Source organism: Medicago sativa, chromosome 8 (genome assembly GCF_051527215.1).
Source record: "Medicago sativa cultivar Bolivia chromosome 8, Bolivia_mono, whole genome shotgun sequence".
NCBI lineage: Eukaryota > Viridiplantae > Streptophyta > Magnoliopsida > Fabales > Fabaceae > Medicago > Medicago sativa.
This window is the reverse complement of record NC_140756.1, coordinates 41919991-41992079: the sequence shown is the minus strand read 5'-3', so window position 1 is coordinate 41992079 and position 72089 is coordinate 41919991. Positions and strand designations below refer to the sequence as shown.

The following is a 72089-nucleotide window of genomic DNA, read 5'->3' as shown; positions in this document are numbered from 1 at the left end:
TAGGGTTAAGCATTAATGAACAAGAATTCTCTTAATGATCCCAAGGGTTTGTATCTATTCCTAGATTACAAAGGCAAGGATCTCTTATTTCAAAGCATTTATCAATTCCACTTCCGTATCACAAAATAAACCGTAAATCAATTTAAAGGCGGCCGACACAATAAAAAGCATTAAGAACGGAAATAAGAGAAACAATCATGTGAATTTCAATCAATAAAATAAACTAGGTCATAACAAACATGTTCATCTAGGTAGGTCTATTCATCCCCAACAATGGAGGGTTTAGTTACACATAATTGAGCAATACACAATAAAAGAAGAATTACAAGATGAATTCATGAATAAACCTTGTTAAAACTCCTTCAATGATGTTCCAAGTTGCTCCAAATCGCTCTCCTATGTGTTTCTAGGCCTTTTGATCTCCAAAAATCGTGATCCCTTCTTCAGAAACACCTCTTTTCTATTTATAAGAAGCTAAAAATCGGCCACCGTGCTCCAAAAATCGGTGGCCGATTTTCCAAAACGCGTGCCAGAAGTGCCAAAATCGGTGGCCGATTTTCTCTTATCGGTGGCCGATTTTTTTCGAAGCTGATGGCCTAAAACTGCAGCAAAAATCGGTGGCCGATTTTACAAATCGGTGGCCGATTTTCAGTTTTCAAAATCTTCATTTTCTTTCCTTTTGTAGCTTGTAACTCCATACATTGCAATGAATATGACCCAAAATGACATAAAAATGCCTAAGAAAAACTAGGATGACAGAGTGTCATCATGACACATCTGAGGTAAACCCCCCACAATGGTCGAGCAACCAAGACTCAATAAATCTCATAGATTTAAGGTGGGTTCCTTCACGGCAGTCCACACCCCGCGCGTCTCCACTAACTAACGCGTACTATAAGATCCGTGTGTCTCAACTGACTAACACGTACCATGAAATGCATGAGCATATATTGTCCACTCAATATGTGCAAATGCAACTCTTACACATCATTCAACATATGTAGTATACAAACATGCCTCAACTGGCAGTCCACATATTTTTAACATGCATCAACCGGCAGTTCACATATTATCTTTCAATTCATATCAAACAACAGTTCATAAATCAACATGCATTTCATATATTTATTCACAAATCATATGAAAGCAACGCACATCAACATATCATAATCACGTTGATTGCAAACAAATCCCACACTGGGCAAACACATTCACTTAACATATCATATTCACAATACACACAATAGCACATAAACCATCCAGGCATTTAAGTAACTATGATGTTTAAGAAAGTGCCCTTACCTGAGCAAAGCATTCCTTACAACGTATTGCTCTACACTCGTAAGCATCTACAACAGGAACGTCTCTAAACCCTCCAGCTAAGTATCCTAACAGATACAATAACTTAGGTAAATATCAGCTCTAAAGCTTTCTACCCATTCTAGGTGAAATTTCAACACGCACCGAAATACGATTAATTTAATATTTCCAAAAAGTTCAATAAATTTTCCAAAATAACTTTTGTCTTGAAATCCTTAAACACTCAATGACCATAAACTTGCCAAAAGTGAGTCTAGGAAACTCTTTTCCATAAGAAACTTTTATTTCAAATACTCAATTTATACAAATCATTTTGTTCTCAAGACAAATATCACAGTAGAGACACTTTTTAAATATCTCCAAAATACTTATCCGTTTTGAAACATCTTTTCAAAACCACTCAAAAATAAGATAAAATGAATCTGACGAATTTTCGACAGAGTCTCCTTTGTGTTTACATCGCATACCAGAGCCTCTGGCTCAGTAACCTAACACAAATTCACAGACAAAATATTTTTACCACTCAACAGTTCAAACATAAAAAATTCGAACTTTGATAGTGTCAGCAGTCACTTCCAGCATCAGCTCAGACACATTATTTTCAGAAAATCATAATAAATTCATTCGTCGTCGAAACATCGCGAACCATAGGTCCATTTCGACCATCACGACGACGCAAATCCATTGGTCAACTCATTTTCACATTTCAACAGTTTAAAAATGACGAAAATGCCCCTACACGGTTTAGCACTTTCGTCCGGACAACATTTTCCAAAAACCAATCGGTTCAATTAACTCATTTCTTCGTCTAAAGCATTTATATAAAATAAAATTTACATTTCAACACTTTTTCAAGAACACTAAAATTTTAAAATGAACGGATCGTAAATTTTCTTTCAGATCTATACTCATACAGACTAACCCAACAACATTAATACATAACATCACTCAAGAAAATCGAAACTCGACGCCCAACACCCACAAACACTCAAAACCAAGATTTAAAAGAGGAAAAAGGGGATGAATGCCTCCTCTATTGACCGTGAATCACACGGGGGAAGATAGGAATCTTCAAGGGCTTCGTTTTGATATCTTGTTTGCACGATTCGGACAAGGAACGAAGAAGTTACGGCCCCGAAACGGTGGAGGAGAGCAAAGTTGCGGAAATGAGAGAGAGAAGAGAGAGAAAGTCTTGATTTTGTGACAAAAAGGTGGTATGACCATCTATTTATAGAGTTTTGGTTTTGGAAATAAACCAGACCCGGTTTTTCGCAGTTCAAGGCACACGTAACTGATAAAGATCTATCCTAACTCTGATGAACCTCTAACAAGTCTCAAACTTCTTAGAATTTCTTCCTTACTCCAAAATCACTATTCATTTTCTAATATTTTCTTATCGGAACTTTTTTTCAACTTTCAGGTATAATATTCCTAAATTCCCAAAACGCCATCTCAATGACAAGTAAATTTCCTAAATGAATATTAATGACTCCGAAGATCCAATAATATTTCATTTGCAGGCGAAAACATATTTGATTCTACTCGAATCTCAAACTCACAAAAATGCTCAAGATTAAGAAAAAAACAAAATCTTGACATTTCACATAACACAAGTCACAAAATCATATTCATGCTTAACAAACATTATGAACATCATACTCTATCACACAGAGTAGAAAATAACATATGTGAATCAATTCCAAATCTCACATAGTAACATTGCTCAACCAGTATAAAGCCCTAGATTTAGTCATAGTTAAATTACGGGTTTTACATTACTACCCTCCAAAAAGAAGTTTCGTCCTCGAAACTACGATAAGAGTAACGACTTAACTAGTCATTACTGCTACAAATACGGAACTAACAAGACACCTACTGTGACCCTTTACAAAGTCGTATAGACTTTAAACTCTAGACATCAAAACTTATTCTTCCACTCGAGATTACCTCAAACAACACGCAAACAAGACACTAGGTCCCTCAAGAGCCTAGGTCCACAATAAAAATTCTCGATGTCTCCACGTCTACCCTCCAAAAGTTCACACTACAACCCTTGGTAAGATTGACTTGTTCCATTCAACATGATGTTCACTTTCTATCAACAACACATTAAGGACGATCAGTTCCCCAATTTGCCAATAGATAGCTAGCAGTCATGATGATGACGTAGACCATCTTAACCAAACTGTAATAGTGTTTCTTGCAACCTGCACTCAGGTCTATCCTGAGGCACAAGGAATATAACAATTCCCACATATACATCAATTTCCATCAGTTTCTATAGTCATCTTACTTCTTGCCAGTGAATAACAACCTCTAACACTCAACTTAGAACCTCCTAACTTTCACAAAATTGGTTTATCAGCCCTCTTACTGGGTTAAGATCGTCATTTCAAGCGTTCTACTCCCTTAGCCTTCCATATCTGTCATTTTAATCACATCTCTTAACGAAAATTCTCTATTGATTTTTCTTCAGGCGTCATCATCCAATAGTTTTCCTCTCGGTTGAGGCCTCAAAACTACACAAACCTCTCAAATAGTTGTCTATTGTAAAACATTCACCCCTACAAAACAAAACACACAAACGTTCACTTATACTCCGAGCAGGAAGTTGATACAAGAACCACAAAGTTGCCGCCTCTATAGAGAGTTTTTATCCCTTATTAATACTCATACCTCTTTGACTTACTCCAGTCACACTACTTTACTGATCTGAAACTCTTCACATAGGAATCCTATTGAAATTCACTACTTGTTGACCACCGTCTTCAATGGATCAAAATGTTACAATCAACGTCCTACTCAATGCTTAACAATATTTACATGGAATTTCCGTCCAAGATTTTCAATACTCACATCATGCCTTAGCATCTCAAATCTCCAGATCAATACCTAACTTGTAGCAACACACCTTAACGAAAAATGTTTCCTTCATCAGATCAACATTTATCCTCACATTAACTCTTTATACTTTCCTTCAATAACAATATAATGTCCCCAAACAAGTCTTTCCTCCCGTAAACTTCTAGTCTCTTTTCAATAATCCATATGAATCTTAATCCATTTCAACTTTCGGCCTTCTCATGAAATTCCATATCCAAAATATATCTTGAAACACTTTCGTTCTCATCATTGTTCCACTATCAATGTTGCCAACATCTCAAATTATTGATTTCTTAACGTGTTGATATCACGCCTTGATAAACTTCACTAACTATTTCATCCTAGACGAAATCCTCATAACTCAACTTAGAACTCCTTTGTCCTACCTTTCTGAAACTCATAAGTGCAACTTCAACATCCTCATGGATTTCCTGCAATCATTCCTTACCAGACTTAAATTCTTCCCAATCAAATCCAAAACCTTAACTGATTAACAATTATCTTAGGTTATTTTCATAAGTGTACATGATCCAAACTTCTCTTTTCTTTAACAATTATTGTCGTATCGGAATAGTATTATAATTTTCTGATTTCACTTGAGTCGTCAAGACTTATCCAAAGATCATGGAATCTTTTTTTTATCCAAAATAATTCATCTCCCATGCACAACTTCTGGTTACCACCGTAGATACACTTCTTCACTCATCGACAAGCTCCCATCTAACTCTCACGGTCTCCATCCAAAATTAGTTTCATTAGATTTCCAAATGTATGGTACCCACTTTCTCCCATTACATCTCAAAATATCATCTGGTCCAATCTTGAATTTTGTCACGTTTTAGTGAACTATTAGGTTGCTCTCAAGCCTACTTAATTCCAAAACTTGACTTCACAGCTTCAAACTAAAGTACTACTGAAACCACGTACGTCACTTATCTCATAAACAATTAAAATTCCTAACCATAACTCATCCAACCACGAAACAATCTGATAAGTGAAACACATTGTTCACGCTCAGTCTTGGAATAAATCCTATTCAAGTTCCCTTACCATTCAATTCACTTCCACATAATCCAAGATGAATCATTACATCTTAAGTCCAAGGTATCTATTGGTTCAACACCCCAAATCTAGCCGATAATATTTCTAACTTAAGATCCAACCACCTTAGGGTTATCAATCAAACCATCACTCTAACTTCACCCAAGGGTTCCGAGTATTCAAACTCTCCTGGTACTCAATAATCTTAACAGTCTACAAACTCGACACTACAACAAATTTCCACTGTTTTCTTAATTAATACTTCCAACTATTACCCAACAACTGAAGATAGCTCATAGATCCAAGATCGACTTCTAAAGTTTATATAGCAATAATCAACAAGTTACACTCGCGCAACTACACAACGCCTCAAAGCTTATTTTCAATAAACATCCATACTTCATATTCTCTTAGATCATACAGAGGTCAACACCCATCTGTAAAACACTTGGTTTCAAACCTTTCTCCTCAAGATACCCATCATTAAAACACCTAAGTCCCGAATCTAATCTAGCTCAGGCACCTAGTCTCACATTCCAAGGCAACTACTATCTTTCAATCCTTTTACTTTGTATTACAAAGTCTAATCACTTCAACATGCGGTAACCCTTTAGCTCCAAAACAAGCACCTTCGCTCGTATCCAAGACTTCACATTTGTCACAAATGACAATTTTGTCTAATGCATCAACCTGTGATGGTCGCATCACTTCAACATTATCAAGTCTATTTGGTTTCATCCTTGCTCTTTACTTGAGACTTTCCATCAATTAGATGTTCCTCCATCTAAAATCAACAATTCTGACTGACTCCCAGTCGATATAGCCTCCAAACCTTGGTACTAATCTGAACTCTTCTCAGTTAAAATTCACTGCAAACTTCTCCTCTCTAGACTATTACATCTAAAGGGGATCAAAAACATTCGTCGACCATAATCGACTAATGCTCAAAGTTCTAGATATTTATTCTACTAAGGTGCTAAAACACATTTCTCCGCATCAAGGAATAAACAACTAAATAAGCATATCATACTTGATCTAAAACAAAACACACAACGCATAAGGAAGACACTCACTTATGCCCACTAAACCCGACTCTTGATCAGCTTAGGACACCCGACTCACAGCCCCTGAAGTAAATCTACTACCATGCTCTGATACCACAACGTAACACCCCGATTTTCAAAAAGGGAGTTCATTTTTTTTTCTTTTTAAAACAACTCAAAACCTTGACCTAAATGATTTCACGATCGTCTTTAATTTAAAATCAGAGAAAATATTTATTTGAAACATTCATCACAATAACGATCTGAATCAAATGCTACATTTTACAAAACAATTCTAGGAAATGAGTTTTCAACTTCAAATCATACACCTCAAAAACATAAAATAATGTATGAGTATTCATTTCTCACGGTAGTATCATTTACAGCGGTGCCTAAACAAAAGAAGTAAAAATACATAAACATAAGACACCACGAGTAAAACATCTAAGCTGATCCATAACTCTGAACTAGGATGACATGGTACAAGATCCCACCAATGACATCAAGCCTGACTGCCAAACTGTACACCTCCAAAGCCTTTGCTATTCGCGCAAAGCACACTCCTTATTTGGATATGGGGCAAAGCCCGATCCACGAATTAATGTAAATGGTCACGATCTAAAACCAACATAATTACAAAAATACTACAGGCATAACATACTAGCATGGTAAATGGCATCAGCATAAACATTCCTCACACAAGATATAATGATGCACAATTAGCCTAGCAAATGCAGACTCTACATGTGTGATACAACCTCCACTGGCCTATCACATGCAAATGATTTCGGAATAATCCACTCTGCAGAGGGTAAGAAATTCATAATTCTCATACTGACACATCTGAGGTAAACCCCCCACAATGGTCGAGAAATCACGTGGTCCTCATTCTGACACATCTGAGGTAAACCCCCCACAATGGTCGAGCAACCAAGACTCAATAAATCTCATAGATTTAAGGTGGGTTCCTTCACGGCAGTCCACCCCGCGCTTCTCCAATAACTAACGCGTACTATAAGATCCGTGCGTCTCAACTGACTAACACGTACCATGAAATGCATGAGCATATATTGTCCACTCAATATGTGAAAATGCAACTCTTACACATCATTCAACATATGTAGTATACAAACATGCCTCAACTGGCAGTCCACATATATTTAACATGCCTCAACCGACAGTTCACATATTATCTTTCAATTCATATCAAACAACATTTCATAAATCAACATGCATTTCATATATTTATTCACAAATCATATGAAAGCAACGCACATCAACATATCATAATCACGTTGATTGCAAACAAATCCCACACCGGGCAAACACATTCACTTAACATATCATATTCACAATACACACAATAACACATAAACCATCCAGGCATTTAAGTAACTATGATGTTTAAGAAAGTGCCCTTACCTGAGCAAAGCATTCCTTACAACGTATTGCTCTACACTCGTAAGCATCTACAACAGGAACGTCTCTAAACCCTCCAGCTAAGTATCCTAACAGATACAATAACTTAGGTAAATATCGGCTCTAAAGCTTTCTACCCATTCTAGGTGAAATTTCAACACGCTCCGAAATACGATTAATTTAATATTTCCAAAAAGTTCAATAAATTTTCCAAAATAACTTTTGTCTCGAAATCCTTCAAAACACTCAATGACCATAAACTTGCCAAAAGTGAGTCTAGGAAACTCTTTTCCATAAGAAACTTTTATTTCAAATACTCAATTTATACAAATCATTTTATTCTCAAGACAAATATCACAGTAGAGACACTTTTTAAATATCTCCAAAATACTTATCTGTTTTGAAACATCTTTTCAAAATCACTCAAAAATAAGATAAAATGAATCTGACGAATTTTCGACAGAGTCTCCTTTGTGTTTACATCGCATACCAGAGCCTCTGGCTCAGTCAACCTAACACAAATTCACAGACAAAATATTTTCACCACTCAACAGTTCAAACATAAAAAATTCGAACTCTGATAGTGTCAGCAGTCACTTCCAGCATCAGCTCAGACACATTATTTTCAGAAAATCATAATAAATTCATTCGTCGTCGAAACATCGCAAACCATAGGTCCATTTCGACCATCACGACGACGCAAATCCATTGGTCAACTCATTTTCACATTTCAACAGTTTAAAAATGACGAAAATGCCCCTACACGGTTTAGCACTTTCGTCCGGACAACATTTCCAAAAACCAATCGGTTCAATTAACTCATTTCTTCGTTTAAAGCATTTATATAATATAAAATTTACATTTCAACACTTTTTCAAGAACACTAAAATTTTAAAATGAACGGATCGTAAATTTTCTTTCAGATCTATACTCATACAGACTTACCCAACAACATTAATACATAATATCACTCAAGAAAATCGAAACTCGACGCCCAACACCCACAAACACTCAAAACCAAGATTTAATAGAGGAAAAAGGGGATGAATGCCTCCTCTATTGACCGTGAATCACGCGTGGGAAGATAGGAATCTTCAAGGGCTTCGTTTTGATATCTCGTTTGCACGATTCGGACAAGGAACGAAGAAGTTACGGCCCCGAAACGGTGGAGGAGAGCAAAGTTGCGGAAATGAGAGAGAGAAGAGAGAGAAAGTCTTGATTTTGTGACAAAAAGGTGGTATGACCATCTATTTATAGAGTTTTGGTTTTGGAAATAAATCGGACCCGATTTTTCGCAGTTCAAGGCACACGTAACTGATAAAGTTCTATCCTAACTCTGATGAACCTCTAACAAGTCTCAAACATCTTAGAATTTCTTCCTTACTCCAAAATAACTATTCATTCTCTAATATTTTCTTATCGGAACTTTTTTTCAACTTTCAGGTATAATATTCCTAAATTCCCAAAACGTCATCTCAATGACAAGTAAATTTCCTAAATGAATATTAATGACTCCGAAGATCCAATAATATTTCATTTGCAGGCGAAAACATTTTTGATTCTACTCGAATCTCAAACTCACAAAAATGCTCAAGATTAAGAAAAAAACAAAATCTTGACATTTCACATAACGCAAGTCACAAAATCATATTCATGCTTAACAAACATTATGAACATCATACTCTATCACACAGAGTAGAAAATAACATATGTGAATCAATTCCAAATCTCACATAGTAAAATTGCTCAACCAGTATAAAACCCTAGATTTAGTCATAGTTAAATTACGGGTTTTACATTACTACCCTCCAAAAAGAAGTTTCGTCCTCGAAACTACGATAAGAGTAACGACTTAACTAGTAATTACTGCTACAAATACTGAACTAACAAGACACCTACTGTGACCCTTTACAAAGTCGTATAGACTTTAAACTCTAGACATCAAAACTTAGTCTTCCACTCGAGATTACCTCAAACAACACGCAAACAAGACACTAGGTCCCTCAAGAGTCTAGGTCCACAATAAATATTCTCGATGTCTCCACGTCTACCCTCCAAAAGTTCACACTACAACCCTTGGTAAGATTGACTTGTTCCATTCAACATGATGTTCACTTTCTATCAACAACACATTAAGGACGATCAGTTCCCCAATTTTCCAATAGATAGCTAGCAGTCATGATGATGACGTAGACCATCTTAACCAAACTGTAATAGTGTTTCTTACAACCTGCACTCAGGTCTATCTTGAGGCACAAGGAATATAACAATTCCCACATATACATCAATTTCCATCAGTTTCTATAGTCATCTTACTTCTTGCCAGTGAATAACAACCTCTAACACTCAACTTAGAACCTCCTAACTTTCACAAAATTGGTTTATCAACCCTCTTACTGGGTTAAGATCGTCATTTTAAGCGTTATACTCCCTTAGCCTTCGATATCTGTCATTTTAATCACATCTCTTAACGAAAATTCTCTATTGAATTTTCTTCAGGCCTCATCATCCATTAGTTTTCCTCTCGGTTGAGGCCTCAAAACTACACAAACCTCTCAAATAGTTGTCTATTGTAACACATTCACCCCTACAAAACAAAACACACAAACATTCACTTATACTCCGAGCAGGAAGTTGATACAAGAACCACAAAGTTGCCGCCTCTATAGAGAGTTTTTATCCCTTATTAATACTCATACCTCTTTGACTTACTCCAGTCACACTACTTTACTGATCTGAAACTCTTCACATAGGAATCCTATTGAAATTCACTACTTGTTGACAAGCTTAAACGAACACCGTCTTCAATGGATCAAAATGTTACAATCAACGTCCTACTCAATGCTTAACAATATTTACATAGAATTTCCGTCCAAGATTTTCAATACTCACATCATGCCCTAGCATCTTAAATCTCCAGATCAACACCTAACTTGTAGCAACACACCTTAACGAAAAATGTTTCCTTCCACAGATCAACATTTATCCTCACATTAACTCTTTATACTTTCCTTCAATAACCATATAATGTCCCCAAACAAGTCTTTCCTCCCGTAAACTTCTAGTCTCTTTTCAATAATCCATATGAATCTTAATCCATTTCAACTTTCGGCCTTCTCATGAAATTCCATATCCAAAATATATCTTGAAACACTTTCGTTTTCATCATTGTTCCACTATCAATGTTGCCAACATCTCAAATTATTGATTTCTTAACGTGTTGATATCACGCCTTGGTAAACTTCACTAACTGTTTCATCCTAGACGAAACCCTCATAACTCTACTTAGAACTTGATACGTGACCGATAGGACCGTATTGAAAAAGGTAAGGAACTTGACCCTATTCGCGACCTGCCGGTAGAACCACAGTTATCATATAAGGAACTTGACCCTAACCGCGACCTGCCGGTAGAACCAACTCTATAAAAGTTCTTATCCCAAGAACAAAGGAAAAGTTCTCACAATAGAGAAAACTCAAATATATTAATCTTCAAATTGTGATTTGAGAATTACATTAGCTTCTTATTTATAGCCTAGGCTTGGAATACTAAAGATAAATTTCCACTACCATGCATTTACCAAATACATTGATAAGTGCATGTTTGTTACCTAGAAAATGGGCACTAACATGATTAAAATTCCCACTAGCCACTGTAATAACTTAGAGCACTACTTTGAAGCATTTGGAGAGGCAAGGAGAATACAAAAAACCATCTAAAAATTCACCCAAAAATAAAAACGAAAATTGCTTATTAAAATGGAGAAAATTGGACTTTTAATGCTTCTTGTCATGTGAATTTTTTATAGGTTTCCTTCCACATGCTTAGTGAACTCTTGATCTCATCATTATCAAGAGTTCACTAAGCATGTGGAAGGAAACCTATAAAAAATTCACATGACAAGAAGCATTAAAAGTCCAATTTTCTCCATTTTAATAAGCAATTTTCGTTTTTATTTTTGGGTGAATTTTTAGATGGTTTTTTGTATTCTCCTAGTCTCTCCAAATGCTTCAAAGTAGTGCTCTAAGTTATTACAGTGGCTAGTGGGAATTTTAATCATGTTAGTGCCCATTTTCTAGGTAACAAACATGCACTTATCAATGTATTTGGTAAATGCATGGTAGTGGGAATTTATCTTTAGTATTCCAAGCCTAGGCTATAAATAAGAAGCTCATGTAATTCTCAAATCACAATTTGAAGATTAATATATTTGAGTTTTCTCTATTGTGAGAACTTTTCCTTTGTTCATGGGATAAGAACTTTTATAGAGTTGGTTCTACCGGCAGGTCGCGGTTAGGGTCACACTTTGTTTGATAACTTTGGTTCTACCGGCAGGTCGCGGTTAGGGTCAAGTTCCTTATATGATAACTGTGGTTCTACCAGCAGGTCGCGGTTAGGGTCAAGTTCCTTACCTTTTTCAAGACGGTCCTATCGGTCACGTATCAGTTGGTATGAGAGCTTCGGCTCTTGAAATCAGGTGTTATCTATCTTAGATTATTTTTTCTTAAAAAAATAAAAGGTACAAAAAAAAAAGAGTTTCCATAGTTGTTATCTGTTCCATTTTTGTGTCATCTTTCTTGTTTTATTCCTTTGAGTCAATTATACTTTGAATTGTGCAGTATCAATATCCCCTGATCTTTCTATTCCCAAAAAAAACAAAAGTTGTAACAGAAAAAAAAAAAAAAAAAAAAAAGAAGGAAAGAATATATATAAAAAAAAAAGAAGAGAAAAGAAGTAGCATTACGAAAAAAAATGTGCTAATAAAAAAATAGAAAGAAGAAAGCATTCCGGTTTTCTTAAATAAATAAATAAATAGGAGAGAAAGAAGCTTTACGGAAAAAAAAAAAAAAAGTAGTTTTCAAAAGAAACGGAAAAAAAAAGAAGGAATTTTATTTTGCTAAGTTTGTATTTTTAAGGGTTCTTCATGGAAGACAAACAAAGGAATAATTGTTTCTTTACTAGATGTCTTGTGAATGATAAGATGTGTAGTTTGATTATTGATAGAAAATATTGGATCAATATGGCCAGTACTACCATGGTTGAGAAGTTTCAACTTTTGATTCTTAAGCATCCAAAGCCATATATTCTTTGTAGTCTCGAGGATCCGGAGTTCAAAGATATGGCTAATATTTTGGTGACCCATCAAGTGAGAGTGCCATTCACAATTGGAGAATATGAAGATGAGGTGCTATGTGATGTTGTGCCTTCCAAAACGAGGGATTTGTTACTTGGGCTTCCGTGGAAGCATCAACGTCGAGCAAAGTATGATCGACACACCAAAGCATACACATTTTCATTTAAAACTCGTCAGATCACTCTTGCACATGATCAATTGGATCAAGATCAAATCATGAAAAGAGAGACCGAGAAAGAAATGGTTGAAAGTTTGGTCAATGAGGAAAATCAAGAGAGAGTGATCGAGAATAAGGTGAATGAAAAGAGAGAAAAAAATGTTGGAAATTTTTGGCCTACTATTACACTAGTACCTTCATCTAAATTGTTTTATGTGGTTAAGTGTTGGAATTCTTCTGATATTTTTCAATATACTAACATTTCTTCTATAAGTCATGAAGGCAATCAAGTAAATGAAGAAGAACTTCCTCAAAGTGTAGGAAACAAATATGGGATTTGGAAATATGCTTATGTCCAAGAATCAAAAGGAGAACAAATTTCACATAACTCACTTCCATTTACGGCTGGTTTGGATTTGAGGACAAATCCTCTTGAAGAGGGGGAGAATGATGAGATCAAGAGTTCACTAAGCATGTGGAAGGAAACCTATAAAAAATTCACATGACAAGAAGCATTAAAAGTCCAATTTTCTCCATTTTAATAAGCAATTTTCGTTTTTATTTTTGGGTGAATTTTTAGATGGTTTTTTGTATTCTCCTAGCCTCTCCAAATGCTTCAAAGTAGTGCTCTAAGTTATTACAGTGGCTAGTGGGAATTTTAATCATGTTAGTGCCCATTTTCTAGGTAACAAACATGCACTTATCAATGTATTTGGTAAATGCATGGTAGTGGGAATTTATCTTTAGTATTCCAAGCCTAGGCTATAAATAAGAAGCTCATGTAATTCTCAAATCACAATTTGAAGATTAATATATTTGAGTTTTCTCTATTGTGAGAACTTTTCCTTTGTTCTTGGGATAAGAACTTTTATAGAGTTGGTTCTACCGGCAGGTCGCGGTTAGGGTCACACTTTGTTTGATAATTTTGGTTCTACCGGCAGGTCGCGGTTAGGGTCAAGTTCCTTATATGATAATTGTGGTTCTACCGGCAGGTCGCGGTTAGGGTCAAGTTCCTTACCTTTTTCAAGACGGTCCTATCGGTCACGTATCAGAACTCCTTTGTCCTACCTTTCTGAAACTCATAAGTGCAACTTCAACATCCTCATGGATTTCCTGCAATCATTCCTTACCAGACTTAAATTCTTCCTGATCAAATCCAAAACTGATTAACAATTATCTTAGGTTATTTTCATGAATGTACATGATCCAAACTTCTCTTTTCTTTAACAATTATTGTCGTATCGGAATAGTATTATAATTTTCTGATTTCACTTGAGTCGTCAAGACTTATCCAAAGATCATGGAATCTTTTTTTTATCCAAAATAATTCATCTCCCATGCACAACTTCTGGTTACCACCGTAGATACACTTCTTCACTCATTGACAAGCTCCCATCTAACTCTCACGGTCTCCATCCAAAATTAGTTTCATTAGATTTCCAAATGTATGGTACCCACTTTCTCCCATTACATCTCAAAATATCATCCGGTCCAATCTTGAATTTTGTCACCTTTTAGTGAACTATTAGGTTGCTCTCAAGCCTACTTAATTCCAAAACTTGACTTCACAGCTTCAAACTAAAGTACTACTGAAACCACGTACGTCACTTATCTCATAAACAATTAAAATTCCTAACCATAACTCATCCAACCACGAAACAATCTGATAAGTGAAACACATTGTTCACGCTCAGTCTTGGAATAAATCCTATTCAAGTTCCCTTACCATTCAATTCACTTCCACATAATCCAAGATGAATCATTACATCTTAAGTCCAAGGTATCTTTTGGTTCAACACCCCAAATCTAGCCGATAATATTTCTAACTTAAGATCCAACCACCTTAGGGTTATCAATCAAACCATCACTCTAACTTCACTCAAGGGTTCCGAATATTCAAACTCTCCTGGTACTCAATAATCTTAACAGTCTACAAACTCGACACTACAACAAATTTCCACTGTTTTCTTAATTAATACTTCCAACTATTACCCAACAACTGAAGATAGCTCATAGATCCAAGATCGACTCCTAAAGTTTATATAGCAATACTCAACAAGTTACACTCGCGCAACTACACAACGCCTCAAAGCTTATTTTCAATAAACATCCATACTTCATATTCTCTTAGATCATACAGAGGTCAACACCCATATGTAAAACACTTGGTTTCAAACCTTTCTCCTCAAGATATCCATCATTAAAACACCTAAGTCCCGAATCTAATCTAGCTCAGGCACCTAGTCTCACATTGATGAGTCCAATATTCCAAAAATGATCATTTTTCCTCCAAACTCACGAAATTGATTTGATAATTTGAACTTTAAAATTTTTGTGACTCAAAATGCAATAAAACAGAATGAAAAATGGATATTTGGGCTAAAATGGATAACTGGCAGAATTTTGACCCAAACAGATTTTGTAGATAAAATGGAGAAATGGAATGGAAAGAAAGGGACGCCACACTCTCTAATCCAAGAAAGTGATAAGTCTATGGGATTGAGGATCACCACAAGAAAGGATTCTTGATATGATCAAAATTGGTCCAATCCAGAACCAAAGAGCAATTGCTCAAAAACACACATAGTGTAGTTTTTCACTCAAAATAGTCTTATCTTTATTGATGATTTTCGCCCCTTATATATAAGAAAGAGGTCATATGCTGTAATACAAGGAACATCAAAGAAAATAACTCTTGAAAACTCTTAGAATTCAGCCATTAATCTAACATCAATTCCTAGTGCTGAATAATTACAAAAATGGTTACAAATTGATTTAGAATGAAATTGTGCAGACAATTGATGGTGGGGCGTCTCCCATGATGCTAAAAACGTCTCCAATTGATTTCTTCAATGAATGGGCTGAAAGAAAACAATTCATTGTGCTTTAATGTGTGGCAGCACCACTTCCTTCTTTCCTTTCATGTCATGTGCTATTTTTCTCCCTCCCATTAATGTTCTTGATTTCTTTTCACTATACTTGATTCAACATATTATTTTCTTTTTAAAATAAGGCAAGCACGCCATTTAAAGCTTTATCAAGCTTTAAAATGGATAAAACACACTAGAAATTCAAACTTAGTGTTTTTGACCAGAATTGGTCCCTTACACTTTTATTACAACATAAAAATAAAAAACATCAAAATGGGCAGCAAGCAAGCCCTCCCTCCATTCCATTGTGGCCCTCATCAACATGTCTCAAAAGTTTGATGCTCAAGACTTACAGTTCAAAGAAATCAACAAAAGGTTTGATGCTCAGAACTTGAAATTTAAGGAAATCAATACAAGACTAGATTCTCAAAATACTTCCATTCAAGAAATGCAGGAGTCAATTCAAAAGTGGAATGATCTTGGTGTGTCGTCTGATGTTTTCTTTGCCTCTCCTTGCCCTGACCAAGATGAGATTGATGGAACAACCAACCCAACACCAGAGGCTTAGTAATCTTTTTTCTCATGCTAGTACTTTAGTTCTTATGATTAGTGCTTGTGTTTATGTTTATGCCTATATGTTTATGCCTATGCTAGTAGCTTATGTTTATGTTTATGCCTATATGTTTATGCCTATGCTAGTAGCTTTATGCTCACTCATGTTGGTTGTTTGCATTTAAGTTCTATGTTTACATTTAAGTTCAACTAGTTTCTATGATCTCTTGTGAGTAACGTGTCAAAAGGAAATACACATATATATTGCATGTATGTCTTGTATGCTAAGTTTCAGGGGGAGAAACTAATCATCAACATGGTGTTTTGACATCATCAAAAAGGGGGAGATTGAAGCCTCTAGTTATAGTTTTAATGATGTTTGGTTTTGTATCTTTAATTGTTTTAGTTTAAATCTTGTTTGTCTAGCTTTTTATTTTGATTAGACTATGTTAAAGCACCCTAGTGAAGCAACTTGTAACTATTCATGTTGGTACCCTTTCATTTGTGTCTTGTGTCTGCATGAATCGACTCATTCTTGTTTGAATCGTCTCAAAAATGTTTCTGACTTGGCATGAATTGTTTCGCACTGTGTTTGAATCAATTCAAGTTTGAATCGTATCATTTCTTCTTGAGTTGTATCATCAAACTCTCTGACTCTCTCTGAATCGATTCATTGTTATCTTGAATCGATTCAAACATCCATCTAGGCAGTTTAAATCATTTCATTCATATCTTCATATAATTTCCTTCATCTGGATTTAATCTTCCTAATGTCTGAATCGATTCAATAGGTAAATAAATCGATTCAATTTGTTATTTTGATACGAAAATTGTGTCTTTTCACCCTTTACTATATAAACACTATTCCCTCTCAACTTCAAAGGATTGAATCATTTGCAACTATTCTCTCTAGGTCTCAAAAACTCATTGTTCATACATTCTTCAAGATTAAACACTTTTTCTTAGAATCACTTTGTTCTTTGAGTGTGTGGATTCTCTAGGGTGCTAGTAGGGATTATAAGTTGATTCTCTCAAGAAGATTGATTGGGCTTAATCAAGGCTTCAAAGGAAGTGAATAATCTCATTCCACCTCCAAAGGACTTGGGGGTCTTTCTAACCGTTCTTGAAGTCGAAGGGGGTTCGTTTGCCAAACGTAGCATTGAAGAGTGAAGAGTTCGAAGGAGTGCACGGGTAATTCAAGGATCCAAAGATTCAAGGAGCACCAAATTCAAGGGGTACTTGAAGTTTGGGGGAGTAGTTTGCATAGGAGTTGATGAATTAGGGCTTTAATTTGAAGGAACTCTTGTAAACATTGTAATCAACATTTGTTACATAGTGGATGACCTTGGTGAAGGTGTACTTCATCAAGTAGAGTAGACATAGCCCTAAGCGAGGACGAAATAGGGTGAACTACTATAAACACCGGAGTTCTCTCTCTTTCCTTATCCTTTTTACTTTTCAATATTGCTTGTGATTAATCGAATAATTGATAGGTTAATTGCTAGTATTGATCTAAGCAGCTTTATTATTGAAAATTGACCTAATTCATTAAGTTAGGTTTCATACAATTTGCTTAGATCAATTGATTGCAAAGTCTATTCAATTCTTCAATTACACTTGCATTGTATTTTTGATTTGATAGCATATTATTCTTGTTCATAGGTTTGGTTTGAAATTGTGTATTATTTTGTACCTTGTTCAAGGATTGTTAATAATTGATTGTGTAAAAAGATTTGTATCGTGAATCTCTCAATTCTAAGATAAAATCTTATTCCACATATATTTGCTATTTGTTGATTCATTGATTGTGATTGTTGAAGCAAATTTCAAATAGTCAATTTGTTAAAATCATTCCTCACTAAATCTCCGAAAAGTTTTTCAAACGCGCTATTCACCCCCTCTAGCTTGGTAACCATCTAGCCATATAGCCCAACAAGTATCACTGCATGGCTTGTTATCGAGACTAATAGACATGCCCTCGCTACTTATATATGGTTTTGTAATTTCAAGCTTTGTTCTCTTTCTTAAAGAGTTATCCACATCCATATCCTCGTCTTTCTTGACAGAACCACAGTGTGTAATTGTACAGCCGTTGTTCTCTTTCTAAGCTGCAATAGTATCACTGCATGGCTTGTTATCAAGACCAACAGACATGCCCTCACTACTTACATGTGATTCTGTAACTTCAAGATTTGTTTTCTTTATTGAAGAGTTATCAATTCTTGGCTTCGTCTTGTTGAACTCCGGGACGTTTAGACCCTTTCATGTGCTAAGTTCAAATCTCGTCAAAACCCTCAAGTTAAAAGAGAAAGATTTCGATTCCTGCAAAGATAATAGTCAATCAATGCTGATCATATTAAATGAGCCTGTTGGAATTACAGGCTACCAAATATATGTCATATCGAAAGAACTATTATTAACGCAATAATGATGAATTAATTTTCTCAAACAAAAAAAGACAACCTTTGGTAAACAAAAACGGGAGCTTCTATGGTGTAGTCAAGAAAATGACTTTTTTGAAAAAGTCATTTTATTTAGCCAATAGCATAGTTTTTGGAATTCTGCTCTTTTCCCAAATTGTTTTGCTCGTTCCCAAAGTAAATGACCAAAATACCCCTATGCATGTTAACTCACGTTGGTGCAAATGTCAACGTATGTTAACACACGCTACGTGAGTTAACATGCGCTAGTGTTAATTTCAACGTGAGTTAACTCACGTTGCCATTTGCACTGGCGTGAGTTAACTCACACTCATTTTCCATATTTTCTTCTTTCTTTACGCAGCGTGCCTGGTTCTACTTTTTCTCTTGTGGATAAGCTTCACAAGATGTGACACACACCAATAAGAAGATGATGATGCACAATATTCCATGCAGTACCTATCAAAATCTTAGTTGCTTTTCACTCTCTTTCTCAATTAAGACAATGCATATATTACAAATTGTAATTTTTATTTGTATCTTACTTATAATTATTAATAATCTATTTCTCAACCGACTCGAAGTTAACAAATACAATTTACACAAAAATTTTGTTAGCTATTATTCCTCGAAAAGAATTTTTTTTGTTAGTTATAAAAAGCAGTAATTTTGTGAAGATGGTATAACGTCGAAGCATCAGAGGTTGTCGAACAATTGAATTGAGAAGGAAAATTGTGTGGAGGAGTGATTTCATATGATTTAATTGAATTGAATGCAAGGTTTTTGGTTGTTCTTAACTGTGAAAATGACAGTGGAGGAGTGATTTCACGCAGAGGAGAAGAAGAGAAGAAAATGACAGTGAAAAACGTGAGTTAACTCAAGTAGCGCAAGTTAACTCACGCAGGGGCAATATGGACATTTACTTTGGGAACGAGCAAAACAGTTTGGGTAAAGAGCAGAATTCTAGTTTTTGATGCCATGTCAGCTGATGTTTTTGTGATGGACCACTATAAGACTAAATTTTACTTTATTACACATAAGTCCTTGAACATAAATATTAATTATGGGCCCGTTTGTTACGGATTAAAATAAAAGTGATTTTGATATAAAATAATTTAGAGATTATATTTTTGAGATTATATGAAAAATCAGAATCTATTTTGCGTTTGTTTACTGTAATAAAAATCACTTTTTTTAAACAAATAATCTAGTTTGTTTGGATACAACTATATAAAAGGGATTTTTTGTTACAAAATTAGTTCAATCTTTTAAATTATATTTTCTCTCTCCTCTAAAAAAAATCTATTTTATTTTAAGCTGCTCCTAACAGCTTCTCATTTGAAGCTGTTTTTAGATTATTTTTAGATTCTGATTTTTTTAAAAATCTGTAACAAACGGATGCAAAACTCTTAAAAGTGATTATTTGTTTAAAAAAAGTGATTTTTTTCTTAAAAAAGCTATAACAAACGGGCTCTATTTTTGATTTATCAACTTATTTTATTTAAAATCCCTTAAAAAAATTATTTTATTTAAAATAAAATCATTTTTTGTTCTTCATCTTTTCATTTTGTTGACCTTTCTTCAGGTTCTGCATATTATTCATTTTTCTTCATCTTCATCCCAAAATCGAAAACATGATCATCACTGACAAAAATCGTTCCAAACCCAATTCAAAATCAAATCCATTCAAAATCTTGAGTTCCTCATCTCAAAATCGAAATCCATTCAAAATTCAATTCTTCCATTCAAAATCGAAAACATGTTCTTCCATGCGGTTTGAAATCGAAATCCAATTCCGCTTTGAACCAGTTCATATCATTCACTCCTCCCTTGTTCCCAAATAGTTCTCAAATCAAAAAGATTGAGATGTTTTGTGTATATTTTTTGGGGTTTTTCTGTTTTTGTTTGGAGTTTTTGAGGTTTCGTTGTGCAATTCAGATTCCATATCTTTTTATTGAGCTCTATGTCAAAATTTACTCTTACAATTAGGTTTTTATGATAATCTATTTCGCTTTAAATCCTAATTTCAAAACTACTAGTTAGATTGCTTTTATTTGGTAAATTTAATTTCAAGAATTGCATGTCTTGATTTCGATTTCATTTTTTATTTTTATTTTGAAAGTGTTGTGGTGTTTTAATTAGTTTCTTTTTATGATAATTAAGTGTTTTAATTCGGTGTGTTTCTATCAAAGTATTTCTATAAAAAAAAGTGGAAAAATTAATCTATTTTGCTTTGCTTGATACATTGGGGAATGGTAGGTTTGATTATCTGAAATTTGAACACACTAGAGACTGTTTAGCAACAAAAGAAACTTCTTTGATAAAAAAAAAATGGTTAAGTTTCAGTCCCATAAAAACTTAATTATTGATCCACAATCTTTGTTTTGTATACAAGAATAAAATAGCGTGTTTGATCTTTGATACAGTGTTGTAGGCAATTATGATCTATTGATCAATATATTTATTGTGATGAACCAATCATTTATCAAGTGCTTAATAGTTTATATGGTGTTACTTTATTTTTTCAATTAACTCCACAGTTGTAAAGTGGCTATGAATTTTCTTAATGGTTTCATTTTCTGGTTGTGGTATCTCTCGACAGTGTTGTAAATCATCCCTATGTTATTGATGAATCCCTGTCCGTGTCTTAGTTTTTTGTTGTTCCAATTTTAGAACTGGGTCCTTGATCGGCGATGGTACCGTTTTTGGTTTTAATTGTTAAGAGTCTTGAGAACTTGATTGTCAAAAGGCAACTAAAAGGTTTTACATCTTTATTTTGCTGCTAAGGAATTTTGGAGAGAAAGGGAAGAAGAAATCTGGAATTTTGATGAAGCGGAATTTGTGCAATGAGGAAGATGGCATGAATTGGTGGTATCCAATTTAAATGCATAAGTTTTAAGAATAAAAAATAAAAAATAATAACAAAAATGTTTAATTTTAATTTAATCAAGGACACAATTGCAATAAGTAAAAATATAGTGGTACACCATATGAGCAAATGTACAATACACGGTATAATTTGATGTGGCATTCATTAAATACACTAATGTATTATGATTGGTCATTCTAACGACTTTACCAAAAAAGTCATTCTCACAACTTCACCATAGAATTTTTTTTTCTAACAAAAATATGATGATAATTCATGTATTAAAAACAATAAATTATATAAACAAGGGTTAATAGTGTTTTACCTTGTAATATATGTCATTTCCGGTTTTACCCCCTGTAATTTTTTTTTTTTTGGATTTTGTCCTTGCAATTTGAAATTTTTTGGTTTTGGACCTTCATGAACTCTGACAGTACAAAATCGAAGATATGGCAGGGGGTAAACCAAAATTTGCTCAAATTAACAGGGGGGTAAACCGAAATTTTCTCAAATTACAAGGGGGTAAACCTAAATTTGCTCGAATTACAGGGGGTAAAATTTTTCATGAAGGTTCAAAACCAAAAAATCTTCGAATTTCAAGGATGAAATTCAAAAAAAAAAATTTACAAGGAAAATCGGAAATAACCTATATTACAGGGGATAAAACACTATTAACCCTACAAACAATTATGATTTCTAATAAGAAACGTAGCTCAAGACATACCAAAACATATTTAATTGGCTAAAGTGCAACGTTGGCCCTTATCTTTCAAAAAGTTGCGATTTTGGCCCCCTAACTTTGAAAACTACAATTTTGGCCCTCTAACTTTGAAAACTGCTGAGAAGGCTACACGTGTCCAAAAAAAGGTGCCATTTTGAAAAGATAAGGGGTCATAATCGCAACATTTTGAAAAGATAAGGGGTCAAAAGACATATTTCCCTTATGTTAGGGGGTTAAAAGAGCATATTTCCCTAAACATGGGGGCCAAAATTGTAGTTTTCAAAGTTAGGGGACCAAAATCGCAACTTTTTGAAAGATAGGGGGTCAAAGTTGCACTTTAGCCTAATTTTGATTTTTTGGTAAGCTGAGCTAACTTTCAAAAGGAGAACCTAAGAAAAGTTGGTTGAATAATTTATACTAGAAAAAAGATAAGACCAAAACAAATAAATTACTCAGAATAACAAAGCAAGAGAAAACAGAAGAAAAATAGCAATGGCGGATGTGAAGATGATCGGCGTGATAGGCGGTGGGCAGATGGGATCAGGAATAGCCCAACTGACAGCCATGCATGGCATCGACGTCTGCCTTCTAGATGTCAACTCTCAAGCTCTTTCAACTGCCTCTTCTTCCATTTCTTCTTCCATCAACCGTCTTCTTTCCAAATCCCAACTCTCTCAATCTGCTGCTTCTGATGCTCTCAAACGACTGCGTTTTACCACTAATATAAATGACCTCTCTGTTGCTGATTTCATTATTGAAGCTATTGTTGAATCTGAAGAGGTTAAGAAATCTTTGTTTGTTCAATTAGATAAGATTGCTAAGTCTTCTGCTATTTTGGCTTCTAATACTAGTTCCATCTCTATCACTCGTTTAGCTTCTTCTACCACAAGGCCTCAACAGGTTCCTTCTTCTTCTTCTTCTTTTTTATTTTGTTCTAACATGCACATGTAATATAGTCTTGCATCGTTCACAATTGTCTTTTCCACTGTTGGATCAAAAAGTCACATGATATTCCATTTAAGTTCATTTAACGGTGAGATGTATTGATCATGTTGAAAACTAGTTTGCGCGTGATGTAAGACTCGTCTCACTTGTGCACCATAGAATTGGCCGTAAACATAAATTGTAAACGGGTCCTACATTTTTCCATTAAGAGGAATGCTAGCAAGACATATTTTAACACACACTGTTCAACGCTATTTGATTGGTTAAAATTCACATGGGTCCCACCAAATCATGTGGATACCATGTAAATTTAATGGGTCCGATGTGAATTTTAACTAATCAAAGAGAGTGCGTTGAAAAGTGTGTGTTAAAATGTATGTTGCTAGCATTTCTCTTTCATTAATTCCAATTATAAGTCATGCTTGCTTCTAGAATCAGCCAAGTCATGATCACATGAGTTCCACTTTTGGTTTAGCAATTTTTGGCCTATTGTTTTCCATTTGATAGATTAAAATTGTGCTGTGTTGTTTGGTGCCTTATCTGTTAGGTGATAGGAATGCATTTTATGAATCCTCCCCCAGTGATGAAATTGATTGAGATTGTACGAGGTGCCGACACTTCTGATGCAACATTTGCTGCCACAAAAGCACTATCACAGAGGTTGTAATCTTAACCTTGGTACCATCCTCCACTTTGTATGATTATAATTTATGACGATAAAACACTCACTCTACTAAATTTGCATCTTCATTTCTAAACACATTGATGTTTGTTTGTGATCACCACATACATTCCTGTTGTTACTCTGAAAAATGTGAATGTTACCTATGTTGGTATGATGGAAGATGAATTAATTGTTAATGTATGTGGCTGCTATGTTCTCATCCACCAACAGAAACCATAGAACAATTATAGTAAATAACAGTGTGAATTGGATGGACAGACATTGTAATACGTATTATAACTGAAAATAGTGATCAGTACAAGAAATTAGAAAACAACCAGACCAAGAAATTTCAATAACCTCCCCTTCTTTCCCAAACTGCTAAAATAACCCCTTAACTGTTCCCCTTGAATCGTATGGTACTCTCTAACCATTTCCTTCTCTCTCCCTGGGACCACTTTCTTTTTCGTTGAATATTCTCTCCATATGGCAGGCCTATTGAATTCTGACCTATGCTCACGACCTTCCCCAACAGGTGCTCTATCATCGCCCCCTCTGCAGAAACTGCCTTGTCCTCAAGGCTAAGGGAAGCAAACTACCTTGTCGTCAATTCTTATTTTTCAAACATTCTTTTGCATCAAAACAGCTCCCATACCTCTTCTCGAAGCATCACATCAATCTCAAAATGGTTTAGAAAAATCCGGAAGTGTAAGTACAGGGGATTTCATTACCTTCTCAAGATCTTCAAAGATTTTGAGAGCTTCAGGATCCCAATGAAAGCCTTCAATGGTTTAGCTATTTTCCCATAACCCATAATAAATTTTCTATAATAGCCGGTCAACCCCAAAAATCCCCTCACTCCCTTGTTATTGTGGCTCCATGCAAATCCAAGAGGTCCTCCTCTACTGGAATGGGGTATTTATCTGGTTCAGTCGCCTTGTCTAACTCCCCATAATCAATACTCATCATCCAGGAATCATCTTTTTCTTCACTATGATCGCGGGGCTTGAAAAAGCACTAGAGCTCTGACCAATGATCCCTTGATCCAAACATATTTTTCACCTGATTTTCTATCGTACCTTTGTGGTGATGGGGGTACATATTGGAGTGGACACTAACAGGTCCTGCACCCTTGCAACTCAATTCTGTGAACAGAGTCCCTTTGTGGCTGTAACCCTTTCAATTCCTTGAAAACCCCTTCATACTGTTCCCAACAGCAGTTGAAGTTCCTCTTGATGGACCCTGTTCAATCCTGGCTCTTCTTCTGTCTTCTTCGATCCCTACATCCCCCAACAGGCTATGTAACAAAGTTAACTGGTCTGTTCAGTCTCTCATTTTCGTAACCCTCGGATTTACTCCGTGTAATTCAATCACCTCTCCCTTCCAAGGAAAACTCAGAATCATATTATTCCAATCAAAAGTCACTTCCTAAATTGTTTCATCCAAGCTGCTCCCTTTATCAAATCTAAATATCCTAAATCCAGGACATAGGCATTCAACAAAGCATAAAAAATTTCATAAAAATTTTCAAACTTCTAAAATAACCCTTTAATCTTTCCCCCTTCATCTTTGAATAGTGTGGTAACCTCTCTCTCCTGGGCCCCACTTTCTTCGTCCTTGAATATACTCTCCATGTGACAGGCCTATTAGAGCTCTGACCCACATTCACAACCTGCCCCACCAGGCCACACAAACAGCAGGTTCTCTATCATCCACCCACAATGTTTATGTATTTAGGTTAATATTATTTTCATGAAAATAGATATATGAGAAGAATCCTATGGTTTTGCGTATGGACAAATTTTCATATTCATTAGAATATACAAAAACAAAATGGAATATCTTGTTCTATTGTATCTCATTGTTTTCATACGTTAAACAAAACCAAAACGCATCACTCTTTTACCTTATGACTCTATCAATTCTGTTTTTAGTATGATCTATCAAATATATAACGTAGGTTTGATTTAGTCCACGCTCATTCCATGTTTCTAGAATTGATCACTGGCACTATTTTTGGTGACTAGAAAAACAGAACTACAGATTAACACTTGTGACATGAACTTTTTAAATAATGTGCCGTCCTTTTTTTGTTTAGTTATCCTCTAGGCACAACTGCAAAGATTAATCCATTTGAAAATCTGGAGAGCATTTAAGGGTTGCCTCTCCCAAATGGTGAATTTTCATATGCATTGGGTCATAGACTTTTTAAAAAGTACACATGCTACATTTCCATCCGTCCAACCAGTGAAAAACAAGTGACAGGCAAGTCCTAGAAGCACATAATAAGTGGGCGACCAAACTTGGGAGAAAGATTTAGTAGAAACTAAACTTAAATTATGAGTATTTTGTCGGGACCGAAAATATAATTAACCCTAGAATGTAATATATTGCTATTGCTATGTTATATTCTTTTCTAATTTCTTGACAATGCATCAATGCCTTAATGCTTAATTACCTTTAACCTGCATATACTCTTTGGTTTTCTTCTCTTCCCTGGTCCTCTGAGATTCTTCTGTTTCATTCTTCTTATTCAAGACAGCTAGGAAAATTAACTATTGTTTTTATAATTTGCGCTGGTTCAATATGTATTGCAGGCTTGGCAAGACAGTAATAACCTCCCAGGATTATTCAGGCTTCATAGTGAACAGAATCCTTATGCCTATGATAAATGAAGCATTTTATACTCTGTACACCAACGTTGCAATCAAAGAGGATATTGACACGGGAATGAAGTTGGGTACTAACCATCCAATGGGCCCTTTAGAGCTTGCAGACTTCATTGGGTTGGATGTATGCTTGTCTATAATGAAAGTTCTTCATGCTGGCCTTGGGGACAATAAATATTCACCTTGCCCTCTACTTGTACAGTATGTTGATGCTGGCAGACTTGGAAGAAAACGAGGTATTGGCGTGTATGACTATAGTAAAGAGCCAAAGTCTTCAAAATCATCTTCTCGTCTCTAAAATGTTTGGTTTCCTTGGAAGAATAAGTTGTCAGCACCACACTTGTACTGAACTTTGGGTACACTACTGAAATTGAGTGGAATAGAGTTATCTGATCTCTCTTTCACTCATTCGTTTTAGAGCTCGTCTCTTCTATTTTATGTTACATTTGTTTCAGACATGCTTGTATAATATTTTAATAACCAATGACTATTATGATAAGATTAGTATGTACATTAACACAAGGATAGGATATGGTTAAAAAATAATTATAGGAACTAGAGGTCAATAGCAACCCAAGAGAAAAAGCATCTTGACTTACAAGTTAATCAATGTTATTTTATTGTTTAGGGTTAATAGGCTTTTACCCCCTGTAATATAGGTCACTTTTGGTTTTGCCCCCTAGGAAAATTTTTTTTTAGATTCCGTCCTCGTAAAATGAAGATTCTTTGGTTTTGCCCCCTGAGCCAGTTGAGTCAGCAGAATCTCCTACGTGGCATGCGACGTCAGCAGATTCTGCTGACGTGGCGCGCTGACTGTATAATTATTTTTATTTTTTATTTTTTTATTGGGGTACACGTGGCATTTTTGTTTTTTTTAAAAAAAAATTAAAAAAAATAAAAAATTCTGGAAAAATAAAAAATTGGGTAAATACAGACTTTGGTCCCTTAACTTATTTTTGCGTTTCATTTTGGTCCCTTAACTTTAAACTGTCTTAATTTGGTCCCTTAAGTATCTCTCCGTTTACCAAAATGGTCCCTTCCGTTAGTTTTCCGTTATGTTTAATAAAAAAAGTTAAATGTGGTACACGTGTCATTTTGTCATTTGTTGAGAATTTATTTTGTTATTTTTTAACGTGTTATTTTCTTCAAAATACAAAAAAAAAAAACAAAAATTCAAAACCCAGCCCCCTTGTTTCTCTTCTCAGTCGAATCTCTCTTCCTTCACCACGCTAAAAATCATCACCGTCCCCTCGTCGCCGGTGAATCACTGTCGCCGGTGGAAACTCATCACCGTCCCCTCGTTAAAAATCCAGATTCGAAACACCTTAACTCAGATCTAGAAACAAAGGCTTCAAACAAACACTACACCTTCAAAGAAAATAAATGATACCAAACAATAAATTTTTGAAAATTAATTTTCCAATTTTTTCAATTTTTTAGATTTTTTTATTTCTAAATTAATATAACGAAAATAACAAAAAAAATCTCAACAAATGGCAAAATGACACGTGTATCACATTTAACTTTTTTTATTAAAGATAACGGAAAACTAACGGAAAGGACCATTTTGGTAAACGGAGAGATACTTAAGGGACCAAATTGAGACAATTTAAAGTTAAGGGACCAAAATGAAACGCAAAAATAAGTTAAGGGACCAAAGTCTGTATTTACCCTAAAAAATTAATAAAAAAATTTAAAAAAATATTAAAAAATTCAGGGAAAATTAAAAATTAATAAAAAATTGAAAAATTTTGGAAAATCGAAAAATTAATAAAAAAATCTGGAAAAATAAAAAAATAATAAAAAATATTATAAAATTTAGGAAAATTGTAAAAAAAATGAAAAAAATTGAAAAAACGGAAAAAATTAAAAAAATCTGGAAAAATTAATAAAAATAAAAAAAATCTTGAAAAATTTAAAAAATCTGGAAAAATGAAAAAAAATAAAATAATCTAATAAAATGAAAAATAATTAAAAAAATCTGGAAAAAATAAAATTTTGAAATTTTCTAACAAAATTAAAATTCTGGAAAAATAAAAATTTCCGAAATTTTAATGAAAATATTTTGAAATTTTCATTAGTATTTCTCAAAGCTTTTCTGGGAATTTTGGTGTATTTATAAACCGAGAATAAGGGAAAAAATACACTGAAAAAACCGTATTTTTCGAAATTTCAAAATTTTCATTAGTATTTTTTCCGAAAATTTTTGTGTATTTATAAACCGGGAACTTTTGTGCATTTATAAACCGAGAATAAGGGAAAAAATACACTGAAAAAACCTAAGCTCGACATATATACTAATCAAAATTTTGAAATTTCGAAAAAAACGAATGAAAATTTTAAAAATGATTAATCTTTTTAATTTTTTTTGAAAATTTCGAATTTTTTTTAAATATTTTCCAGAATTTTTTCATTATATTTCATTTTATTAGATTATTTTATTTTTTTAATCATTTTTTATTTTTATTAATTTTTCCAGAATTTTTAAATTTTTTCAGATTTTTTTATTTTTATTAATTTTTTCAGAATTTTAAAATTTTTCCAGATTTTTTTTTATTTTTTCCGTTTTTTTTCAATTTTTTCATTTTTATTAATTTTTCAATTTTCCAGATTTTTAAATATTTTTTTTATTTATTTTTCATTTTTTCCATAATTTTTTAATTGTTTTTAATTTTTTTATAAATTTTTAATTTTTCCAGAATTTTTTAATATTTTTTTTAAAAAAAAATCAAAAATGCCACGTGTACCCCAATAAAAAAATAAAAAATAAAAATAATTATACAGTCAGCGCGCCACGTCAGCAGAATCTGCTGACGTCGCATGCCACGTAGGAGATTCTGCTGACTCAACTGGCTCAGGGGGCAAAACCAAAGAATCTTCATTTTACGAGGACGGAATCTAAAAAAAAAAAAATTCCTAGGGGGAAAAACCAAAAGTGACCTATATTACAGGGGGTAAAAGCCTATTAACCCTATTGTTTATATGTATATTGTCTATTTTACTAGTATTTTAGTACAAATAAAAATCTTGTGTCAATTTACTAATATTTCTGAACAAATTGATCGGTAACTCAATGAGTTTTTTTAGTTACACCCCAAAAACATCTAATTACACCCAAAATTGATTAGTATTTTATCGTTATACCAAAGTTGCCCTTTGTCACACATAAATTAACATTTACGTTGATCTGGTTTAACTTATAAATTATATATAATTTCAACGTGAACTCAATTTACGTTGGTGTAAGTGAATTTAGTTCACGTAGTAAATTTTTCAATTGCAATCTTTTTTTCAATTTCAATAACCTTGAATTCAGGTATGCTATGAATAAGTCTAAATTATTCTATGATATGTTCCTAGATTTCGTACTGATCCATTCTAAGTGCAACCAAGGTGCAGAAGAAAAATAACTTAAGTAACCAATTCACGTGAATTAAGTAACACTTTTCAATTTCTTTTCATGTTTTTAATTGCCCTAAGTTTTGAATGTGTTGCAGTGATTATGTTTCACGTACGCTGCCAAATTTAGGTAAAACCAAGATGAATTGTAAAAGTTTAATTATGTTCAACTGTGAAAATTGAGTTCAATTGTTTTAATTGAATGCAGAAGAAGATGAAGAGGAGGAGTAATTGTTGAAAATTTAAAAAGGATTGAAGGGTATTTTTGTCAAATCTGGGTGTAACTGAAATTTCATGGGGTGTAACTAAAATAAGTCTAACTCAATTTGAGCTCCACACTTGTGGGAATTAGTTACTGTGGAGAACAAAACAACTAAACGGAAAATTAATTATGTAACACAAGAGAGAAAGTAAGGAAAACTCAGAGAAATCAATTATCACAACACAGCCATCCATGGAAAATTTGTCTGTAAGCTTTGTGTGGAATAATTGATTGTTTCTGTGGTAATCCATACAGTCAGGTGAGGATATGTCTTTGGATTGAAGGAGGTTTCTGTCAAGAGCACGAGGGAAACCTGGTGTTATGATTGAATGTTCATACTCAGTGATGAAGCGAACAAAATTTGGTTTGATTTGTCTGTCCATTCTGTATATTGCTCTTGGTTTTTGGCCTGTTTATTCTAATAATACAGCAATGTTTGTTGTTCTTGAAGCCATTTATTTTTCAATCAAATACATGAGTTGACGTTTTTTTATGCATATTTTATGCATTGTCCCAACCAACTGAGTTAAGCTTACGAGAACATGAGTTGATGTCTTTAGTAGAAAGAGAGAGTGTGTTTGCAGAAGTACTTTGTTACAGCAAATATTACATGTGATTCTCAACCATGGTATTTTATGTCACCATTAGCTGAGGATTCTAGAACACTGGTGCTCTTCAATTTGAATTCATGTAATGAATTAAATATGAATTTTTCTAAACACAAAAATTGAGATTAAAGTAATGAAAATATGGCCTTAAAAATCAAATTTGGAGCCAATTTTTTGCGAAGGAACTTTATATAATGTTATAAATAAGTGTGCAAACAATTATTTAAAATTTTAAGCATAATTAAACAAATTTTAATTTTATAAGGACTTAAAGTATGTACTGAAAATATTTATAGAAATCAAAACATGTCATTTTTTTTATAAGGAATAAAGATAATTGAATATATTTATAAGGACTAAAATCTTATTCAACCCATTTTAAAATTAAAGATATATTAATCACAACAATTCATTTATCATTCTCTAAAAAATACTATTTAAAAAGAGTTTAAATATGTTTTTGGTCATTATAAATATATCAACTTGTTGTTATAGTCCCTATAAAACTTGTCTTCCACTTTTAGTCCCTCAAAAAATTTCAATCATTATTTTTTGTTCTTTCTTTTAAGTCAACTCATGTATAGCCATCATATTTTTTAATGGAAATTTCAATGAATTTTTTAGAATATTTAAAGAATCTCTCCTAAAAAAGTTTAAATTTTTTAAACAAAACATGAATTGAATATGAATTTTTAATTGTCAAGAACATAAAATAATTATATTTAATTTATGTTTGGTTAAAAATATCAATTTTTTTTAGAGATACTCTAATAATATTCTAAATATTTATGGAAATTTTCATTCAAAATATGAAGACTACGGATGAATTGGATGAATTAACTTAAAAATAAGGATCAAAAGTAGTGGTTGAAAACTTTTAGAGACTAAAAGTTTAAAAAAATAGAAAGATCGAAACAAAAATTTGATATATTTAAAGGAACTAAAAACATATTTAACCCTTAAAAAACTTGTTAAATTTTTCTCTATATTTGTCACCCTCCAAAATCGTCATCACCCCTCCAAACTATAAGATAATATTATTGTTTGGTATCCGAATGTGATGAAACATTTGATTTGAATTACCTTTCCATTCCATGGCGGTAGCGTGGCATTTTATCAAACATCTGACCCTCTCCCGCCCCCTAATGCGTATATCACCTTCTTCTCCTCTCTCATCACTTCCTTTTCTCTTCAAACATCATCACAAAGTTAGTAGTCACCACCATTGTTCTTCCTCTTCCTCCGCTCTACCACATAAGTCTTCTTCAACTCCCTATCTTTCAGTTCTCATTCACTGTTCTAAAGATAATGCAGTAATCATTTTAACTTACTTTCCTTCTTGTACATCTCAGTCAGTCATTATGAACCAAATACATGTTCCGTGTCGCCAAAATATTTGACTTCAACTTGTTTGTTTTTGTGATTACAAGGATGTGCTTGGAGATGCGCTTTTATGCTTTGGTGCAACTTCTGTTAGCATGGATCAAAATGATGTCGCTCAAACAATAGATGAGGTACGTACTTTTATGCCATTGCTTTTAAGTTTTCAATTATTCTTGTTATGTGTTTTGGGTCTTTATGTCGAGGTAAAGGAACCAGAGACCAAATATTGCTAAATCTAATGTTTTCATTTCCTCGATCATTGTTTGCTGCGATGGTAAGAGTGCATCTTTGAAAGTTTTAGGAATAGAAACAGATGGCAGGAATGAGGTGAAAATATATGGAGCCGGATAAAGATGATGATGACTTAAAAATAATAAACATGATAACAATTATTGTTAAAGCGAATAGTAGATGAATGATGATATCGAAAAGGTAGATAAGCGGGGAGGAGGTGGTTATGAAAGGGATGGAATGTGACTTGAAAAATACTCTAGTTTATTTAATTTGGCCTCTGGATTGGATATTCGTGTAGTCTTCTTATTTCTTTTCTTTATTATCATCAACATTTTGTCGTCTCTTCTAGTACTGTTGTTTCTGCGGTTGCATTTCCATAGCGTGTGTTTCTCTTTTATTTCTGAATGTTACTTCAAATTGTGTTTGCATTTGCATCAGTGTGATATATATCCCCTAACTGACAGGCTGTTAGGTTGTCGAAAGGTTAGATTGGTTATAAGTCAGTTAGATTTTAAACACTACAAATAACTCACTGTATTCAGATTCAGTTAAGAACTTCAGATTACGTTTTATGGATCGTTTTCACTCTGTTCTACTTTCTGCAAAATTCTATTAAGTGGTTTGAAAATCTATGAGCTTCCAAGCTACAGTTGTTAAGATTTTCTGCAGGAGCATGGTATCAGGGAATGGGATATTTGTTTTTTGCACAATCTTCTTTTACTGTATTTTTATAAACATATTTTAAATTTAAGGCTTAATTGCATGTTTGATCACTTATGTTTATTTTAGTTTTCAAGTTGGTTCCTTACGTTTTAAAAGTTTCAAGTTGGTCTCTTATGTTTTAAAAGTTTCAAGTTGGTCTAAAACGTTACTCGTGTTGGAATAAGTTAGTCCCTTTCGTGACATGATATTGAGTTTAATAAAACCAAAAAAATTAAAAAATGGTTTTAAACTGATTTTCTATATAAGTTAAGTTCTATCACTCATATTGTCAACACAAATCTTTAAACGTTAAGTGACAGAAGGAACTAACTTATTCCAACGTGTGTAACGTTTTGGACCAACTTGAAACTTTTAAAACGTAAGGGACCAACGTGAAACTTTTAAAATATAAGGGACCAACTTGAAAACTAAAGTAAACATAAGGGATCAAACATGCAATTAAGCCTAAATTTAATGTCGAAAGGAGTAGTTTTACTCATTTGTGAGTATAAGAGTATGATTTTTTCATATTTGCATTACTTCTATCTACCCTGAGTATAAGAGTATGATTTTTTCAGATTTGCATTACTTCTATCTACCCTGAAGATGAGGATATTAATTTGAGCATTTCCCATGCATTTGATTCTATTGGTTTCAAAGAGAAACCAAGATATGAAATTAAAGCTATTGAGGAGGAGGACTGGATTAAGAGATCTCAGGTCAGTCTGATTTGCTTAATTTGTTCATTCTATTTTTCATTGTATGCATTCTTGTTTTTTTAGTTAGGAGATTGAATCTAACTTGTGTGCAAACTCATTTATAAATAGTGATATAATAGAAATTGAATCTACTGAGGGGTAACCTTGGCGCAACTGGTAAAGTTGTTGTCATGTGACTGGAAGGTCACGGGTTCAAGTCCTAGAAACAGCCTCTTGTGTAAAAAACAGGGTAAGATTGCGTACAATACACCAAATGGTGGGACCCCTTCCCGGACCCTGCGTATGCGGGAGCTTTAGTGCACTGGGTTGCCCTTTAATAGAAATTATCTACTGGTTTTGCATGTAAAGTTATAATTCACTAGTGAAGGAAACAGTGATATAACAGACTTATTGCTGAATACTAACTATTAATTAGTGGATTTTTATCTCACACCAGTAGTTTACTGGTTTCTATCCTTAATACCTTTGAATAGGGTATATTGTTAAGCGCAAAACAGTTTACTGGTTTCTATCCTTAATATTCTTGAATGGGAAATATTCTTAATTTTTATCATATCCTTATTATTGATTAGTGTATGGTGTTTTCTTTCCTTAATATTCTTAATATCCATGCTTACAGGAATCGTTTCATCCAGTAGAAATTACTAAAGGGCTGTGGGTGGTGCCTGAGTGGAGTACTCCACCTGTATGTCTATCTTAAACTTTATTTGTTGATAATGTATTGATAACATGCTATGGTTGCTCATAATGCATGTGAAATTTCTTTATTGTCCCTATTTCTATTAATGTGTCACATTTTGGCCCTCTTGAATTGAATATCATCAATTATGTTATGTTGGTCCATTTGGTTTGCTTAAAATTGAATAAAAAAGAAAGATTGAACAACACATATTCCATGTTTGGTTTTATGTGAAGGTTAGGACAAAATTCTTTGTGGCTTTCTGTGAATGTCGCAAGTCGCAACTTTGTGCCACTGTAACTGCTTGCTGCAACCAACTGACAAGATATCTTCCAACTCTGGTTGAAGTTGACAACTCTGTTGTCAAAAGTGGCTGCGCCGGCCGCTATAGCAGTGCGGAGCGGAAAGTTTAGAGTTATGCTGCTGGCAGGGAAAGTTTGTAAAAGCTAGTCTAGAGTTATGCTGCTGGCAGGGAACGTTTGTAAGCTAGTGATGTGGAATAGCAGGTGGATTTTACAATTAGTAGGTAGAGATAGCGTATACTATAAGCCACTGGTCCTATCTTTTCTAGCACCAGGTATGGACCATAAAATCTAGGACTCAATTTCTCATTCCTCCTCTTGGCTAGAGAATTCCATCTATATCTATATGAGGTAGCTTTGAGTTACATCCAATCCCCCACTGCTGGCTGCACATCCCTCCTGTGTTTGTCAGTTTGCTTCTTCATCCTTTGTTGAGCCACTGTCAGGTTGGTACCCACTTGCTTGAACAGTTTGTCCACAAATGGCTGAAGAAAACCTTTTCTCTGTCAGATACAATAGAAGCGGGAAAGCCATGCAATTTTACTATATCTGTGATAAACACTTCAGCAACCTCCTTAGTCCTTAGTATTAAAAGGATGACCCAACACCAAGAAATGAGTGAAATTTTTAGATATCCACCTCACACCTTAAGCAACCTGTGAATAAAATCCATGAATAAAATCCATTGAAGTTTTAAATTATACCTGTGATTCTATGGAGTTTGTAGCGGCCGTAATAAGCTTGCAAATGATGAGCTTTCGTTATTTGTTCTGATGGCAAATACTCCACTTGGCAATAAATTTCTTGATTTCAGTCTTTATACCTTCCCAGTAAAAAAACAGTTGAAATCCTCAGGGGCATTATTGAAAATCGAAATATTTGACTTTTTTAAAGAATAATTGCTTATTTTAGATGCTTAAAGAGTGCCCTAGGGGCTGTTAACAAGACCCTTATATGTTATTACGAACTCAAAATGATTACCCTGAGGTGAATATTGAAATTCTGTAATGATAGTGGGAATTTCAGAATATTCCATAGGCAACACTAAGTAATCTTCCAAAATTCTTCTTTCAATAATGTGGTCATGTTTCCTCTCAATTAGCAATCTTGATGCAGATTGGACCTAATTTTTGGGAACTCAAATAACGAAGTTACAGAGGATGGAACCATACTCTAATACCATGTTAAATTTATCGTGTTTTAGATAAAAGAAGAGAAATAATTGTTGGAACTTGTGTTGGGGGTCTGCTGCAATAACTTGACCAAGAAGATGATGAAGATGAATACGATGAAGTGTGCACATAAATTCCAAAGATTGTTGTATATCTTGATTGTTGGGAAGATGCTGCTTTACTTGAAACCTGAAAAGATTAATGGTTATGCATGCAAACTCAAAGCGTATGGGGTTGCCATACTAACCTTTAGGTTCGATTCGCCCCCACCAATAACTGTATATTGGATGCAATAAGGAATGACCGGCGAATCCCCTTCAGGATACTATGAGTTCCTTGACGTGTATTGCACAACCACACCAAGCGTATCTCCTAACAGTATTTTACAGATTTATGGTTCCAGCAATTCACTCATGCATTAGAGAATTGATGGATGATTTAGAGTAAGAGAATGATGGAGAATTATGTTGTTATTCTTTTTTGTGTGTCCAACTAATGCCCAAATGCCAAGCATTTATAGTGCATTATATGACCCTTCATATGAGAGAAAACACCCCTTTGATTTGAAACAATGTTATGGTTCATTAAACATCCCTTTGTCAAAGGTTATAATCATATACACTTGAATCAATGCAAAGGTTCATTAAGCACCCTTTTGCCAAAGGTTATAATCATATACATTTGAATCAATGCAAATGTTCATTAAGCATCTCTTTGCGAAAAGTTCCAATGTATATGAATGATTCCCATGAAGAGTTACAACTTTTGATTTAAAGTGATTCCATTATTTTGGAAATCACCAACAATCCCCCACCATTTTCAAAATACTAAATCACATAAATCCGGAAATTCCATGCCTTCAGATAATGGTATCTCGCGATTTGAACCATTACTTAGTAAGTTAAGTTTTCGCTCATTCCCAAATAGTATGGTAGGCAAGCTTTGAACCAACTATTCATTAGAACAAGTGTGCATAACTTACACATAGAATCTCGGTACCATTGATAAAGAGACTTGTAAGATGACACATTAAGAAGGCCTTGTGTCATATATCCCTTTTCATGAGAATTTAAGAGTCAAACCCTTGAACTCCGTGAAGCGGCCAAACTTCATTCTCACATAGGTAGACTATATCGGAAATGCCCCATAAGTATGCATTCCAGCAAATATATGCTATATGTCCATTAAGAGGAAAACCTCATCCTACCCTTTTTCTTCTTATGGTCCAAGTACTTTTGCCCATTGGGATGTTATCTATTGTCAAGTACTTCAATTACTCTAATAGTGTACTTTCACCATTGAACCCAAGACTTGATGCTACTCAAGTGTGGGTTGAGTTTCCACCATTGGTAATCAATTAGATTTGGGTTTGTACCACATCCCTAATAATGTCTTCAATGTATTCAACATCATTTCCAAAGACATCATTCCTTGTCAATCATTTCGTCAAATAATTGCAAGATTTTCTTTTAACTTTTATAAACTTTGAATATTCAATTCTTCACATAGATTTTGTATTCTCATAGCTATGTCTATGGATCAACTTATATACTCTTGATAGTATTCACCAACTATCATCAAACCATGACACACTTTTGTCAATTGAGTACATTGTAATAATGCACAAACTTTTATGTCATTACACCTTTGCTATAACAATATTTAACATGCATTTCAATTTGAACTTCAACTTTTCTTTTATATCTAGCCAAGATATATCATACATTGAATGCATTAAACTTACATAGCAAAATAAAAATTGATCATAAAAGAATGTCATAAACTTCATAAGATGGGATTAAACATGTAAGTCATATACTCCACATAAAATTAAACATAACACAATCATTTTGATTTTAGTTATCATATAACTAATACATATATCATAAATTCATTGTGTTAAATTAAAGTTTATGTTTAAATATGTTCAATACTAAATCTCAATAAACAATGACATAGACGAATAATCAATGAACCAAAATCATTAATATTTTCTATGACTTTCTTCCATGAACATATATCAACTTACAATAATTCAAAACATACCCAAATTATTTTAATATCATGATAAACAAGAAATTAACCATTACTTTTCATATTATCATGTAAATATAATATCAGCACAATATTAATGATAATAATTTCTTACACAAAGTAAATAATATCATTAAATCAACCACTTGATATTTTGACAATTTATCTACACTACTTTCATAAATAAAATAGTGTTTAAACATTCTTAACATATTACTATACTCATCAAAATTCATATACTTGAACAATTTCTAAATCATGTATATATATGTCACCACATGTTAAATCTAACATATTCATATTTGCTTAGATATTATACACATGCATTTAGAACACCAAATATTTCATAATAGGTAATCACTTATATACACATTATCTCATGTCAAATTAACATCAAACAAATTTCAAACAATAAATTTCATACATATCAAAATTTATCATGCATATATTATCTACAATCACATGTAAATTTAACATAAACACATCACATATGAAATATTTATCCATAAATTTCCACAACATATATTCATAAATGGAATTTGTTTACCGTTCACCGTAGTCATGGGTGAAAATATATAAGATTTCATCTCTCCCAAAAATTGCAGCCATTAATCACAAGTAAATCATAAATCGAACCTAAAGATTGTTGGAACTTGTGTTGGGGGTCTGCTGCAATAACTTGACCAAGAAGATGATGAAGATGAATACGATGAAGTGTGCACATAAATTCCAAAGATTGTTGTATATCTTGATTGTTGGGAAGATGCTGCTTTACTTGAAACCTGAAAAGATTAATGGTTATGCATGCAAACTCAAAGCGTATGGGATTGCCATACTAACCTTTAGGTTCGATTCGCCCCCACCAATAACTGTATATTGGATGCAATAAGGAATGACCGGCGAATCCCCTTCAGGATACTATGAGTTCCTTGACGTGTATTGCACAACCACACCAAGCGTATCTCCTAACAGTATTTTACAGATTTATGGTTCCAGCAATTCACTCATGCATTAGAGAATTGATGGATGATTTAGAGTAAGAGAATGATGGAGAATTATGTTGTTATTCTTTTTTGTGTGTCCAACTAATGCCCAAATGCCAAGCATTTATAGTGCATTATATGACCCTTCATATGAGAGAAAACACCCCTTTGATTTGAAACAATGTTATGGTTCATTAAACATCCCTTTGTCAAAGGTTATAATCATATACACTTGAATCAATGCAAAGGTTCATTAAGCACCCTTTTGCCAAAGGTTATAATCATATACATTTGAATCAATGCAAATGTTCATTAAGCATCTCTTTGCGAAAAGTTCCAATGTATATGAATGATTCCCATGAAGAGTTACAACTTTTGATTTAAAGTGATTCCATTATTTTGGAAATCACCAACAATAATAAGGAGTTTGAATAAGATGTGTGCTATGATAACTTGATGCAAAAGACTAAACGTCAACCCGTATACTAATTAAGTAATATGAAAAATAATCTTCAAAGATACTCTAGGCTAAGAAACTAATCCTATGAGATAGTTAAAGATATGATAAAATAGTAACACGATATTACGATATATTTATATATTCTAACAAGTTTGTATTCATCACCCAAAAAGAGTTGAATTATGTTTGTCAGGTATTTGCTTGCTTCTTTTGTTTCTGGGCATTAAATTAAACCCAATGTTCAAACTGTAAGTAGATTTCTGCTAACCATTACTGAATTGTATAGGATGTTCAAGCAATAAATATATTGCTCAATCCCGGACATGCATTTGGAACAGGAGAACATGCCACCACTAAACTTTGTCTATTACTCTTGCATGATTGTATAACGGGGAGAATACATCCTAGACTATGGCACGGGCTCTGGGATTCTTGCCATTGCAGCTCTTAAGGTATTCAATTGATTTTCAGAGTACTAGAGTTGAACTTAAGTGACCAAAATTGTTGAAGAACAAGCATACTTGAGTTGAGACCACATTAATAAGCTTTAGTTTAATTATGTTCAATCTCAGAAAGCTAGAAAATGCAGTCCTGGACTCTCTGATTTTCCTCCTTATGCTGGTCATAACTTATATTCTTAGTAGCAAATCCCCTAATTTTATTTTATAAGCAACAAGTCCAACATATTATCAGTTTTTATGCACTTCAGCACTTGTTATTTTGTTGTGATATCTTTGAGCATAAGAAAATGTTTTCGTTGTAAATTGCATTAGTAACTGCTATGTATAGACGAATACTTGCATTGATAAAAGAAGTCAAAATACTTCAAAAGTAAAAAAGTATTGGTGTTTGACATGTATCTCATACTAATACTCATTGGATGTTTATCAATACATTTGATACTCAAAAAAGTTTCCAATATTTTTACAGCTTTTCGATATTGTTTACATTGTTTTATGTATAGTTGAATCTTCCATTTCAATTTTTGACATTCTGTTGTGCTATTAGTTTGGTGCTGCCTTTGCAGTTGGAGTTGATGTAGATGCACAAGCAATTGCATCAGCATATCAAAATGCTGCGCTGAACAACATTGGACCAGACAGAATACAACTGCAGTTGATTGCTGGTGAAAATTCTTTATCCTCCGAAGATGATCAGACATCTGGATTTGTAGAGGGAGAAAATACGCATGATATACAAACTATTACTGACAAGGATAAGTATGATGTGGTCATTGCAAATATACTCTTAAATCCTTTGTTAGATAATGCTGATCAAATTATCTCTCGTGCAAAGCCTGGAGCAGTTATTGGTCTCTCTGGTATATTATCTGAACAGGTAATTTACCATTGTCTTCGGTGGAACTACATTTCAATTCTGTGGTGCACTAGAGTTATTGCCATTGTGTTTTATGTAGGTTCATCAGATCATAGAAAGATATTCACCCTTCTTAGAAGGCATGGAAGTTTCCAAAATGGACGACTGGGCCTGCGTGAGTGGTAGAAAAACTAGGAATTTGGATGCATGCTAACTCGTCTCTATGAGTGATCAATTTCGATGTTTCTTGTTTGGTAGTTCCCAGCCAACCTCAATGGTGACACTCATCATATTTTGTATGCTGTTGGGAGAGTGGATTATATAAAATTGATTTGATGTTTTTGGTCCATATCTAAGATTGTTATATGTATTTTTTAAAGATGACTTTCATGTTATTAGAACTGTTTTTTTTTTATTTTTATATAAAATGTGTAAGAATGTCTTCGTGAATTTAGTTCAGTTGGTAGAGGACATTGTATAATATATACAAGGATCGAGGTTTCAACCTCAAACACCCTATTTATTCACCTTAAAAAGTTGAATTTTCAACCACTGCAATACTTGACAAAAAAAAAATTAGTTTTTTTGGTGGTGGCCGGGTTCGAACCTCAGACCTTGCATATATTATGCATTGTCCATACCAACTGAGCTAAGCTCACGAGGATAAAAGAAAATAAAATAAAAAAAATAAAAAAAAAATTAGTTTAAATTATAACGAAAAGTTTTAGAACAATTCATTAATGCATATTATAAAAAAAATAACAAAAATATAAAAAATTTATTAATACATTTACAGTTGATTTTGTAACCAAAAAAAAAAATTACATTCAATTTGAAATTCATTAAAAAATATTTAATTTAATTTATTCATCACTCATTTTATTTTATTTTTTGGTTACATTCATCACTCATTTAGTATAAAAAAAAAAAAAAAATCATCCATTAACAATTATTTTATCATTCTCCGTATATTTAATTTATGACACAACAAAATAAATTCAAATTTGGCTTTTGTATAATATAAAGAGAAAAAAGAAACGTAATAAATATCTCCGTATTCTAATTTCGTCCCCATGTGAAAAGAGTCAAGTCTTGTCCAAAACAACGGTTCCATATCCTTAGCCATCTATGAGGAAACTGGCGGTTCCATCTCCTTTTGATACACGAATTACACACATCATTGAAAATTTTACATATTTTATATTTTATCTTCTAATACTAAAATGAAATGGCAAAACAAATTGGTTCTGATTCTGAACATTTTCAAGGTTCTATCATATTTTTCACATAACACAACAGCTCTTCTTTCACCTGATCCAACAAATACAAAAGATTTTAATAGGCCTAATCATCTTCAGTATCACTCATGCTGACACAGCCTTCAACACAGAATTCAGTGGAGAAACCGATTTCATCAACGATCCTTCCTCTGTTAAATGGACAAGCATGACATGAACAATCAGTAAAAACACACATTAAGGATAAGAAAAAACTCAACTCAAGTTGTGATAGCAAAATAGCATAATACCTTTCAAGAACAAACTTTCCCTCTTTGTACTTTTGGCTTTTCTCCTGCACAGTTTCCTATGAGAGAGATGCAATTTTAGAAGGATCAAAAGTACTGGATGCAGAATGATATTCAAATAGATTTCACCTACAACACTAGTTTGCAGATATAGATTTGTAAAAATATGAGAGGATGGTGGAAGAATTACGTATTTCCAGCCAATTATCTGACCGCAGCGACAACAAAATATATCTGCAACAGTATGCATCCCTGAAAGCATCGCTCTTTCCACCACTTCTCCACTAGTGAAGTTCACACTGTGTCATGGACCAAAAACACAAGCATGCACATGAGAATTGTTAATAATAAAAAAGCATAGATCTAGTTTGTATTTATAATTTCAATCAATACAATCTAATTCTAATATCGGTATGTCAAAGATGTTGAAGCATGTACAATTATACTCCCTCCGTCTCACAATAATTGTCACTTTAGCATTTTTTCCTTGTCTCAAAATAATAGTCCCTTTAGAATATCAATGCATCATTTATTACTTTTTTCCACTACCATACCCTTATTTATTGAATTTTATCTAACTTAACTACTCCATTAATTACAATTAATAAGGGTATATTAGTAAATAATATTGATTTTACCATTGAAATCAACACAATTAATCATTTCCTTAATTACCGCGCACAAACCTTAAACGACTATTATTGTGAGACGGAGGGAGTACATAATAATCTAATCAAAGCATAAGATAAGTATTTCAACATTCAGGGCAGTCCCGTCCGGTGTACAAAACTCCCACATACGTAAGGTCCTGGAAAGGGTCCCACCATTCAACCATGAAAACTGACAAGCTAGCCAGTTACAACAATCCCAGTATATAACTTAACATACAATTCTTATATGTAGCTCAACAAATTGAAATGCCTCGGCATTAGTTTGGTATTAGAAATTAGAAACACACTAATACATGTTCCACATCAACACAGAAGCAGAATGCAATTTTATTTTCAACTGGAAAAGTGAGAACAATAATAAATGATATAAGCCTTACTATAATACCATTATTGATAATAAAACTGTCATAACTTTGTAGTAATTCATTTAAGATTTGTTACTGATGGATTAACAAGGAAAACAAAAAATGAAAAATACTTACACATTATTGAAAAGGTATGCTTTTCCTCTATGACAATAAAATCCCTGAGAAGAAAAGCAAACAATAAGGGTTAACGAATGGTTAATTAGTTGAAACACCTAATTAACCAAAAAAATTGAAGAAGGATCATGATATGATACCCTGGAGATGAGATCAGTGGAAAGAGCAAGGTGAGTTTTGCAGGACTTGCAGCCGTAAACTCTGCCATCCAGCTCAACTGCAAAAATTCTCCCCATTTGATTGATGTCACCGCTCACTCTTCTTCTTCACTTCCTCAAGATTCATAAAAGGTACAGAAAGAAAGAGATTAAGATGAACCAGGGCAGGGAGTATTACTATTACTATATATGTTGTCTGCACAAATAAGTGACACCTGTAGGTAGGTAACCACTGCTCACTTTTCTTGTAAAGAAAAAAATTAGATAATAACATTCGATATATTCTTTTCTTTTTTATTTTCCTATCCAATATCTGACATTTTAAGGATTTTAAATTAAAACAACAATTTTTTTTATAAAAAACAAATAATTGTAAGAGATGAACTCTTTTTTATTTTCCTATCCAATATCTGACATTTTAAGGATTTTAAATTAAAACAACAATTTTTTTTATAAAAAACAAATAATTGTAAGAGATGAACAGAAGATTACTGTCCAATTAATTGAACATAAGAGATTACTGTCCAATTAATTGAACATAAGGGTTTTTATTATTTAAAATATATAGGATATAATTAAATATTACGATGCATGGTAAGTGTCCAATACTTCAGAACCAATATTTAAGATATATTTTAGATAAAATTAGTTTTTAATCATGAAATCCTTAACGGTTAAGATATATTTTGATACAATTTTGGTAATCAATATAAGCTGAAGATTTTGGATGATGAACTTTTTTAACAAGTGGTTCAGTGAAAATAGTTGTTAATTGATACTTCCTCCGTTTCACAATACATGTTATTTTTGAAAAAATTACACATGCCAAAAAATCAAATAAATTTTGTTATTTTTGATGAAATTATGTATTTTTTCTATAATATCCTTACCCATTTATTATGTTATTCTATTATTTCTCTCTTTACAATAAATAGGTAAGGGTAATCCACAACAATAAATAGGTAAGGGTAATCCACAAGTCCTAGGTCAACTGGCAAAATGCCGAAATTGTTAAGCCGGATGTCATGACCGGGGTTCGAACTTGTGTGTGAGTTTATAATAGCTTTGCCAATCCTGAAAAAAAATGACAAGTAAAGTGAAACAAAATTATTCTTAAAAAACGACGACATGTATTGTGAAACAAAGGGAGAATTCAATTTCAATTAAAACCAATTCAACATCTCTTATATATCCCGATTGAAATGATGATTGATTTCTATATCCTTTAATCTAGAATGTCGTATGTGATTTTTTGTCAAAATGATTGCAGTGATGATGGTGCAAGTATATGGTCTTTGAGAGAAGAACCGGTGAAGATGATGGTGATGTAGTGATTTAGAGGTTTGATCGAAGGTTGAAGATGATGAAGGGAAAATAAAATCAATTGTTGTTGGCTCACTGAATGATAAAATAGATCCAATAGTCATCTTTTAAAAAAAAAAATCAAATGATTTAAATTAAAATTATAATTAATAGGGTTTAAGGTCCTTGGACATTTGGGTTAAAATTAGAATTCTGCTCTTTGCCCAAAAGTTTTTGCTCACTCCCAAAGTAAATGACCAAAATACCCCTACGCATGTTAATTCGCACCAGTTTTAAATTTGCGTGAGTTGCGTGAGTTAACTCACACTGCGTGAAAAAACAAACTAAAACCCAGCGTGAGTTAACTCACGCTGGTTTTGTTTCATCAATATTTAACAGACAACTTTTAAAGTGAAGAATTCATTTAACTATGCAAAAGCTGTAAAGTTATGGTTCTGATAAGTATTGCCACAAGATTTAAATTGATATAACAATGGTGTGATGTAAAGTTATGGTGTGAATATTGACTTGAATGTTCCTATTTTCATTCACAACGTGAATACGGTTCTGTCAACATATATCCTATAGGCACTACTTATCCTATAGGCATGCTATAGCTATACTCCTATTTTAAATCAATTCATTCAAGCATTAATATCAAAGAGCCATATGCTTTGACTTTATTAGTGTGAGTTATATATTCACTTTTAGGATTTGAAAACCAGCGTGACTTAACTCACGCTGGGTTTTAATGTGTTTTTTTTGTTGCGTAACTTAAGTCACGCAGCGTGAGTTAACTCATGTAAATTTAACACTAGCGTGAGTTAACTCACGCGGCGTGAGTTAAGTCACGCAGGGGCATTTTGGTCATTTACTTTGAGAATGAGCAAAACCAATTGGGTAAAGAGCAGAATTCTTAAAATTAACATAATAGGACCAAATTAATCGACAGAGGTAATGTTAAGAGACCAGTATGGATGTTTTAATGTGACCAAAATGATATTCATAAATTAATTAACAGACCAATGTACCAATTTAAGTCTTAAAAAAAAAAAAAAACAAGAAAACCAAACGCTCAAGTCTAGATCAAAAGTTGTAAAGGCTCTTTTAACTTGTTAAAAACCAATCCTGAAGTCATAACAAACTATTATTAGGTAAAGAGTAAGGTTTATGTTCCACACCACTGCAAATTGCAAAATTACAAGATCAGCCTGTGCTGTGCAAACTAAAATCTATCAGCCGTCATCACAATAGGTTGAGCTTCAACACGCTTTCGATGATGAAGATACGGACCCATTCCTACGGCTTCTTGCAGCTGCACACAAGATACACAAACACAACCGGAAAGTTTAGCATTTACACTGTTTTCTTGATTTGTTTAGGATATAAAAGATACACAAACACAAGCAATGCATAATGGGAAAGTTTGGCATCTAACCTTTGCAGCTGTTCCTGCAAAAGCAGGATCAGCAGAGACTCTACTTGACTGTGTCAGTGATTTGTTTATCCGCATGCAGCAGTTATATCTAGCTTCCATTCCTGAAATACTCCGATTTGTGTTAAAATAATACACACAAAAGAAAATAAAATAGTAATATTCGGACTGTAAACATGTGGAATGGATTGCATGATGCATATTCACAGTAATGTGAATCAAAACAGACCTATTTTTGTAGTTTCAGTACTTGGGTCGGTCACAATATTTATAATCTCTTGTCTTGAGCATATCTCCATCAAGCACCACGGTCGAGACACCAATCCACTTATCATTCTATAACCCTGAAAATATGTCACACAAAAATCACATCAGACTTTCTTTAGTGAATTTAAGGACAGGCTTAAAAAAAGTTTGACTGCGAGCTTTGTTATTGATTCCTGAATTTTCTTTACAACGGCCTGATATTAGAAAATCTAGTATACAGAGATTAACTTCTAAAGTTGATGTAACTAAAAGTGCAATGTAGTGCTGTAAAGCTCTATAAAGCTTCCTCTATGATGATGTCTAAGAAAAAATAGGTAAAAAACTTTTTGTAGGCAGTCTTGTATTTGCAGCAAGAGGAAGATTCTTAGGCTTCACTTACAACCTACTAGTAATATAACTTTGCATCAAAGCTCTCCTTCCTTAATTTGATGATATTATTGGGATTGAAATATTTAAATGCTACATAATTGAGTTTTGGGTTTTATATTGACCTGATTTCATTTCCATCATATGAAATTGAAATTACTAAAAATGATTGACTTATAAAGCTATGTTATGTTCAGGTGACAACTGAAATGAAATCATTCAAGCATGCTTTGTAAAACTTGAAATGCAAAATCATTTAAATGTCTCACCGCTATACGGATTTCTGAATCTTGCTGCAAAACTGATAGAAATAGACCCTGCAATTTGCATGATAATGGTGAGGTTCCAGTGTTTAAAAACTGATGCATAAAGCTTTCATGCAAGACAACTCAATGAACATTGTACCCTAGAGGATCTTAGGTTCTAACAGCATCAAATTTTCATAAAGTACAGGGTAAAATGCAATCAAAAACTACAGCCTACAAGTAACTGATCAACAAAATCTTGGAAGTGATAGAACTGCTATTTAATCAGGGTCATTTGTTGGGTAAGATTCTATAAAAATATTATTTGTCAAGGGCTTTTGACCAAGATGCACTTTCTGTAGAAAAGTTGGGAGACATTTCTGATCTCTGGATTGAGAAATCGGTCTTTTGATTTTTAGTTCTAAACTTAAAAAAAGTTATATTTATTTGTTTCCTCTTTTGTTCCTATCTTTCCTTAATCTAAGGAATAAGCTTTAATAAAATACCTCTAATAAAGAAGGGCATGTCCTGTTGAATAAGATAATAAAGTATTTCTGCTATTCACTTTCAAAACATTTCAGTGTGACTATTAGTTATCTTTACAAACTTTCTGTATTGTTATATGCAACAATAGATGTTCTAAATTATTATATTTAGATGAAAGGAATGAAAGAAATAAAAGTGGGTCGCGCTCAGTAAAACGACTTTGCCGAACCACCCATATCTCTAATAAAAACAGTTTTTTTTTTCAGATACGTATATCTGAAATGATTTTGGAGGATGGTAAATTTTCTCACACATTTTGATAGAAAGACAATGCTCAGCCTGGTCTTTTTGATTTAGATCAGAAATTTTCAATTACTGGCCGAGTCATGATTAAGATGGGACAAAGCCACAACTAGAAAAAGTTTAGTGTATGCCGAATATCTTTAGCTTAAATAGAAACTTACAATCATACACAACTGCAACTAGAAAAATATTAACCAGCAAATAGCATTTGAAATTAAAGAGTGCAAAAAAATGACCGATGGTGTCAGCTTTGAGCTCCTGGATGCTGTTTCATAAAGTAAGCGAAGCAGGTTTTCTTCTGCTTCAGCATCAAGTATGACGTCATTCTCAGATCTGGTTTCACCCGAGATGTTTCCTAGAGCATGCAGTGCAGCCTGTGATTGCGTTTGAAGAAATCATGTAAGCTAGAAGAGATGATAAAGTTACATCGAATCTGAATATTTATTTTGCTGTTTTAAAAGAGCTGTACAAATACATAAATGAGATACACTTTTGGATCTCAAAATCAAATAACTGTTAATGTTATGTAGATTGATAAACTAGATTGGAGTACAGAAGCATCATGATGGAATTAGAGATCCCAACTATGTTAACTCTAATGACTCTAACAATCATTTGTAGAGACACCAAATTTTCACTAAAATGAAAAAGAGAGAAGGAAAATATAATCATTGGGTCATAAACCAAAACCCATGAAAAAAAATCATGAAGATCGAAATCTGAAGTTCGACATAAACAGCCTATTATGAACAAAATCTTCCCTAATCAGATTAGGAAAAGAATCCCACCAAGTATAACTAGGATTAACACACCACAAAAAGAAGCAAGCTTTTCAGAACAACAATTGTCTTCTCTAAACATATGGGAGACTAGAAATTGCATCTGACGAGTGGTGTACCAAATCAAGGGAAATATATGATTTTATTTTTCGTGATTTTATTTCATTCTCTTTGATCATATTTGATGCTATCATTATTAGTCCTAATTAATGGGACAACTAGTATTGCATTTTCTGTATCTGTACAAGATTGTACTAATAAAGCACAAATTATTATTTCATTACTTTCTACATGGTGTCAGTAGCGCGTGGAAGTAGGCTCTTATGGGAACTGCCACAAGCAATATGTCGATTTTTTTTTTTTTCTTTCTGAAGAAGCCAAACTAGCCTACCAAAATTGGCTCCGGAGAGAACTGAACCTGAGACCCTGAGATCAATAGCATATTAAACCAGCGATATGTTATTGAAGGACCAGATATGACCAATGGTGGTTCATGTAATGGACAAGTGTAACCAACAGCAGTGGCGACAGCAGTGAACTGGGCATGACTGGCGGCGGCTCTGGCGGTGACCCGTGTGTGATTGGCAGTGGGCGATCCAGGTTAACAGTCCAGGAAAAGACGACCTAGAAAGTGACGGCAATCAAAACAGTTTTCACGTCAGCGGTGGACTGAGTGGATTTTCAGGAAGTGTTTTGTTTTGTCCAATTTCTACGTCGACAAACGATCCTCTAATACTCTAATGATCGATGTTGGGCGTCTCAAACCTCAATGGGAAAAATTACATGGCATGGGCTCAAAATCTCAAATTGATACTAGAAAGCAAAGGAAATATAGGTAGATTTCCCATGGGAGATGTGAACAAACCTGAATGAACAGATCCAAATATCAAATTCTAGATGCCTGAAAACTCGATAGTTATAACTTGGTTGGTTAACACTACAGAGCCCGTAACTAGAAAGCCTTTTAAGTTTTTGCCCATTACCAAAAAACGTTTTGAAGGCTCTCAACGACACACGTGGTGGTATTTATAATTCTTCTTAGATCTCAGACCTCAAGTCCTGACTGTGTCATGCCTAGCAAGGTGACAAGAACGTAACTACTTGTTATATTGAATTGAAGACTTTATGCAGAAATTGGGATCTTTGTTGGGACAATAATTGGAAATGAACTAAGGACGATGTGCTATTTCTTACAAGACAGGTGAATGATAGGCTGTGTTCTTACTGGTTTTAATAGTCGATTTTGACGATGTTCGAGGTAAAATACTTAGAAAGATTTTGTTGCCAACGATTAGGAAAACTTTCTCTATCACTAGGAGAGAAGAGGCTCGAAAAAGTGCGATGATGGTAAGTCATCTTCTGTTGCTCTTGCTACCATGAGCTACAATGAGGAGGGAAAGGAAGTTGGAAAAAGACCATTTTGCTAGTATTGCAAACCCCTGTGGCATACCCGTGAAACATGTCAGAAGCTCCATGGCAAGCCTCCTAAATTGAAGAAAAAGGGAGGAAATGAAGGTTGTTCTCTCTAGGTCAGTACTCATAATCAAAAGAAACAGTCTCCTTCAAGCTCACTTACGCTCACCAAATAACAATTACCAACTGTAAAAAATCTTGTCTCAAACTACTTTGTTCTATATCACAAAGAAGTAATTTTGTAAATACCATATTCGTGGTGTCAATCCCACTTATAATGGACTTCATTCTAGAGGTTATGTACCATTTCGAATCAGTTTCTATTTCTATTAAGAATAATAACATAATCACAAAGAACAATTACCAACTGTAAAAAATCTTGTCTCAAACTACTTTGTTCTATATCACAAAGAAGTAATTTTGTAAATACCATATCCGTGGTGTCAATCCCACTTATAATGGACTTCATTCTAGAGGTTATGTACCATTTCGAATCAGTTTCTATTTCTATTAAGAATAATAACATTATCTTATGGCACATACGGTGAGGACATCCAATTTCTCCGTATTTGAAACAAATTTTTACTAAATTATTTTCTAGGGAGAACCCATCTTTACTTCATTATGAAACTTGTCAATTTGCAAAACATCACCGCTCTTCTTTACTTACACAGCCGACAATCAAAGCCATTTGTGGTTATTCATATTGAAGTTTGGAGTCTGAATAAAATAATCACTTTTTCAAAAAGACAGTTTGTAACTTTATTCAGAACCATACTCGAACTTGTTGGGTTTATTTATCATAGGAAAAATCAGAAGTTCGACGGGCTGTCAAATTCATTTTTGCTAGTGATTGTCTTTGAAAAGGAAAGGTCAATGTGAAAACAAACTATAAGAACGTAAACGAGGAATTGAATTTCCAGCACTATCAAGAATATGAACCAAGTGATAATCCAACTGATCATCCTAACTTAGGTGAGTCCTCATCTTCTCTCCCTAAGTGTCATCATGAGTTTTCTGAAATAGATGTTCCTATAGCTCTTCGAAAAGCTATTAGATCTTGCACTAAGCATTCTTTGTCTAAATATGTGTCATGGTCAGATTTGTCTTCTTCCTTTTCTGCCACCAACTGTGTTCACCATGGTTCGATCTGGTGGAGTTGATTACAATGAGTTACAAAAGGTCTGAATCTGCATTTCACACTCCCAAAACAGAGGGTCGGTGACATTGAATGTAGGGGCTGCTTCTTCAAGCCTCGTAGAATGAGTCCTAACAGGTTGATGGGAGGTATCTCTCACTTTACCAGCCGGTTTTGTGATGTTGAGTTAGACCTAATTCAAGTTCTAAGATTAACTTTAAAATATTATATATAGTTTTTAAATTTTTCATTTTTATCCTATATCATGTTATTATTTGGTTTATGATAGAACCCAGATATTTGAAGGTAACACTGTATTTATTTAACAGGAAAATGATGAGCTCAAAGCTCTTATAATTATGAAAACAGAAAACTGAAAGGATAAACCAGAGTTCAGGGAACTCCTACCAGAGCTAAGCTCCTATACCAGAGAGAACTTATCTCCTAAACAACTCTTAGCAAACTTGCTGAATGCCTCCCCCTCTAGGCTTCCCTCTCTTCTATAACTGAAATTCTGCCCTTAATGACTAACCCTCTATCCTACCCTCTCTTTAATAACTGCAATTCTGCCTAATTATTATAACTGTTTGTATTCTCACAGCTTCTAGAAGTTGTGCTTGTGTGGATCGGGCCCAACTATTGGGCCAACACATGTACAGGAACTCAGGGTTCTATCAGTTTATCTCAAATATAACACGATAATATACTACAATACTATCAGGTTTGTTCTACTGTGTGCTTCAAACATAAGAAAAGATAAGATAAAAACCTATAATGTCCTTATTCTATCCTACTATTTTCCTATCCAATATCATGCTAGCTTGTGATGGCATTTCTACCCAACCCAGAGCTAGGTTAAGCTTATGTTAGTGTAAGATGAGGCTCAGCTATATAAAGCTGATGTCATCATTTGGCAATGAACACAGATTCATTTACTTTCCTTATTGGGAGTCATCACTCTCATCTTCTATAGGGGGCATAACACATTCCAATCAACTGTGAACAACATTTCAGGGTTTGCCATAACATTACTGCCGAAAATGCTTGCAAGCATTTGATATCGATACATATAATATACAGTTTAAACCTCGATGCAAATATGCTCATCAAAATCATATGAACAAGTTTTTGAATAACAGCAAAAGATGTGACAACTGGAGCATCAAATTGCAGTAATTTATGCAGCCTCAAAAAATTTCAAAAAAGATATCCAGTTCACTAACCAGTTGTCTACCATGCCTTTCTGGTCCTCGTCGATCAAAAGCAGCATCAATAGCATGTCTAGCAGCAGGTGATGTGCCTGAGAGTAGTAATTTAGCTCCTCTGATAGCTATGATCACAAAAATCAAAATTAAAATTTATAGTAGATATAAAAGACGAGGATCTCGTAAAACATTCAAAACAATGGAGTCGTTCGAGTTTATTGGAACAGTAACATTGTAACTCCTTTGATAGCTACAATCCCAAAAACTTAAAAAAATAATTGTAATATTTTAAGAAGAGACTCTCAATAAAACAATATAAACCCATGGTCTAGTGGTTTGAACATACCACTTTTAATTTTTTTTAAATTGCTTTTAAAAAGATTTAGTGTACATATTGGATCATTTGAAAATAGTCAGAATCTAGAAGAAAATTCAGGTTTCTATCATTTTGAGAAACTACTTAGAACAAAGTTGTGATTAACTTCATTTAAAAGGAGTGTTATTTCACTTTTCAACCAACCCAATAATACTTTCTGCTTTAAATAAAAGTCTCAAAATAAATAAATAAATTCAATCTTAAATAACTTCATTTTTAATCATAGACAAATGCGCTGTAAATCTTTTATTAGTATTCTGCACACTTTTCCTCAACATTACCAAACCAAGCATATTGAAATTGATCATCATTTCATTAAGGAGATTACTGAGTCGTTCAACTGAAGGACTGTCCAGTGAAAAGTTTGAGAACCTCGTTTATAAATAGAGAATGTTTGGTATCTATCTATTAAATAGATCAAGCTGGGCAATGAGGTCCCACATTGGTTATGAAAGTGCTAAACTCTGTTGAATGTGTCGGAAAAGAGTAATAGCAGTTGGTTAGTTGGTTATCTATTGTTGTACTGGATATGTTAGAATGATTACAGTTATTGTCAGAATCATTGTTGAGACACAACTATTAATGCACATTCACTTATAAGCATATGCTTTGGAATAAGTCGGTCCATGATTTGTTGAACAATAATCAACATAGAATTTAAGATCTCTCAAAATAAAGAAATAGGGAAACGACTAAAGACTATCTAAGGAAACTAAATCAAAGGTGATAAATAGAAAGAATAAACTATCATCAACAAAATACCTTTGCATTAGATTGTTTGAATTTGTTAACAGAAAATTTAGAATTACGAACCATTCAGATACTCTCTCCTAGATTTCAATGTAGTTTTAGAAAAATTGGATGAAATAACTTCTTATATGGAAACAAGAAGTTGAACTGGTGCTGAAGGGACATTGTTGACAACATGTTGAATGAACCCTTCTTACTTCCCATGTTCTGCATAGGTTATGGGGATATTGGATGTGTGTAACCAATATATACTTGATGGGAGCAACAGGATCTGATAACATAATTGCACTTTGCAATCGCCGTTTGTTGCATTCGGTTACATTGACTCTTGATAATTGTAATAGAAAATCCACAACTATTTTCAACCACGGACAATAGCTAGCTAAGGATTACCCGCTTCACAAAAAGATTTACAAAATACTACGAAAAGAACTCGATATGTATCTGAATATCTTCTGAGAAACAAAGCTTAGATCAAACTTCTGTTAAGCATCACAGATCCAAATACAAATCAAGAGAAACTGACACACGGCCACTATATTTTTATATAAAAAAGATATTAAGTTTTGTTGTGACATTTTTTTTTCTTCCAATTTTATTCTTCACTTGAACTTTTTTTACAATTTTATTATTCATCAAAACTTCTATTCTTTTTTAGATAATAGCGGAAAGACGAACTCGTTAATCATATGAATAGTTGTGAATATATGTTAGGGTACTTCAGAAGTTTCTTAGCGTAGCATGTTATGTAGCACATTTCTTTTGTAATTAATACTATTAATCGTGTAATTCCCTATATAACAAAACTTCAGGATGTATTCAGACACATTGTTTCAGCATATGCCTCTCATTTTATCTTACTTTCTCTACTTTCTATCGAGAGCCAACCCAACTTTTTGACCATGGACCCACTATGCTCCAGCGAGAAAAAAAATTTGGCAACTAGTTTCATCTCTTTCAGTTACATACAGCCCCGCCACCCACTTCGATGAATTTTCCAGCAACTGACCCCACCATCTGATTCTCCTTGCCCAATCAGGCTGCTGTTTGTCTCTTCGGACTCGCCATTCCCAGCTAGTTCCAGTGTTGCCCTCATTTTTTTGTACACAGAAATACGTGTTACCAATATATGTCAAAATAGAGTCATCTATCTTCTTCAAATTGATGATATTCAGCAATCGGTGAATTTCTTAGCCCAACTCCACACGACTCACGCGTGAGGTGAGGATAAAATATCGGTTTGATGTTACGATGAACTGTGGACTTGAAGATACTGCAGAACAACTGAGCATCAATCTTTTTCCATGTAGAATTTTCAACCGAATCCACATCTTCAACCTTTTTAGTGAGATGGTTCTTGTATTCTTGACCTTGAAGCATCCTCTAGGCTAAATCTAACAATACTATTATTCTAGTCTAACTCAAACTGCCACTTCTAAAGCCTTTCCATGTGACAATCATTCTTTGCTAGATCTTAACTGATAGTTATCAATTTGTAGAAGCTGTCATTGTTTCTGTTTTTATCTATTATTTCCTGTATTTGTAGAAGCTGTCACTGTTTCTGTTTTTATCTATTATTTTCTGTAGTCATTCATAGTAAAACCTCCGTATCATATTTGTTTGAGTGACTTAACTAAAAATTCAGAATTACTTAGATTCTCTCCTTGAATTTTTCTCTCACATTTCACCAGTGCAAAAGGATAAATAAAAAAAATCAATTTTCCTATAAAGAGATGCAACGGATCTTTGTCACAATCCTCGTAATCATAATACAACATACTTACTTAATCCTATTTGACCCAACGATTCAAGTGCAGTTTCAAATTCATCTTTATTTGAAGGGTCCAAGGACTGAAGTCTACCCTCAATGGATGAAATAACAATTTTAGCACCTGAAATCAACATCGCAACAATGCATATATATCAGCGAACTATTTCAAGCCCTTTAATAATAATTATTGAACAATAATTAATTGACTATGCAACATAATATGGGAAGCTGATGGACATTTTACAAAAAAAACTGGAACAACCCCTGCAAGGAGACAGACTGTATTGACAACGAGAACTTGATCAAAGCTGCGTAATACCAGCAGTTTTTATTTCTTTCTAAATTTTGCAAAATAACATGTGAATTACAAGGACAGCTGACAGTAAAGGCTAAAAATGAGTTGTAAATGTTGACATATTGAAAACAATATCAATATCAGCTAAGGTATTATCCTTGTTGAATTCTAGGAGAGTAGGCTCCTATTTCGAGGAACATGACCAGAAAGAAATGTGCAGCAGCAAGCTCAAGACTAAAGATAGGACCAGAAAGGTGCGTCCCTGGACAGAACCCCAGGGTCTGATACCATGTCAAAATTATGGATTTGGATAGAGAGAAAAAAAGAAGTTTAAATTATGGTGTAATATGATATTATCAACTTGATAGTAACTTGATACAAAACACGAACCCCTATTTATAACACTAATTTGATAGTTTTCTACTAGGGGTTAGTCTGCGGTACTCAAACATAATCTTCAGATATTCTAAGACATTTTCTTATATTCTAACAATTCCCCTTAAACCAAAGCTTATTAAGCCTTAAGCTTGTTACAAATATACTCTTTGTAGAGAAAATATAACAATCAGCTTTTACCCTTTTTAGTTGATTTTATTCCTTAATCTTTAGGGACTGATTAGGATAGCCTCGTGTTTATATATTATATTCTACATGAAATACGTTATTCAATCTTATGTACTATAGCACCTTTTTCAATTTTTCTGGTTCAGCAGCCATGTAAGAGCAAAACCTAGTTCTGACTCCAGCCCAGCCATCAGTCTGTTATGCAGCCAGAGGTCGCTAGACCGATTGGGTTGTACTGGACCCTTTCTATCTTATAGGTCATATCTTTTAGGTTTTCTTGTGTTTGAGCATTTGTAATTTTTACAACTGCTTGGAGCCAAATTTAAGTTTCTTGGTAATTAGTGGTTGATTTTTCTTGTTACCCACTTTACTGCAACATGTTTGAGGTTAGTTATTGTTTGTAGTTTGATGGTTAAAAAAGCTCCCTCTACAACCCCTTTGGCTCATTTTGGTAATTCTATTGTTTTCCTATGTTACTCTGGAATCTTGGTTTTAGATTTTGGTGGTTCTTATCATATAGTTGGTAATCCTCTCATTTCTATTGTTTTCTGATCATTTCTAGTTGGTAATACTCTGAATATTGTCGTATTTGTACCTAGTTGCTCCTTAATTTCAATTATAGTTAGCGTATTTATTATCCGGCTCAAGTGCGGTTGAACCGGTTGAACAATGGCCCGGAGGTCACACTAGTTCGACCTCTGTCCGGTTTTCAAAACATTAGTTAGGATGTCTTTTCCCCATAATTCCAATTAAAATGGACATACAAACAGAGGTAAGAATATGTTTGATATGCTAAAAAGTGAGAAACCCAACAAAATAAATAGTTGCAATCCATTTTATTGCTAATTACTAAAATGGTCACAAGATATAAATAAAGGTGACGTACAAGACCAAACTAACATTTTGTTACTCATCAAATCACGAGACAACTTTTTAATGTAAAGGACAACTACTTCAAAAGACAAATACTCAGTTTCCTTATACAATATCTCAATGTGCATCATATGCACCTCAAACTCAAAGTACATGAGTTTTAGTTGGAAAATAATAAAATCAAATTTTTGTATCTTCCAACAAATATTGGTGGATAAAAGAACCGAATGGATAAAAATGCAAGTCTTACATGGTTCATCTATGAAGGAGTATGTATTTTCCTTGGATAGTAGCCTTCCACTTATCATCATTGCTCTTGATCTTAAAATTGAATCCTTGAAATCGTCGCTAACCTCATGAAAACATGTGATTAAATTATAAAATCAATTTTCACAAAACCCTCTATGGGAAAAGATATTGTTGACCACATAATAAGTACCTAATTATTGATGAAAGCAGTTGAAAGAGGCTCGTCTTTGACAAAAATTCTGTACCATGCTCAACCTCTGCTAGCTGCATCCATTTCAGTAGAAGTTAGAAAGTGTAAATATGCATACAATATAAATTGGGCAATTGATAATTGCTAATAATTCGTAAATTCTGTCCGGTCTATAAGTGTGTGATAGACACTTAAAGTCAACGTAGAAGTTCATAATAGGCAAGTAAAAGAGGGGAGCTGACTAATCTAAGTGATTGGTGCTTCAATGATGGCCAAACTTTGGGAATAGACCAATCAGGAAAAGATGAATTCTGCTGGTAGGGTCACCAGTCAGAAGGTGCCAAAAACATATAAGAGACATGCAGTGACGATCAACGGTCTGACTAGAGTCTGACAAATGCTACATTAGTGGTTTGCACTTCTGAGGGCTTCGTGAAGGTGCCAAAAACAAGCCATGCAGTGATAGTGACTAGAGTTTAAACGCGGATGCAGAACCCACTTGGATCAGAAGCTTTAATACCAACATAAAAACATAGAAGAGACAGATTTGACTCATTCATGTTAATTGTATTGCAAGAACTGACAAATATATAGATCCTAATCAGGCTACCCTAGTTAAAAAAATAAGGAAACAAATCAAAAAGTAAAGTACAAAATCAAAATCCTAATTGCATTACAATAATTGCAATCACAAACTAAAATTAAAGATCATATCTAATCGTATCATATACAGCCACGACAACAGACAAAAAAAAAAAAAAAATATATATATATATATATATATAGAGAGAGAGAGAGAGAGAGAGAGAGAGAGAATGGTAACCTCATAGAGCAGCTCGAAAACACTTAAAGTTACAAGGGTATCATCTGTACTTCTGATTTCTGCTTCCAACAGTGTAAGTAGGTTTAAACTGCATATGGCAGATGCTGCTGACATAGATACAGAGAAAAGCTTCACCACCAAAGCCAATACACGAACTCGACCCTAAATCAGGATGGTAAAAGGTTAAATAGTAGGACATTAAGGCATGTTCCCTCAAGAGGTGAAACACACCAAAACAAAATGCATGACATAAGAAAATTAAAATATTCTCTAATTATAAAAAAAGATAAATCACAACAGCTTTATAAGAAAAGAAGAGATCAGCTTATTTTCCAGAACCTCCTCATGAAATCAAGTTAAAACCCTCAACATAGTCTTTATGTTAAAATATGCATTAATGATTGCATAATCGTGCATCAACATATCAGTAGCCATACCAGTGATGAACATTGTGATGCTACAATCCCAAGGTCTGTATCACCTCCTTTGGTAGATGGAAAGATTATGTCCTGCAATAGTATTGCATGTCAAACAGCAATCATGAAGAATATGGTGTTAATTGATCACCTGTCTTCAATTCAAGTAAAAGTATGCAAGCCTAGGTGACTTGACAACAAAATACTTCTTACCAGGCCTTCAGAAAAACTAGCCAACTTTTTTATTGCATCGATTGCCCCAGCTGCCACCTCTTCGTTTCTGCATATGTGAGAAGATATGAGAATCGAAGAATATATTGTACCAGTGAACTGCCAAAAACATATCTTAGAATATATACAGACATACATGTGTTTGTGTATCAGTTCCATTACTAATTACATACATACGGTTGGAATTAATGTAAGTATTGCGCGAGTCATAGCAATTATTTCAGTTTATTGTATGTAGTTAGCCATGTATCTAGGGCATATCATTTATGCATTGAGGAAGTGGCAGTGTTATTAATCTCCTTGTAAATATTGTGGTTATTGCTAGGAGTGTATAAATAGAAGATCAGCTCAGTGCAAATTACTCAAGCATTCAGAAATTTTTATCAATAACTCTTAAGTTGGTATCAGAGCAGGTTCGATGAAATCTCAAAACTTAACCTAAAGGGAGAAGCAGGGCTGAACTACATGCAGTGAAGAAATCTCAAACAGAAGCAAAGAAACTAAGATACGAAGAGACATTGCACAAAAGATGTGCAGAACATATCCCCCAGCACAAAAAACGAACCAACAGTAGCAAGAAAGGCCTGAAACACACACTCAGAAAAAAGACCCAAATACAAAACAGTGCTACAATAGCAAATGAGGGTATATGCTAGTGGAGAACACTAAAGTGAGCTGAATAAGAGCGGCAGCAGCCTATGACATTGTCTGCTTAGTCGTTACACAAGTTGAAGAGTGTTAAAGAGTACCACATCGGATATGAGATGACGATGTGTTTATAAGTGGGGGCAATCCTCACCTCACAAGCCGGTTCTGTGAGGTTGGGTTAGGCCCAACCACGATTTCTAAGATGGTATCAGAGCCTCTTCAAGATCCATTGGGCCACCTGCTATCAGGTTTCCGCTATCGGACCACCCACCATTTATGTCTATGAACCAAGCCCAATAGTGTTGGTCGTGAGGAGGTGTGTTAAGAGTACCACATCGGATATGAGATGGTCTGACAATGTGTTTATAAGTGGGGGCAATCATCACCTCACAAGCCGGTTTTGTGAGGTTGTGTGGTTTTGTGTTAGGCCCAACCACGATTTCTAAGTAAGAGTATTAAAGGATAGCTTTAACTAACATTTGGATAGTTGAAGTATCTCACATTATGCTTAAGACTCACTGTATCTACTGTACACCGTCCTTACGCTATGTTTTCCCTTTGTAACTAATCCTAGATTTCAGAAACTAACTGCAAGTTAGTTAGCTCAGAAACCGTAACACGGAACCATAAATAGATCCTAACCATTGTAATCAATTCAGTTGTGAAAAATACAGAAGAATCAAAAAGGATTCAATTGAAATCTCTCTCAACTCTCTCATAGAATCCATGATATTCCTAGAAATCTAACAGAGGGAAAATGATGTCTGAAAAACTGTTAAACAGAACCAGCAGAAAAAGAGATGCAACCAACCTCCAACAATGGTGGAATAGCAAAAAAAATAAAAAATATGAAATACGAACAAAACTACAACCAAAACAAGTGAGGGAGACCAGAACATAAACTAAAGCCAAAATAAGAAAACTTGTCCAGAACCCAGATGCATAAACTGTTTCCTATTGTAATCATTGTGAATAGAGTAGTGACTCTATTGTGAAAGGGAAACCATTGGAGGATAGACCTCTCTCCTATTCTATATCCTAACATATCGCAGGTGCAGAAACGAGCATAGTCAAACAGCAAGACATCAGTCTCAAAGAAGGTGTTGCAAAGACGATGGACCCCGAAGTGTAACATAGGCAAAACTGAAGCAGCAAGTGACAAACAAAATGGTAGAGGCTACGGTGGAAATAGCTGCGAGTGAATGTCACGTGCGGCGAGCATTGCTGACTCTAATGGTGTGTGAGTGTGCGCGCGCACATATCTAAGACACTCTAAGATTAGAAACTAATCCTAGGAGATAAACTAATATACTCTAACATAAAATCAAAGATATCATATGATAATTTCTTATATTTTCACACTTTTGTTTCTGCATTTTTCTTTCTTATTTGTTGTTTCAGAACCCAAGACCTGAAATTACCTTGATACAGGCCTGAATTCCAGCATTAATATAGTGAAATCTTGCAGTATGATTCACCTAAACCACCTGGTACTGACCATATTTTTTTATATTGAACTATCTTATACTAGTGTTCCCAATACACACTTGATGTCAAGATGATCTACAAATGAATTCTTAATTAATTCAGCTTATCTAATTGGCACTAAATCATTCAAGCTAACCTAATCCCCTAGCTATTTACCGGTGATACAATAAGTAGCACAATAAAAGATCATGTGTTGCTGAAACAAAACACTAGGGCAAAGCAACAATGATATGAGTCACATATAATGTTTTATCTACTTACCCATTGATAAGGCAATCAAGCAAAAGTGGATATATGTTGAATTCTTTAATAAGATGAGCAGCAACTGTGTAAGAATTGTCAAGATTCTCCAGAAGGGAAGTGACCTGCAAAAATCAGTTAAATATTTATTTGCCGGAGCAGAAAGTCATAGATAATTGTCAAACCGTCTCAATTCCATTTGAAGAGCATTTGTCTTGGACTAACCACTGTTTTACTATTAAGTTCCAAAGCTAACACTCTTCAATAAGAAAGTTGAGAAGAGAGATTTTGAAGATTTAGACTTAAAAATATAAAATCCTTGAGTAAATTAGCACTCATCAGATTGGTTATCTGTGCGTCTACACTTCTGAGTTGATTACCTGATATGCTTTTTGGAAAAATTGATACAAGTGTGCACTTGTGAATTGATTGCATCATATGCTTTCAAGAAGAATAAATAGGAGCGCAACTTTTTAAGCATATGAATGAACCTAGACACTATACATGAATCTAAAAGTATATGAACATAAGCATTAAATGTTGTTAATCCAACAGTTTCCTTTCTATTTTCAACACTTCCCCTCAACATAGAGCATATAAGTTGAATTCTCCAAGCATGGGACAAATATGTTGAACTTGAGAACCCTTAGAGGTTTTGTAAAGATATATGTTGGTTGATCATTCGAGCTAAAAGATTTGATCATGACATTAGAAAGGGCCGTATTTTTATTAGTAGCTTTTTCAGAATGGCTTGAATTTGTTTTAAGAGTCAGATTTTAATTTGGTAAAGAACTGTTCACCAAAAGAAACAGTTCGGGATAAAATGATATCAGTTCGGTTTGGTTTGAAAATAGAGAACCGGTTCACCGAACTATAGCACCAGTTTGGTTCAGTTCATCTCAAAATATTAGCGGTTTGATTTAGTTTCCTGAACTGTCGACATGGTTTGGTTCAGTTTTCCTCCAGAACCAAACCACTAACGGCCCTAAACAGTTGTACCGTTGTATGATCTTTCATTTTAAATTTTGAAATATGGTTATGTAGTGAAGATCAAGATCGGATTATTCCAATCTGTTGTTTTCCTTTAATTCAATTAGGATAGGTAGTTTAGATCAAGATCAGGTTATTCTGATATGATCTGTTTCTACTTTATTTGCCCCCAACCTTATCTTTATATTGAAATTGTAATTAGGGTGGTTCAGATCACTCCTTCCCCTACCTATATATCCCTCCTATTAATATTCATCCACTCTCCCAAAAATCATATGGTGTCAGAGCTTCATCTCTCATAGCCCTCGATGGCAAAGGAAAACTCCACTACTTGACTGGAGACGGTACTCGAGTAGGAAAGACCGATCAGGTGACCAGTCATTTTAAAAATGAAAGTTAAAAAACTATCTCATCATAGTGTGGCTGATGCTGATCAATTCAATGGAACTCACATTTGGAAAGCCATATTTATTTTTGCCATCAGCTAAGGATATAAGGAAGCAGTCTATAATTTCTATTCTGACTTGGAGAACTCCTCTCATAGTATTTTAATCTCAAAACTTGATTCTCGCAGTCAAAACGAGCCTAAAATGTCAGGACCTATTACAACACCATGGTTACTCTTTGGCTGGAACTTGACCAGTGTTATGACGACGGCAGTGTTATCGAATTGTGGTTATGGTGGCGCCATGGCGCCTATTGGTGGCGGATTTTGAGGTCGCTGGTATGGTGAATGACGGCTAAAAACCCACCATATTCCTCCACAACAGAGCTTTCAAGGTGGCCAAAATTTCGGAATTTTGGGCCTCCGCCACAGACCGCCATCCACCATATAGATAACACTGGATGATGGTAAGGAAAATCCTAAAGATGCAACCAGTGTTGGACAGAAACCCACACGTACATGCATGCATATATAAAAAAATCAAAAGAGCACAATGTGAAGCGTCAAACCACATTTAAGAAAAATAAATGCAAAGTTCTAATTAATGAGAAAGCAAAATAGATTCTACTATTAAAAAAGGGAAAATGCTAACAAGTGTCCTAACAGCATTTGCTAAGAAGTTTAAAAAGGAAGTTTAATCTTGGGAAGGGTGTACTCATAACATTGAAAGTTTAAAAAAGTAAGTTTTTCTACACAAAAAAAAAAAAACTTATTTCCATATTCGCAAGACCCGTCAGGACACTTGTTAGTAAGACCCTTAAAAAATTTGTCTCTTTATTCACGAGTGTAGAGGCAATAGATGTCCATTGTACATACTATACAAGGATTTAAATAAATTTGGTATATATTGACGTACTATTTTGCAAGCTAAGGATCTGACTGCTTGAGAATCTGCCTGCAGACCAACTTGAACAAATTGCTGAACCAACCAAAAAACACAAGATCAAAACAATAAGCATAACCATAATAACTTATTACAATTTACGAGAAGAAATCATAAATGATGACAAACCATGTACTGTGGAATGAGAGAAGCACCGAATTTTGTTTTGAATAACCTTTCAAGGCACAGAACTAGTGTAGTTTGTAGGCCAGGTACATCAAATTGAGTATGTAATGCACTGCAAAATTAACAAATTTGTCGTAAATCAACAACAGCATTGAACAAAACCCTAATAACAATAAAAGCATAAATAAATGATGCATGATGAAATTGAGAAGGTAGTGCGGTGAGAATGGATTGAATTAAAGAAATAGAGAAAAAGAAGGAGGATTGAAGTAACTTGATAATGAGTGGAAGAGGGAAGCGATTGAGAAAATCTGTAGCGGAATCATCACTGTGAGAACCTGAAAAATGAAATCAATGAAAGTGAGTGAGGATTATTATATTGTAACGCAGAGAGAGAGAGAGAGAGAGAGAGAGAGAGAGAGAGAGAGAGAGAGAGAGAGAAACCACTAACCAGGGTAGTTGGCGAAATCGGTAGCTGCTTGAAGGAGTTGTTGGGAGGATTGTTCGTCCATATCTGCGAGCGAGCTGTGTAAACACCGGCACTGACTCCTGAATCAAGAAGAAGAAGAAAGAGGGGAGAAAGCGGCGTGACGTGGCAATAAATGTTCTACGTGTAATGCTTCTCACTCCCAAGCAACACCTGTTCACTTTAGTCCCTGAATGGGAGATGATTCGTCACTTTAGTCCCTGAATGAAGAGAAATTGCAAAACAGTCCCTGCATGGTCAATTTCAGGGACTAAAGTGACTAACGGAGTCTACAATCAGGGACTAAATTGACTAACGAAGTTTGCATTCAGGGACTAAATTGACTAACAAAGTCTACATTCAAGGACTATTTTGCAATTTATATGTTTTCAGGAACTAAAGTGACGAATCCCTTCCGATTCAGGGACTAAAGTGACTAATTTCCCAAAAATTATACAAAGCAAAAATATTTCATTTTCTTTGTCCTAAAATACTCTCTTCAGTTACATTTATAAGCAAAAAATCATTTTTTTTTAGGTTCATTGAATATCTAATGTATTTAACCTTCGTATAGGCTAGATATATTACATATAAAATGAACTTAAAAGGTTGTTTTTTGCTTATAAATGTGACCGAATAAGAATCGTTTTTACATCTTTCCATAAAATTTATTCCAAGGAAAAAACAAAAAATTATAACTCAAACTGCTACACCCTCCGGTCACTAATATAAGCAAAAGTTAACATTTTAGATTCATTCATTAAATGATGTATGTAGTTTATAATAAAGAATATATACATCATTAATTGAATGAATGCAAAATGTAAATTTTTGCTTATATTAGTGACCGGAGGGTGTATGTTTTTGTTTTCTTAATAAGTGTGAATTTGTGTTTTTTGCTTATAAATTGGGACGGAGGGAGTACAAATTACAAATTACTTCATCCGTCCCAAATTGTAACAAAAAAACACTCAAATCACACTTATTAAGAAAATTACTATCTCTGTTATATATATATATATATATATATATATATATATATATATATATATATATATATATATATATATATATATATATATATATATATATATATAACAGATTAAACAACATCCTTCTTTTGGTGCTTAACCAATGCCCGGGGGCACTGGTTAACATTCTCCATATATATATTGTAGTCAATTACTGCACATATGTTAATATACAACTTTGATCACTAATATCTTTAATTATACATAATAAAAAATTATAAAAATTTGATATTTTGAAAATATTCATTGAGACAAATCAAACAACATCTTACATGATAACATTTCTATTTATATATTAGTTAAAAAAATATAATCAGGGTAAACTATGTGAATAATGCACGTTGTAAAATTGCGACATGTATTTTGAAACGGATGGAGTAAAAGATAAGATTTTGGAGTATAGTTTTATGTGTTTTCTTTAAAATATGTTTCATAAAAAGATGTAAAAACAATTTTCATTGACTCTTGATTATGGAGAAAATGGAAGAGAGAAAATTGAATGTAATTTGCTTAATATTATGACAATAAGTAAAAGTTTTTCCTAAAAAAATATGGTTTTTAAAAAAAAAAAACAAGATTAAATAGGATAAACATTTGTTTTTTTTTTTGTTTACATTTTCGGACAAAGAAAATGAGCTTTTTTTTTCTGCTTACATTTTAGGACGGAGGGAGTACAAATTACAAATATCTTTTTTCAAATTAAAAAAAAATGTAAAAGTCTGATGAAATTGATAAATATGTCATTTTGTCTAGTTTTCTCCGTTAGTGAATATGATGTGTGGCAGATTAGAGCATTATAGAGATGAAGATTCATTTCATAAAAGTAGGTTTGATAGATTGAAACATAGAGAAAACCTGTAGAATTTATACCGAATTGTATTAAAAAAATATAAGTAAATAATACATTGACGTTCTTATTTATTTATATACATCAATTACATTAACTAATGATAACTCTCTAACTAACAGTTAACCAACTCTAATCATCTTAACAATGTCGTTGATGGTCTACGTGAAGATCATAAACATTATGTCATGTCATAAGGGGATAAAAAAAAATTAAATAATACTCCCTCCGGTCCTATTTATAAGAGAAAGTTAGGTCAACAAAAGTTAATGTATTTGGACTTAATTTTTAACTAGATACATTGACTTTTGTTGACCCAAATTTCTCTTATAAATAGGACCGGAGGGAGTAATTTTTTGAAAGAAAAAAAATTGAATCTTTTTAGCGGTAACATTCACACAAAATCTCACGCCTTACAACCTTATGAGCCAATACCCCGTAAATTTTTATACGTACATGTAAAATTCTCGTTGAAATTGACAATAATCGTACAAATTGCTGATTCATAAATCATTAAACTTTAAAGGGTCGTGTTATAAGGCACATTTAAGGTTTTCGCAAAACGCAATTGGTTATTGAGAAAAGTTAAACTTTAATCTTTTGTAAAATAAATTTGCACAATTTTTAATGCATAAATTCCATCTTTGGTACTTTAACATGTGCTCTAAGGGCACGTGTTAGCATTTCCTAACTTTAAATAATCAATGCAACTTCGGAATGACAACAATAACTCCTTATTGTTGAACCAATGGGTTAGTCTTAGCCTATTTCACTAGTTGGTTTCCTTCATAAGTAGAGCATGTGATTCAAAGATAGCTTTAACAGTGGATTTGTCAACAATTTAGGTGTACTCAAATGAGGTGGAGCTTCGACCAAAATCTCACAACTTTGTGGTGCTCTCTATAAATCTTTCTTTAAGCCTCGGTTAGTAGCGGATAAAATCACACACACACACACACAAGAGAGAGAGAGAGAGAGAGAGAGAGAGAGAGAGAGAGAGAGAGAGAGAGAGAGAGAGTGTGTGTGTGTGTGTGAGAGAGAGAGAGAGATGACACATAACAGTTTCAAAAGGAAATTATCTGTTTCATTCCATTTGTCCTTGAAGTTATTTGTTTGTTTATGCACGTGATCAAAAGAGGACAACCCGTACTTTTCAGAGTCTGATAGTGATCTTCCTTTAGAAGACGACAAATTCAGTCGGAGGCCTTCTGATGCTGACATGTTCTTCAGACTCTAAAGTCTTTCAGATACTTGTACTCTTCAATCTTCTAACTTTCAAATGTTTGACTTCTTTAGAGTTTGTTCCAAAACTCCGGCTAATCATAAGTTCCAGATGCTCTTATATGTGCTCATGACCTTGTTCTTTCAAAAAGAAAATTCTATTTAATACTTTAAATTTAATTTTATAGTCATGCACACTTGAACACATATTAGCATACCCAATTATTCTTTTATACATTGTTATCATCAAAACTTCGAAGACATTCTATAAAATCCATTTTGGTTCAACATAAGCAGTAGATGAAATTTTGTCTATCGTTGCCAATAATCACTTGAAGTTATTTTCATGCAGAAAATAAATTCTCACAACTTTAGTTATAAAATCATGTTCACATACATTTTTCATGCTCAGCAAAACATTTTATTTTACAGTATACTGAATCACACTGAGCCAATAAACAACATATGAAATAAAATCAACAACAAAAGCCTTAGACTAGCTATTTCTAAGTTACGAGTCTTACACTAGACTCTGCGTCGTCATTGATCGCCTTGTCGTTTTAGATTTTCGTTTCACATGTTTAAGTTATGATTTTAATGACTTGGTTCATTTTGAGAATGCTCAGATTGAACTTGACTTCTGGTTCTCACCATGTCAGTTAGATCCTTAAGCTTATGTAATTTTTTACGAGGTCCCAAGATGAGTGATAATGTTCTCATGCGAACTTACGTTGTGTAATACTTGAACATGTAGCATTCTCTTCACTTATGTGATGACACTCTTCTCCTCTAGTCGTGTGTTTCTTCTCCTTACGAGCGGTGTTCTTGAAAAGGCACTCTGGTGCCAAAATTAGGTAGTGTGCCAAAAAGGCACTCTTGGGGAAAACCCTTTATTTATAGTGTAGCTAAAAAATAATACACTCTTGATTGTTAGCATCTTCATGTTGAATTCATATTAAATAAGTTCAATTCTTCATGGAAAATTAAACCTAGAATAGACGATGATGCTGATTATATTTAATGTGTTCCATGATGCTAAGAATTCTAAAACATGTAAGTGCTTATAGAATCCCGATGTGAAAGTGGGTTAGTTTCCTGAAATGGAACTAGGGGTACATTTTTGTGTTGCGGCATCCTTTATGTCAAGGTGAACACCTCATATAAATTTGATATTTGTTTGGACATTTTGATGCTTTTGAAGTGAACTTCCTTACCAGACTAGACAATCTATAAAATAGTTGGGTTTGACCTTTGAAACCCATATCATTAGACTAAGAGAAAGAGAAATATAAAAAAAAAAAACCCTAAAAAAAAAAAGAAATAAAAAAAATTATTTTCTTACCTTACTCACTTAAAAAACATTATAAGAATTTTGAAAATCAAATGAGAAGTGAGAAAATAAATTCTCTTAAAAAAATTGCAATGCATTAGTTTTGTCTATTTTACTTTTTTTTTCTTTTTTATTTGTTGGAAAAGAAATACAGTTAAGGGGTAGTATGGAGATTATCTTACTCGTCGGAGTTCAGCAATCCTTTATTTCATAATCTCCTCATCCAATTGAAATTGAAGGGATAAGAGAGATAGATAGAGAGTTATCAGAGAAAGAGATAGAGATGGCTTCAGTTTCATGTTCATTGTTGAACCTTCCTTCAAAAATGAGGAATCTTACCCTAACTTCATCATCAAATTCAAATTCCGGTTCACTAAGTTTCTCCCGAAACATTTCCCAATCTAGAGTCCTTTCACAAGGTATGTTATCTTTGAATACGGTGCAGAAGCGTGGTGTTGTTGTTGTTTGCGAGGCTGCTCCAAAGAAAGTTGATTCCGCCATTAAGAGAGCTCGTCAGGCTGAGAGGCGTCGCATTTACAACAAAGCTCGTAAATCCGAGATTAGAACCCGTACCAAGAAGGTACCGTAACTCTAACTTGAACTATTTTATTTTTTATTACTATATCATAGCTATGTCATTTTCTCAAATTATTATTGGTGTCGGCATGTTGGTGTTGGTTGGTGCCAGTGTTGTGTCCGGTGTCTGTGTTTGTGCCAGTTCTTCATAGAATAGCTATAATAACATGGTTTTAACTTTTAAGCGTCTTTTAACATGAAATGTTATGTGTGCTTGAAAATTGATTCCATAGCTTTAGGGATTAGAGGGAAGTTTGAGTAACATGGTTTTCCTTCGCTCAAGTTATATAATTATTCGCCATTGTCATCACCCAATTTCATCTTGAAAACATGATTTGTATTTTAGGTGTCAGACCCAGGTGTTGTGTTCTTGTTTTTGTTATAGAGTGATGTTAATCATAATCATAATCACCCATAATGTGTAACTCATATAACATTCCTTGAGAATATTTGGACCATTGATAATATGCAAGAAAAGGGAGTGAAAGAGAAATAGATGATAATATGATGGAGTATGGGATAGTGGGAGAGAAAATGGAAAATGTTATGCCGAAGCAACATTTTCTGATGATTGTTTCAAGTTACTGAACCCTGGAGGCGCAAATTAGGTGGTACTGGAAACATGTTTGACAATTCAACAGTTTAGAAGGAGAAGTGTCCATGTTTTAGTTCTAGTTTCTGACGATTATATACGATAATAATATTTTAGTGTGACTGTTGATGTAATATACTATGATAGTGCTTTTCTAAGTCAAATTGTTATACAATTAATATTGAATTTAAAAATGAGTTCACCTGTAAGATAATGAAACTCCACAAACAATAAGAATCCCTGACATGGTAGCTGATGTTATAATTGCAGGTGCTTATACTGATTATTCTTGTCAAAACTCAAGTTAACATGAATTGTTATTATCTATACAACCAACCCCAACGTGTAGTTTTATTTGCAGGAATGATTTTTTAGTTATCTTACTTTCAATTGTTTGTAGGTTTTGGAAGCACTGGAGTTGCTTAAAAAGAAATCTGATGCACAAGCAGAAGAAATTGCCTCAATTGAGAAGATGATTGGAGAGGCATACTCTATAATTGACAAAGCAGTGAAAGTGGGAACTTTGCATAGAAACACAGGAGCAAATCGCATGTCTCGGCTTGCCAGAAGAAAGAAGGCAGTAGAGATCCATCATGGCTGGTATGCCCCTGTGCCTCAAGCCAGTGTCTGAATCCTTTTATATGTACCAAAGTGAGAACTTAACGCACATTTTTCTCACTGTTCAAATATTGTATTTTAGTGTTCTCTGTCTTAAATTCAAATTGGTTTAGTGTATTATCATATGTAGAGAATCTCCCTTTGATGTTTACAGCATCTCCGTAATTAGTCATTGTTGTATTCTTCTTTACATTGCATTACATGCCTCCTTAATCTTAATGGCAGTACTTTTAGCTAAAACTTGGTTGTTATTGTAGTCTTGCTCATGACTGTAGCTTCCCATCAGTCATGCCATAAACACTCCCTCTTGAGCCACATTTACAAATAAGCAAACCAAAATTGATAAGGTATAATAACATGACCAACATCCTATATCTATTTATAAATATAATTTCTGATCTGCCTTTCAGCAATCTCACTTGATTTTGTTTAACTTATATTTAATCGATAATAAAGTCGATCACCTGAGTATTTCTTGTGGCATAAAACTAGACCAAATGAGAAAAAGTTAGAAAAATCAAACTTAATTGCTCCAGCTAAAATCATGTTTTTCAAAAGTCACACAAATAGGAGTTTCTTTTACCAGATATTAATACCTAGTATTAGATAAAAAAATCGCAGCCGAAGGTGACTACTGCCTTAGTTATCTGCCCTTGTGGCCGGCCTTGTAACTGGCGCATGAAGGATCTTACATGTGCCATAAATTCAAGGCCAACAAATAATTACCCAGACTTCATTTACGTTATCTGCCCTGTTCCTGGTTTATTATATTTTGACACTTAGTAGGATCTTTGAGGAGGATTATATCAATTTCATTAAGGAGCAAATTAACAACACCATGAAGCACACAAAGATATTTGGTGCCAGTGAGCTAAGGTGTGGAGCTCAATTGACATTTTTTATTTCAGTACTTTTACGAAGACATTTTTTGTGTGAGAAGAACTGGTAGAAAAGTATAAATATATGTAGTTAGAAATTTTGGCCATTTCAGAGAGGTTTGGTATGGGTTGAGTACTTAGGTGAACAAATTGTTTGGATTTACTTTCACTCACTCCCAATTGTTGGGAACAGGACAAAAAAATTGTATTTTTTCGAAAATGTATTTCTGAAGTGACTTTGAGGAGTGGGAAAAGAAACTCCTTTATCTATAGTGATAAGAACTGTCCCATGCCCATGACTACTTCTGTTCTTTAACAAGTCAGAGTTTGACAAGATGACTGAAGGGAATGCTTGCTGGCCATGTTACTATTCTAAACTGGTCCTTATTGATTTCTAAGATTTTCCTTAGAAATTTTAACTAGATGAACAATATAT

The 72089-nt window shown here is 33.8% G+C and overlaps 5 protein-coding genes across 5 annotated transcripts; 3 read left to right on the top strand and 2 right to left on the bottom strand.

Annotated features, from left to right (window-relative positions):
• Window positions 1–22870: 22870 nt before the first annotated feature.
• On the top strand, window positions 22871–27334 carry LOC146899232 (3-hydroxyacyl-CoA dehydrogenase family protein). Its single transcript, XM_085732594.1, has 3 exons — window positions 22871–23329; window positions 23922–24034; window positions 26636–27334. Exons 1-3 carry the CDS (start codon window positions 22922–22924, stop codon window positions 27003–27005), a joined length of 891 nt encoding a protein of 296 aa, XP_085588720.1. The 5' UTR covers window positions 22871–22921; the 3' UTR covers window positions 27006–27334.
• A 4687-nt stretch (window positions 27335–32021) lies between these two features.
• LOC146899231 (ribosomal protein L11 methyltransferase-like protein) lies at window positions 32022–41415 on the top strand. Its single transcript, XM_085732592.1, is given in 7 exon segments — window positions 32022–32490; window positions 33874–34014; window positions 34634–34699; window positions 39931–40034; window positions 40036–40096; window positions 40653–40982; window positions 41062–41415. Coding segments are annotated over 7 exon segments (1236 nt in total). The 5' UTR covers window positions 32022–32070; the 3' UTR covers window positions 41176–41415.
• Window positions 41416–42001: 586 nt separating this feature from the next.
• LOC146899230 (protein yippee-like At5g53940) lies at window positions 42002–44183 on the bottom strand. Its single transcript, XM_085732593.1, has 5 exons — window positions 43780–44183; window positions 43640–43683; window positions 42677–42785; window positions 42490–42545; window positions 42002–42390 (listed from the first exon to the last, which is right to left on the bottom strand). The coding sequence occupies exons 1-5, from the start codon at window positions 43873–43875 to the stop codon at window positions 42306–42308; spliced, it is 390 nt and encodes a 129-aa protein (XP_085588719.1). The 5' UTR covers window positions 43876–44183; the 3' UTR covers window positions 42002–42305.
• A 1998-nt stretch (window positions 44184–46181) lies between these two features.
• LOC146899229 (ARM repeat superfamily protein) lies at window positions 46182–64636 on the bottom strand. Its single transcript, XM_085732591.1, has 17 exons — window positions 64546–64636; window positions 64369–64432; window positions 64098–64206; window positions 63942–64004; window positions 61672–61775; window positions 59257–59323; window positions 59065–59136; window positions 58628–58789; window positions 57805–57878; window positions 57616–57713; window positions 55647–55754; window positions 52755–52861; window positions 48438–48575; window positions 47437–47484; window positions 46764–46878; window positions 46538–46638; window positions 46182–46414 (listed from the first exon to the last, which is right to left on the bottom strand). Exons 1-17 carry the CDS (start codon window positions 64604–64606, stop codon window positions 46325–46327), a joined length of 1581 nt encoding a protein of 526 aa, XP_085588717.1. The 5' UTR covers window positions 64607–64636; the 3' UTR covers window positions 46182–46324.
• A 4588-nt stretch (window positions 64637–69224) lies between these two features.
• Window positions 69225–71015, top strand: PRPS20 (chloroplast 30S ribosomal protein S20). Its single transcript, XM_085732590.1, has 2 exons — window positions 69225–69569; window positions 70558–71015. The coding sequence occupies exons 1-2, from the start codon at window positions 69273–69275 to the stop codon at window positions 70786–70788; spliced, it is 528 nt and encodes a 175-aa protein (XP_085588716.1). The 5' UTR covers window positions 69225–69272; the 3' UTR covers window positions 70789–71015.
• The last annotated feature ends 1074 nt before the right edge of the window (window positions 71016–72089 follow it).

Excerpts from the sequence above, each read along its gene's own strand:
- PRPS20 (XM_085732590.1), top strand. The coding sequence starts at position 69,273 with ATGGCTTCAGTTTCATGTTCATTGTTGAACCTTCCTTCAAAAATGAGG. Across the intron at positions 69,570-70,557 it reads TTAGAACCCGTACCAAGAAG|GTTTTGGAAGCACTGGAGTT; the intron begins GTACCGTAACTC and ends AATTGTTTGTAG.
- LOC146899230 (XM_085732593.1), bottom strand. The coding sequence starts at position 43,875 with ATGGGGAGAATTTTTGCAGTTGAGCTGGATGGCAGAGTTTACGGCTGC. Across the intron at positions 42,786-43,639 it reads GCATACCTTTTCAATAATGT|TGTGAACTTCACTAGTGGAG; the intron begins GTAAGTATTTTT and ends TCCATGACACAG. Across the intron at positions 42,546-42,676 it reads AGATAATTGGCTGGAAATAC|GAAACTGTGCAGGAGAAAAG; the intron begins GTAATTCTTCCA and ends TCTCTCTCATAG.
- LOC146899232 (XM_085732594.1), top strand. The coding sequence starts at position 22,922 with ATGGCGGATGTGAAGATGATCGGCGTGATAGGCGGTGGGCAGATGGGA. Across the intron at positions 23,330-23,921 it reads CTACCACAAGGCCTCAACAG|GTGATAGGAATGCATTTTAT; the intron begins GTTCCTTCTTCT and ends CTTATCTGTTAG. Across the intron at positions 24,035-26,635 it reads ACAAAAGCACTATCACAGAG|GCTTGGCAAGACAGTAATAA; the intron begins GTTGTAATCTTA and ends TATGTATTGCAG.
- LOC146899229 (XM_085732591.1), bottom strand. The coding sequence starts at position 64,606 with ATGGACGAACAATCCTCCCAACAACTCCTTCAAGCAGCTACCGATTTC. Across the intron at positions 61,776-63,941 it reads GATCCTTAGCTTGCAAAATA|GTCACTTCCCTTCTGGAGAA; the intron begins GTACGTCAATAT and ends TGATTTTTGCAG. Across the intron at positions 47,485-48,437 it reads GCTCAAAGCTGACACCATCG|GGTCTATTTCTATCAGTTTT; the intron begins GTCATTTTTTTG and ends TGCAAATTGCAG.